This window comes from Hydra vulgaris, chromosome 04 (assembly GCF_038396675.1).
Source record: "Hydra vulgaris chromosome 04, alternate assembly HydraT2T_AEP".
Lineage (NCBI taxonomy): Eukaryota > Metazoa > Cnidaria > Hydrozoa > Anthoathecata > Hydridae > Hydra > Hydra vulgaris.
In genome coordinates this window covers 25873375-25945463 of record NC_088923.1, presented here as the reverse complement: position 1 = coordinate 25945463, position 72089 = coordinate 25873375, and the positions used below count along the sequence as shown (strand labels likewise).

Below are 72089 nucleotides of genomic sequence, written 5' to 3'. Positions count from 1 at the left end.
GGTTTTAAAATTAAATATAAAGTATTAAAAAGTAGGTTCAAAAAAAAAGTCGCAAATTGAAGAAATCTTTTAATACCAAAGGTAAATACTTATGGTTATTATATTTAGAGTAATGTTTTTACCTATTTATACTAAATAATTTTTGTTTTGCAACTTTTCGAAGGAACTAATAGATTTACATAATTTAGTCGGAGGAACTAATGGTTTTACTAAATTCCTGAATGAAAATGATTGGGGCTCATGGCCCCCTCATTTTGAAAACGAGGGGGCCATGGGCGCCTAAATTTTTTCAATAGGGTCTTATTTCTTTATTTTTTAGCCAATTTTTAATAGTAAGTTTTGATATTTTAGGTTTTTTTGGTGCTTTCACCCCCACTAAAAAGTCACGCTTTTACCCATGACTCTAAGTGTTAAACTTTAATACAGTTTACATTTTTAATTAGTCCACGAGAAATGCCAAAAGTAAAGGCAATTACACGGATGAAAAGTGAAAAAAAATATTGTGGTGGCTCATGTGAATAACAGATCCAAGCACTTTTAAACAGGTTATTCAGTACTATTACTACCTTGTTCATATAAATCCAAATGCAGATATCGTATTAGTGACTCAGCAAATAAGCAATAACATAAAATCAATTTGGGCTACAGTAAACCCAAGTTTACCTCTTATAACGGACAAATCTATTAATAGGAAAGTTAAAGATCTTCTCGTACTTGTTAAGGATATTAATCGCAAGCATGGAAAAGCAAGCGCTAAAAGAAATCTTGATGCAAACTTAGACAAACTTTTTGATATTTCTGCATGTTCCTGTTTATTAGATGTGTTTCCCTGTAGTGACAGAAAAGTTTCATGTAATAAAGAAAATTGCATAGAAGAACATATTGTATGCCTTTGCTCTCAAAGTAATAAAGTAACTCTTGAAAACAGAGCTTATCTTCGTCATCAGAGGAAAAAATTGGTCCAAAAGGTGCATATCAACTTTCTTCCGTTGATAGATTTTCTGTCAAAAGCATTCAAAGACTTGATAAAAAACGAAAAAAAATATCTCATAAGCTAGTTGATTAAGATGAATCCCTCATACGTCACGTAAACTTAATAGAAGAAACAAGTGATTTAACCATTACGGAGGTAAATATTTTATAAATACATGAAAAATTTGTAATAGATGAAACAAAAAGTATTTTATTTTATTAACTTTTTTTAGCATAAAGGTGAATGGAAACCAATAAATAATCCTATTGGAAAATACAACTTGGTTAAACTTCCAAGATTTGCAATGGAACTAGTCAGAAACGAGTGTTCGTCAAACGTAGGTGCAGCCCTTGCAAATGCTTTACTATATGACATAAAATATCTCCTGAAAAATGATGTTGATATAAAAGATATTTTGATTGATAAATGCAAATTAGATAGGGCCAAGTCAAAAGTAAAAATTGTTAGTGAAGATGTGGACTCAAAACAAAAAAAACAGTTAATTTGTCTTGGGGTTGATAGCAAGCTCGATCAGATAACTAAAACAAGTAAAGTAAAAAACTCACCTCAAGGAGAAGTACTAAAGAAATGCATTATCCCTGAACATCACCTCACATTTACTTATGAAGATGGAGAATCGAGTGGAAATTATTTGACTCATAGGAAGATTCCTGTCACTGGTGCTACAGGCTTAGTTCTTGCTACCGAAACGTTCAGTGTTTTACAAGAACATAACAGTTTGGAAAGTATACAAGCTGTTCTTCTTGATAATACTGCTACCAATACTGGACCAATAAGTGGCTTAGTTGTAAAACTAGAAGAGTTTTTAAAAAGAAAACTACAATTAATTGGGTGCGCCTTACATCAAAATGAACTTCCGTTACGAGCTCTTTTTGTGAAACTTGATGGTGACACAACTGGGCCAAAAAGCTTCAGTGGTCTACTTGGCAAAAGATGTGCTGAAAATATTCAGGATAGAAATCAAGTTTTGTTTGAATGTATTGAAAACCCAATTGTAGATAAATATATTCCAGAAGAAATACTAACAGACCTTAGTTGCGATCAAAGACTCTTATTTGAATATTGCAAAGGAAAAGGTATTGGTAAAGTTTCTGATAAATGGGCTGCCTATAAAATTAGACCGCTTAACCATGCAAGGTGGTTAACACTAGCTATTCGCCTTCTTTGTTTGTATACTAGAGACAATCAACCAACCGTTTCTTTAAAAAAACTTGTATAATTTATTGTTCAGGTTTACGCTCCAGCGTGGTTCGAAATAAAAAAATTTTCAAAACTTCACGAATCCCTTACGCCTTATTTTTTTTACTGTTACTAGAATAAATAATCTCCCCTTTGATGATGTTAAACATATTGTTAAAAAAAACATTAAAAACAACGCATTGTGTCAAAAACCTGATAATATTCTTTATGCCATGCTAAAAGATAATGACAGCAATATACGAAACTTTGGTTTTCAAATCTTACTGGCTCTAAGGCAAAGGTATTTTTTTTATAATTAACTAAAACAAATTAAAAAAAAAAAGACACATAAAATGTGGTAATTGCCTTTGATTTATATTTATAGAGTAAACAACAAAAGTTTGGAAGTAAATTTGAAGAAAATTCCGGAAACTAATTTTAATGCTAATTATTGGTATGAATTGGTAGACATCATCAATACTAAATTTACGGAGCCCCCAACAACACAAAATTTTTCAATTGAGCAAATCCCATATATGATTGACAATAATGTTGAACCTGAAATCTCCGACTTTCCATCTCGCTCCCAGAGTGTTGAGCGAGCGGTTAAACTTGTGTCAGAAGCATCCCAATACGTCTATGGATTCGAGAATCGACACAGCTGCATTTTAACTAAACTACTTAGCAGGAAGATGCGTAAAGCTTTTGTTTCAAAAGGGCATTATTTCCATTCCTATGATGATATTTTTTAATTGAAAATTTTTTCCTGAATATATATAATCATGTTCAAAATGTTTTAAGTTGTAAAAATAATGTTTTTTTTGATATTCTTATGTAAATATAAGAATAGAAGTTTCACTTTTTAAATCTTCAAATAGTTAACAAGTTGTTATAAAATTAGCTTAATTGTTATAAATTATTATAAACTTAAATCATTCAGAAATGCAGTTAATTTTAAAAAACAATTAAATATGAACATATTTAAAACGTCAATTTTTGCATATAACGCCTTTTAAGGTGTTTTTTCGCATAATCCTACAAATCTTAGAATTTAAATCCGCAAGCGATTCTTCATCCAAAATCTCTCAAATTTTGAGAGTAATCATATTTAACTGTCTCCAAAAGCAAACTTTTTTTTTTTAAATTACTGTGCACGCAAACTGGTTTTTATTATTTCTCTTAAAATGTTAAAATATGGTGTAACATTTTAAGATTTGAATAAGTACATTAAGTAACATTTTAAGTTTTAATTAAGTAATAAGAAAGGTCAAATAAACTAATTGGTTTTTCTTTGTTTTTAATGTTTTGAAATATTTATGGGTTGGAGAAAGGGGAAGGGGGTACGTGCGCATTAGTTTGAAAAAAAATTATGCATGCGTGGAGGGAAGGGGGGTCTTCAAAAGCGTACAGGTTCGTACAAGGGAGGAGGGGGTCTTGTAACAGTGATTTTACTGCGTATGTACTTTATGGATGCCCCTTACTCATTACAATCATACCTTTTAAACATAAACTTTTACAAAAAACTTAAATCTATTTAAAAACGTTTAAGCAAACTCTTTTTTTCGTTTTTGTTTTGCGATTTGGTGTCTAGCAGTCTTGCTTAAGTTAAATATTATTTTTACCGGTGTACCGTTTTTTTTTATTTTAGCAACAACAAAAACTGTCAAAAAACGTGTTTTGTTTTTCCCGTATTTTCTACTGTACTCTTGTGATACGTAATTAATTACTCTTGTAATTTCTTTGGCCGCATTTGTAACGTTGTGAAATTGAAAGCGCCCTTATGCATATAAATAATCGTCGCCATAAAATTTATAAAATTTATAAAATTTCATATCTACACAAAAAGCTACATATTTAAAAAAAAAATAAAAAAACCCAGCAACTGTTTATGATTGGCGCTTCTAGGCAGTTGTCTAGAATTGTCTAATGACAAATGCACCTCTGTTTGTAATACATTGCATTTATTACTCGTTTGTAATACATTGTAATACATTGTTACTCGTTTGTATTTCATTGAAATTGTTACATTAATTACTCTTGCAATCCATAGCAAAACGACTATAAATATTCTACTGATTTATCATTTTAAAAAAATCCTATAACCGTCGATGAATATTCAGCGTCTGATTCAGGATTTTTTTAGTATTTAAATTAAATAACTTATAAATAAGCTCACTTTAGGCAAGCGAGGCCTACATTTTGAACTATTTTTGTTCTCAGGCTTATATCAGTGCAATTTGCGGCAAAACATCTTTACATAAATACATACATACAGAATTATAGAGTTTAGATTTTTGAAGTTATAGAGTTTAGAATGTTGAAGTTACATAAATTATCTACTACGAAATACTGAACCTACCCTTGCGATTGCGAAAGCCAGAATAAATGATTAATTCTTACTTAATAATGTATCCAACTAAAGAGCATTAATATTACATAATATGTAAATACTTTTAATCGTTAATCGTTGCTAACAACCTATTACATAGTAAGAAAATTTGCATTGCGATATTCGAATCTCAAGTATGATGTTTGAATCTCAAATATAATGTTTGACCTAAATTTTAATTCTCAAGTATTAGACACGGCCAACGACTCGGGTTTCGAGGTGAAGGGGCACAATCATCAATTTCTAAAAAAAGTCCTAGATATCCTGAATTTTCTAAAAAAAAAAATTTGGTCTTTAAGAAAAAAAGTGTGTGGAAAGAGGAGGAGGAGGGGGGGGGGGAAACGTGCCTCCCCAGCCACGTCTGCCCTGTTAAATGGTTATTATAAGCTGCGTGTGTTATTTGTATTTTTCAATCAAAATTTAGTATAAGTACATAACTTCTATTAAGTACCTAATTTAATATTTTAGGTATACATAAGCTAATTTAGGTAATCTAATACATAATATTTAATACTGCTAAATTATAAATACTCATTGTAGGCTGAACTTATTAGGTAGTTGAGTAAGACTTGGATATGTTTACACCTTAGACGAATGAGGACGATTTGCAAAAGTTTAAAAAGGTTAAAATCTCGGAACAAAATTATTTTATAGCTGTCTATGCCCGTAATGTGAGGGCAACTCAACAGTTTGTTTAAAATCTTACATCTTACTCAATTTATTATTGATAAAAGATTTTAAATTTTAATTAAAATTAACTCTAGAAGATTAGCGGATGAAAATTTGGGGTTATAAATTTTACATACTCTTAATTGTAAAAACTCAGAAATATTTGTCAATCTCATACAACAAAACAAACTTTCATATAAAAATCTCATACAACAAAACAAAGTGACGCAAACTTTGCGCCACTTTGGTACCCGTACATTACCTTTTTCATATTGTATGTAATTATAAATGTATTTTATTACATTACACATTATATATAAAGAAATCATTAATAACATCTTTTTGAAACAAAAACATGTTTAAGTTTTACTAGGGTTGAAAATTTCGAAAATGGGTTGGAAATTTTGAAAGTTTTCAAAAAAACGATCAGTTATTTTATAATTAATTCGTAAAATTTTATGTCTTCTTTAGGCCGTTGTTATGGACAACTTTATGGTAAAATATTGTTAAGTAGATTGTAAAAATTTTAAAAATTCCTCTTTGAAAAACACTTTTCTCGGTATTTTGTTCAGTTTTTTTATTACAATTTTAAGTAGCAACTATAATAAATTATTTTCAAAATTTTTTAAAACTGCTTTATCCTGTTATTTGCTAAGCATATGTTCATTGTCGTAGCATGCTTTGTTTAAAGCTTAACATAATATGCACCACCTCTAAAAGGGATTGGGCATCTTTCAATATCTATTAAATTGCCGTACAAGTTACTGAAATCTGCAAAATTATGTGTAAAAAAATTTGATTGAGTACTTACAGTTTTTTCTTGATCTAAAGATAAAGAACTAATGATTTTGAGGTCATAAATTCCACCGCTACGTTTAAATAAGTGCTAGTACTATAATACTAGTCTCACTCATTATAACCTTACTATGGCACTTTTGACTTTATAAATCAATAAATTAAAAAATAAGGAAGAAGTTTGAATCCGTAAAAAGTACTGACTGGTTTCTTAAAAGTAAAAAAAAAAAAAGGCGGTCCTTAGAAACTAAAATTTACTCGACTGAATTGTGTCAAATACCCGAATAGCAGACTAAATTCGTCCAAAAACCGACTATAACTTGAAGCTAAGTTCCTTGTGGGGGTAGAACACCCCTTCCTCCACACACCCTCACTCTAAAATCGTCTTTGCATGCAATCTTTACAAATAAAAAATCTTTTTTCCTTCAAAACACTTTACAAAAATAATACGCAATAAAACTTGTTAATCTCAATTTTATTCTTAGTATTTTATGAATATTTTACATCGTAGTTGAGAGAAGTAAAAGCTTGAAATATGTTATACACAAGCTCAAAAGACAAGCTAATCAGAAAACATCTACTTTTTGTTGTTTCGCAAAAGTAATGTAAGTAAAAGTAACATGTAACAAATTGAACATTTGGTATTGTGGTTTATCCTCTTCCGTCTAATTGCCATATAGAAGCCACACACCAAGGCCTGCATAGACAAATTCAGCTCACAAAAGAACATCATAGGACCAAGAGTAAGTGATTTTGAGAAGAACGAAGATTCATTGAGCTAAAGGCAGAAGGAAGTTGAATAAGAAAGATGATATAGAGAAAGCAGATAGAGATTGCAACTAGATGTTAGAATGTGCAATATTATTAATTTTAATATTATCGTATTGTAGTTTATTCTCTTCGGGGGTCTGCCCTGCAGAGGTATTAATAATTTTACAGTAGTAAACAAATAAAATTACAAGGTGGTCTACTGTTCCACTATTAAAATACATAAAGACAGACTCCCAGGGGACTCACATTTAAAAAAAAAAAAAAAAAAACACTATATAAAAAAATCGAAAACAAAAAAAAACGAAAAAATTAAAAATCGAAGAAATTAAAACGAAAAAGCGAAAAAGAAAATTTCCAAAAAGAAAATTTCGTAAAAAATATATCTGGGCATTTTAATTTATAAGAACTTTGTTATTAATTTCTAGGTTAATATTTTTTTCTCCGCTCCAGATATTTTTGCATTCTTGTGGAAAAAAAATCTTTTTATTATTTATTATAAAAATTTGGAATTCTTCTGACAAAATTTTTTAAATTTTGCCTTGGAATTCCAGCATGAGCGTCCTTCTGGGGTAAATTTTTTTATCGTGGAACGACCTCATTCTATTGCAATATATTATGTATAATAGTTCGTTAGTTAGTTTTCCGATATAAAATTTATTTACAAAAATCGATGAAAAGAAAAGAAGTGATTTGAAAGTGTTTTTAGGAGGTATATGGTATGGGTATATTTTGTGAATGAGGGCTAAAGTGTATTTTACTAAAGGTTGAACTTTTTCACATTTAAACATCATGTGTTGTATGTTTTCTGATTTCTTCATACATTGTGGGCAGAGATCGTCTGCTACATAGCCTCTTTTTTTTAAAAGTGTATTTGTTGGTAGTACAAAATGTATTAGCTTCTACTTTATTTCATCGGCTTTGTTGTTGCTTTCGTTTTTGTGTATGGATATAAATAAATGGGCCCATTTTTTGTTGAGGTTATTAGACTGTTGAAAATGTCCATCTGTAAAATTTATTGCGTGTACTTTTATCGTTGTTACTTAGGGAAGTGTTGTAAATTGCTTTAGGAGTTAAGTCAAGGAATCGTAGTTGACGGTTGTTTTTGGTGCTTATGCACAACGACGTTTTGTTGCAGTCGAAGCTTTGACTTTGGGTGTTTATGATGTTTTTCCATTGGGGTGGTGGTGACTTTATTATGGTTGTTAAGAGGCGTTATTTTATACCAATGACTTGGCTTTTGAGAAAACCCAGGACAAATACTTTTGATATGTCCCCTAGCTTAATTATGTTATTATTTATGGATTCTGGACTTGGTTTGATAGTTTGGTTTTTGTTGCGTACGTATGGATTAAAAAATATTGGTTGCATGATGATGAGATTCTTATGGTTATCGTGTTTTAGGTAAAATTTATTCCAATTTTTCATTGTTTGCTGGTAATACGGAGGTAGATTTTTTAAAGATTCGTAAAAGTGTGATGTGAGAAAGATAAGGTTTCCTTGATTAGCGTTTCGGTATTGATTCAGTATGTAGGAAGCTGAGTCTTTCCAGGCGCCGTTTTTGTTTTCGTTGTATAACTTTGAGATCCAGCTTAGCTGTAAAGATTCGAGTTTTTTTCTTTACGTTGACTATATTTAAACCTCCCTGGTCTATCAAAAATTTTGATGTATGGCTAGGGGTTTTTACGGTGCTATTATTCCATAGAAATCTTTCTATTTTACGTTCAATTATTTTGATTTTTTGTCAGAAGGAATGGGTATTGTGAAGACTAAATGCCATAAACTGCTTAAAAGGGTTTGATTTATTATGATAGCTTTACCTTTTATGGATAATTATCCATAAAAGATAATTATCTAGATATTAAAAATTGATAGCTGGAAGCGATTCAAGTTAACTTGAATCGCTTCCAGCTATCAATTTTTTTGCTAATGATGTTGATACTCTTATCCCATTGACGGTTTATGTAGTTACTTGTGTTTAAGAAAGTTATACCTAGACTCTGGAGAGTGCTGCTGTGCCAGGAAAAATTGAGGAAATTTTCTTTTATTAGAGATCTGTTCTCTTCGAGCCACAGGCCTTGACATTTGGTAGTATTTAGTTTTGCTCCTGTAGCTAGTTTGTATACATTTAGGGCCTTGTCTAGAGCTTTTATAGAGTTGTCTGAAAAGAGGTAAAAGTTTGTGTCATCGGCGTATTGTTAGAGCTTTTTTGATAAGGTTTATAAATTGCACGCTAACCCAGTGAAAAAGCGCACATGGGATACGCGTGGATTTTTTCCATATGTAACCCATGTGGGGATTATTATTTTGTCCCATGTGGGTTTCATATGGTAAATCCCACATGGATTCCATATGGTAAATCCCATATGGGATACGCGTGGGTTTTTACCATATGTAACCCATATGGGGATTATTATTTTGTCCCATGTGGGTTTCATATGGTAAATCCCACATGGGTTTTATGTGGTAAATCCTACATGGGATATAGGTGGAAAATACTACATGTTATAGATCTTAAATGCCACATATTTTAATCCAAATGGTATAAAAGTAGTCAATACTAGACAAATGAAAGTCCGAATGCTTCTATGATAATTTTTAAAATTCTTTTAATTTAAAAATTACTTAAATAGTAATTTAAAATTAATCATCGAAGCTTTCAGAGAGGCTTAACTTAATCTGGTAATTGCTACTTTATCCCATTTGGTATTCAAAATGTGTAGCATTTTTGATCTTTTACATGAGATGTTTTTCACCTATAACCTATGTGGGATTTACCATAAACTATTATGACGAAATTTTATAAAATTAAAAAACGTGTTGCAAAATGAATTTATTTTAAAATAAATGCCATTAATCAATACATCCAAGATGAATATTAAAAAAATTATTTTTTCTTTTGCGATTTACACGCCGTTTTTTGTGATTGAATTAATTAAATCGCTTCGGCTTGCATAATACCAAGGTTTTTAGTATCTTCTAACTTTCTTCAAACATTTTCTAAAAAAAAAATATAAATACAAATATATATAAATATATATATATATATATATATATATATATATATATATATATATATATATATATATATATATATATATATAGAGAGAGAGAGAGAGAGAGAGAGAGAGAGAGAGAGAGAGAGAGAGAGAGAGAGAGAGAGAGAGAGACAGAGAGAGACAGAGAGAGAGAGAGAGAGAGAGAGAGAGAGAGAGAGAGAAAGAGAGCAATTTTAATAAGGAACCTTATTAGTCGAGCAATTTTAATTATTAGCCAGGTTGAAGTCATTAATGACTACAATATTTCACAAATAATTATTTCCTAATTTATTACTTACAATGACTAACGTATTATGGGTAATTGAACACATATTATGCGTAATGAGCTTGAACCCATGAGGAGAATCCTGAAAAAAAAGTGATCAATTAGGATAAGTAGTTAAACAAAAAAACAAAAACAAAAATGTAAAAACCTACTTTTTCAATGATGTAGACGTTGGGTGCAATAGCCACTGGATGCAAAAGTATCTTTACTTTTTCGTCACACACACGGCCTTCTATAATAACAGGCCTTGACATCGCGAAATGCCGTAAAAACTGAAGCCCGATTAAACTTTCACTTTTACTTATATTGATATATTTTTATACTAGATAGGGTGTAATGGCAGTCTATGTTTTCTAATAATAATCTCAAGTAAAGACGGAAATATAAAAAGAAAACCAAAAAGTTGTTAAAAGATAATCATATTTTTCGTATTTCAAATTTCATTAAGAATATTTATGTAATATTAAATAGTATCAATAACAAGCAGAACCATAACAAAGTATATATCTATATATTAAAAAGATAACTGTATTTTTAATTTTTTTTTTGCTAAAAATGATAACAATAAAAATCACCAACAATAAAAAACACCAACAAAAGTTGATTCAAGCAAAAAAAAAGTTTTATCAATATATCTTAACAGGGTAAATATTTACAAATCCAAACATATTGAGACATATAGGCTAATGAGAAAATAAAAAACATAACAAGTAAATAGCATAACAAATTACAAAACTAATTTTCACATAAATTATGATAGCTTTAGTATTTTGGGAGTGGTAATTAGTGAGTAATTCTTTAGCAGAATATTAGAATATACTCTGCATTGTTTTTTTGTGATTTTAAATTAATATTTAGCAGCAATGAACTAAAACTGAGTAACACAAAATGTTCTGTATAAAGGGTCAGTACCACCTTGAAAAAAAAAAGCAAAATATTGACCATTAGAAAAGAGCATCAGAAGGAATTTCAAGCCCGCCTCTGTTTAGGCTATACAGATAACTTCCATATTTATAATAATAATTGGTAGAATCATCATAAATTTTTATTTCGCTTTTTTGCACATAGCCAGCTATGTAAACTATAGCCACTAATGTAGATTTATTAACTGAGCTTTCAAGATCATGTATATTATCCAGAAGTTCTTTTTCATCAGTAGAAATATCTCTAAAACATATGTCACAAGTATGACCATCGATACCATCAACAGGAATGTCAAGTTGTAATATCAACTTAGTAAGTTGAATATTAATTTTTTCAATTACAGATTTAGCGTTTATAAAGTAAGTACCTCCAGATCCCTGTCAAAGCTTAGAAAAAGCTTTTTCAAGTGGATCTGTTGAAAACCAACCTAATAAGACATACTTTGCTCCATTACTCAACAAAGTTTCTACAAGATCAATAAAGCCATAACATAAATGCGCTATTGCATTGCTAGTATCTAGCGTAAGCTGTTTTACACGCTTACCTGTAGGTTTCATAAAATTTGACAGTTCAGCAATATCTCGTAGCAGTTGTAACTGTTGATCACCAACTAAGTGGATTTCTTCGCATAATTCATTTCTAAACCGAATGCCAGCACCAGGTGCTTTGACATTAACAACATTCGAAAAAAAATTATTTTTCAATAAATACAGCAGTACCTTCAAATGCTTTATTTTCGATCTCTTGATGCGTTCTTAATGCAGGTACTGTTTCTTTGCAAAAAACAGACAAACAAAACTTTACAGATTGTCTCTCTATTGGTTTTGGATAAACTGATTTAGCTGTAAGTTAAGAGAGTTTAAAAAGACTATTGCACTCGGTTTTATATATAGTTTCTAAATCACTCCACTTAGCCAAAGCCAGTTCTTTATTGTTCAAAAGTTGAAGTTCCCCAGTCTTTTTTGTCAACCAATTGTTTCATATAGATTTTAGTAGATGCACATAATCATACAATAAATATATACCTGATGTTGTTAACCATGGTTTACTATCAACTGTTTTAAACATTCCAAAAAATCTTTGATTTACACGGTTACCATCAGTAATTATTACCAGTGTCTTACTATTTTCAATATTATTTATTGTATAGACAATTTGTTGACATTGAGCAAACTGAAATTCAGAGGAAAGATTTGCAACAGGTTGAGCTCTACATATAAATTCTGGACCTCCAAAAAGACATTTAATCATAAATGATAAAATTGTTTTAGCTAACTTTTCAGGGTAGTTTACTGCTTGACCAAACAAAGCACCTCTTGGGTAAAGTAATAAAGCTTTGACATAGACCTCATCAATTAGTAGTATGGAAATTCTTTTTAATGGATTTAAATTCATAAAAATACTATTTATGAAACTTAGGTCCTCCATTGAGCTTATTTTTGAAGTCAATCATGTTTAAGTCCTTATACTTGGCAACTTGTAGTCAATACACAAACAATCATATAAACTTCGTTGTAGTTGTAATTGATATTGTAGTTGTATAAATTGATATTTTTGTTGTAGTTGAGATAGTTCGACTTGCAAAGAGATACACAGCATTTCAAAGGCATTTTTAAGGCATTTAAAAAAACTAATAGTTAGCTTGACAATATTATTACCTTACAATGTTAACGCCTTGAAACTTACAACGTTATCGTCTTGAAGTTGCGCTATCTAATTTATAAACCAATCAAATTTTAAAGATTTATTAAAAAAGCGCGAACACAAACTTTTGTCTAATGTTAAAAGATGAAAATGTAAACACAGTATTAGGAATTGGCCTTCAGATTAACAAATTTGTTGCGCGATGTCAAGGCCTGTTATTATAGAATAATAACAGGCCTTGACATCCGCGGTCACACATAATATAATATTCTGAAACTAATAAACAAAAATCTAAATTTCTATAAATAAATTTATTCTTTGATCATTGCCTTTATATCCTATCTTATTTTCATATCATAATTTATTATGGTATTATTTATATAACATATCACAACAATATTATTAAATTTGTGATGTTCAAATATCATATGAACATTCTCTAACATGTTCATATGATATTTGAATATAGTTCTTGAGTATATTATCTGCAAACAATTGACTGATGCAAGTTCAAATGTTGTCAAAAACCAAGCATGCATGCATGGGACACTGCAGTGTCCCACAAAGAAATGCTGGTTTGAAAGTCAAATTTTCTTTAATAAAAAAAATATTAAAATAGGGGGGAGATAAGTTTCTGTAACTTTTTTTATGCTCCAAAACTTTTAACTTTAGATATAATAAGGTCCTTATGACTTAAGGGACTTACAAACTAAATCAAGGAACAAAAACAGGATATTAACAGAAACTTTTCAATTTTTAAACTGGAGTACCACAGTGTAATTGGGAATAAAGTCGCTGGGTCCAGTATTCAAAATAATATGATCTAAAGTAATATATAAATTAAATAAAATGCTTTAAAATGCATGCAGTTATACATATAACTCCTGATAGTTAACTATATGTATAACTAGTTATACATAAAATTTATTATATAAACTTATTTTTTAAGGTTATGCTTGAACAAATTAGTACCAATTAATTCAAATTCAAGATTTAGTTCAAGTTCAAGTTCTTATTTGTTCATTGTTTTTTCACTATTTTATATTTATTTGTTCAAATTTGTTAACTAGTACTAATTCTTACTACAGTAAGAATATTTATCATTGTTGAACGTGATTTTATTAGTAACTTAATTTTACTTTCAACATATTTTGACAACACCCTTTACATTTTAAATGATGACAGTTTTACTTTTCTATTGATGTTAAATTTATTACGTTTCAATAACTCAGATTGAATTTTACTGAATTATTGTAAGCTTTGTAAGAATTTGTTGTATATCAAATGGTGTTGTAAATAAAGTAAAAATTATATATATATATATGGGAGGGAATGTTGAGACCAAAATAATGTCAATTAAAAAATTGAATTAAAAAAAAAAGTAAAACAATTTATGCTAGCTATGAGCAGGTTTTAGAGGTATTTACACCAACAATATGGTCTAAAAACTTTTTGCTTTTGTTGCTTTAAACTGTAGAGGATCATAGGAAAAACAATTTAAATTCAGAAATTAGCTTGCTTATCTGTCATCATCTGACATCATTATGCATAGATGATCCTAAGATTTAGGTAAAATAAGTAATCAATTTGCCATATTTCTCTTTAGAAAGTGTAAGAAAAAAGCATTGTTATGCTGAGAACCTACCTATTGAGCAAGCTTTGACCACCTATTTTATAAATTTGAGAGACAGAAGTGGAAGTGCGAATCGCAAAAGAACTAATAACAATGCTCTTAATTGATTTTAACTTTGTAGATTAATATTAATATAGTATTTAGAAATAATAAATGAAGTTTACATGATTTTTATAATTTGTATTTATTTCTTGTATTTTATTTGTATATTTGTATTTAATTATCAGTTGTCAGTCTCTATTTTATAAAATGAATTAAAAAACTATTTATTTATAGTATAATATTAATACATAAATACTAGTTTCCTAATGCTATTATCATCACAATGTTAATGGTATTCGTTTTAAAGTGAAATTTTGTATCAATTTTATTGTTTTAATGTTGTGTGTATATATATATATATATATATATATATATATATATATATATATATATATATATATATATATATATATATATATATATTATTTTTACTTTATTTAAAACACCATTTGATATACAACAAACCCCTACAAAGCTTACAATAATTCAGTTATGATACAATCTGAGTTATTGAAACGTAATAAATTTAACATCAATAGAAAAGTAAAGCTGTCATCATTTAAAATGTAAAGGGTGTTGTCAAAATATGTTGAAAATAAAATTAACAAATAAAATCACATTCAACAATGATAAACATTCTTACTGTAGTAAGAAATAGTACTAATTAACAAATTTGAACAAATAAATATAAAATTAACAAAAACAATGAATAAATAAGAACTTTAACTTGAACTTTAACTAAATCTTAAATTTGAATTAATTGGTATTAATTTGTTTAAGCATAACCTTAAAAAATAAGTTTCTATAACAAATTATATGTATAACTAGTTATACATATAGTTAACTATCAGGAGTTATATGTATAACTATATCAGGAGTTATATGTATAACTATATCAGGAGTTATATGTATAACTATATGCATTTTAAAGTATACTATTTTATTTAAACATTACTTTAGATTATATTACTTTGAAAACTGGACCCAGAGGCTTTATTCCCAATAACACTGTGGTACTCCAGATTAAAGATTAAAAAGTTTCTGTTAATATCCTGTTTTTGTTTCTCAATGTAGTTTGTAAGTTCCTTAAGTCATAAGGACCTTATTATATTTAAAGTTAAAAGTTTTGGAGCATAAAAAAAGTTACAGAAACTTATCTCCCCCACCACCACCACCCTATTTTTTTCTTTTTTAACAAAGAAAATTGGGAATTCTTTGACTTTCAAACATGCATTTCTTTGTGGGACACTGTAGTGTCCCATGCATGCATGCTTGGTTTTTGACAACATTTGAACATTCATCAGTTAATTGTTTGCAGATAATATACTCAAGATCTATATTCAAATAACTATTATATTATCCTAATAATACGTCTATTTGCACAAATCTTAATCTTATTTCTTTAATGAAAGATAAACATTATTCGTGGTTTTTACATACTTGCTTGCCATTCTCTATATTAATATAAAATATTTTTACACAGTATAAACGTAACGCAAAGCAATGTCGATTTAAAAATTTTATTTAGTTTTTTAAAAAGTTTTTTTTTTAGTTTCCAGCCTTCAAATTAATTCCCATGCAAATCCCACATGAAACCCACGTGGGATTTCCCATGTGTGTAAATACCATATGGTTCCCACATGTAACCCATGTGGGATTACCCACATGGGTTTAAGGTGACAAATTTCCATACGGATACCACATGGGAAAATCCGTCCCACGTAAATCCCATCAATCCCACACGGAACCCACGCGGAACCCATGTGGGACGCGGTTTTATTTTTCACTGGGAAAACCAAAACCAAATAGGCAGTCATCTAAGAAGTTTCTGTCGACGCGATCGAAAGCTTTTATTCGATGGATACGATGGAGGCATTTAAATTGATTTTGTTGGCAATATTTATAATGTCTCTAGTGTATGCAAGATTTTCGTAAATGGATCTGTGGGGGATGCATGCGGTTTGATCTTCTTTTAGTATATTTGTTGGTCGGTTTGAGATTATTTTGGTAAATGTTTTGTAGTCGGTGTTGAGTAGTGATATGGGTCGCCAGTTTGAGATGTCGGCTTTATTCCCTTTTTTATAGAGGCAAGTTATTATGGCTTGTTTTTGGGTTTCTGAAATTTCGTTTTTCTTTATTATATCGTTTAAGACTTTAACTAGACTTTCTCCTAAAATATTATTGATAGATTTATAAAATTCCGCGGTTAGCCCATCTTTGCCGAGTAATTTTTAGCTTTTCATTGTTTTTATTGCATTTTTGACTTCGGCTAAATCAATGTTTTTGTTGTTCGGAAATTTATTTTATGCCTGTATTTTCGAGTAAATATTTTTGTAGCGTGACATCGTTTTTGCAGTTTTTTTTTTTCGTTTCCGTTCTTATCTTTGATGTTAATGATTACTTGTTTAGATATTTTAACTTTTTCAAGTTGAAAAAAGAACTTGCTGCATTTTTCGCTATGCTTCCTCCATTTTATTTTAGCCCTTATTTTTTCGCCGTTTAGTTTGTTTATCTCGAAGGTTTGTAGCTTTATTTTAAGGTTTTCGCTAAGATGTTTCATTTTGGGATTAAAAGGCGCTTTTTTGAGAGAGTTTTGTTCACTGTTTTTTGAGTTTATATTCTTCTTGACGGCTCTTTTTTGCCTCCGTTTTGTTGAATTTTTTGGAAAGAATTTTAATTTCTTCTTTAAGAGAATCCCAGTCAGATGTTTTATTTTCAGACTGATTAATTTTTTGGTTGGTTAAAGTTAAAATTTTTGTTAGTTTATCGTTATATATTTGGTTATTTAAAATTTTGTTGTTTAAGATCCATAGTTCTTTTCCGATATCTAAGTTTTTAAGAGTGACGGTGGCGCATATTGAATTATGTGGTCGGAAAATGTCATCGGCTCGTGGTAATATATGTGCGATCTAAGCGGGAGAATGTGGTGTTATTGGTGGATTTATAAGTATATTCTTTTGAGTAAATTTCCTCCACGTTTCTTCTACGTTAAGCTCTTTTAATAATATTTTAAAGGCCTCGATTAAGAGACATTTTATTCGATTTATTTGTGGGTCCCGATCTATTTCTTTCAGAACCATGTTAAAATCACCCCCAAGGATTATAAAATGGGATCTAGAATTTTTTATTTTTAGTTTTTTGATAATTTTTTTTAAATAATTTTTTCCTTTCGAACTGGTCAGCTTGGCTTGATCCCGATTTTGCGTATATACTAATTAAAAGAAAAGTGTGGTTATCTTTTTCCACAACGATATAGTTAAAACGACCGTTTTCGTCATTGGTATGTTCAATTATTTTAAAGTTATAATTAACTTGGTTAGTTAAGATTAAAGTACCATCTGTGTGTGACGTACCCCTCGAGAAAAAACCTGGACTATTCCATTGTCGAATAAAGTTTTCTGCGTCTTGCGTATTTAAAAGGGTTTCTTGCAGAAGAGAAAAATCGTAATTCATTTTTTTTAGTTTTATACTAATAATTTTTTGCTTTTTTGCGTCACCAAGGCCGCATGTAATAACAGAAAAATTTTTATATTTTAAAAATTGTTTGAGTGCGTTTTTTAATGACATGACGAATGAGAGTGAAAGATTGTGCAGAAAGCATAATGACAGGTTTTAGAATACATTTTCTTGGAATATAAAAATAAAGAAAACAAAAATATAAAAAATACTTGTAGATATAAACTTTATAAACTAAATATTTATTCATACCGCCTTTTGTTTGCACGACATCTTTTCGATCCTTCCTTTTGAGGAGTCGGCGATGGGGAATTTCTGCTACAAATATTTTTGTCATTTTTTATTTCGATCAACTCGCCTTCTTCAACGTCGCTTTAACTTTCGCTGTTTCTTTTTAGTTTTATTTTTTCTTCTCGTTTTTGGTAACGACTTTTAACGACTTGAAAAATTTGGTTATGTGGAAACACTGGCAGGTATTTTGCTGTCAGTTTGCTATTTAGCAAGCGTAATATTTTCAATCGATTTCTCTTTTTCTACCGATTTTTCGCTATTTATTTCGAGAGGTTGTTTTCTTTCTTTGGGTTTTTCTGTTGAGTTTTAATAATTTTTGAGGGTTCTTTATGTGAGATACATCGTTGTTGGGAAGGGTGTGAGTTGCAGCATGTCTTAGAGAGAAAATACTTCCCAGCAAAATATAAAGTGATATTAATTCCATCATTAATATCACTTTACTTTATTCGATCGTATGTGGAATTTCTTCTAGTCTTTCTGAAGGCTTTATTCGAATCAGCCTACGACTGTCTTTCTTTTTTTTTAATTTTAATACTATTGAAATCTTTCGGGAGAACGATTTGGTCATTTCATTACCCTTTTAAAAGACTATAAAATGTCACTAAAAGTCGTATAATTTTTTGCTTGTGGGTCTTTATTATTTATATTTTTTGTTGAAATATTTTAAAAATACACAAATCCTACGATGATAAAACGCATATTTTTGAAACAAATTAATGAATTTTATAAATCTAACTTTAAGTTTATTTCAATAAAATTTTCAACTCTAAGTTTTACAATATTTAAATATTTACAATACTCTTACTATATTTAGTATATATATTTGAAGTTCTATATTTTACCGTGAATGAAAATCTTTTAAAAAATTTGAAATTCTATGATTTTAATTTTTAAAAGAATAATAAATGCATTATTTAAACAAGTTAATAAAAGTAACAATTCTTTCTCAGCTTCTATGACTTAGGTTGTAAGAAAAAACGAAAACCTATATTTTTAAAAGTCTATTTAAATTCCGGTTAGACAAATGCTAGTTTCTGCATACAGCGGTTCTTGCAGGTGGGCTTTTACGAGGGTGTCGATCCCCCCCCCCCAAAAAAAAGAGAGTGATTTTCAAGTTAAAGTCGGTTTTTAGAGGAACATAGTCGGGTATTTAAGACATTTCAGTCGGGTGAACTTTAATCTTAAGGAGCTTTTTGTTGTTGTTTGTTATTAGGAGCCAGTCGGTACTTTTAAAAGATTCAACCTCCCCCTCCCCCACATTGTAACCTCTGGGTTCTTGTCCCAAAGTTTATTTCGCCATATCACCTAATTCTTACATAAAAAGCAAAAAAAAAAAGAAGACAAGTTTAACTATATATTCAATATTTCTACTCTCAAACAATTGAAATCTTTTTTTAGAAAAAACTGTTTCACTTTTTTTACAAATATTTTTAACATAAACATCGAAATAAACTTTCACAAAAATAGTAATGTTAGGAGCTTTTAAAAGAAGTTTACAGGCCTGGAGTATTACAATTCTTAGGAATTCTTTGTTTCAATAAACTCCAGGCCTTTTCACATTGACGCTGAGTAAATTCTTCTTCCCAAAGAGTGCTTAAAAGAACATGTGACTTTTCAATACGCTCTTCGTTTGGAATTTGCGATTGAACTCTACTTTTCGCTTGATCCACACTTAAACCGTTTCGAACTTGTATCCGACGAATAGCTTCTTCGTTTGGCAGAAAGCAACACCATACTTCATTGGCATCTTTATCCCATCCTGCTTCAAAGAGTATCGCTCCTTCAAACACCACAACTTTATGTTTTCCACGCTGCTCCGAGATGATATTTTTCAGCATTTTTCGTATTTCTGGCCACACAATATTATTCAAAACATTTAATTCTTCAGCGTCAGAAAAAACTATTTCAGCTAATTTTTTGCGATTGATTGTCTGATCGTCGTTTAAAATTTCATGTCCAAAATGCTCTACAATAACTGTATAAGCATTTTCTCCCGGTAAATAGGCTGCATGCCCCAACTTATCGCAGTTAATAGTAAAAGCACCCAATCCTTCGAGACGCTTTACAACGGCCGATTTTCCTGATGCTATGCCACCGGTTACACCAATGACATATGGGTTTTTGCTTTGGGTTTCATGACTGACACAGTTCGGTGGACGTCTTAAAGTTCCTAGCAAACGCATACGTTCCGATGAAGCACTAAGTTTTTGTTCATCATTTACAATTTTAGCCAGATCAAAAACATTTTCTGAAACAATATCAATACTGATTACATCGAGTTTATTTAAACCGTTGGTTGTTCTTTGACTATTAACAATTGCAGCACCGTTTAAAGTTTCTGCACTAACAACTAATGCTTGTAAATCTGAGTCGGTCCCTGATGGTCCACAGGAATCGTACAAAGGAACAACTTTATGTTGTATCTCTAGAAAAAACAAAGACTTTTTTAAATAGCAAAATAATAAAAATATCAAAATGTCGTAAAAGAGATTTTAAAAACTTTTATAGGTTTAACATCCATTAAAAATTGAAATAAATGAAGCAAACTTTTTTTTCGATGACCCATTATTTTTTTCCAAAATATTATCGTATGTCGTGTTTGCAGGTCGTATGAAACTTTTTATAATAATTATAATGAACTTAATCACTCAAAAAAGTTTTCATAAATATAGTGACTTTTTATAAGTACTCTGTTTTGAAAATAAATAAAAAATTGAAGAATAATATGAAATCATAAATGAGATTAAAAACTGAGAGATATTATCAAACTATATTAAATATAAATTCTGAGCTTTGGAAAAAATCTTTTTACTTTGTGAAATTTGCCAAATATGTGGTTCATATTTAATATCATGTAGAAAAAATCTTAAACTATTGGGATATTTCGGATAATTCTACACATATTTTTTTTTTAAAAAACACCCGATATTCTATTTTACAATAATTATGATCATGGATTTTGAAAATATACATTATCAAATTTTTCAGTTTGGAATCTTTTTTTATAGGCAAGAGCAGAATAAGAATCTTTTAAGAAAAAACTGTGTGCCTAAGAAAACTTTCAGACATTAGATCAAACTTTGTGTGTTCATATCGGCATCAGATCAAACTTTGTGTGTTCATATCGGCATCAGATCAAACTTTGTGTGTTCATATCGGCATCAGATCAAACTTTGTGTGTTCATATTGGCGTCAAACAAAGATTTTTTTAAAACCCTTTAATAGTCTCGTGTATTTTTTAAAACAGAAAATTATAAAAATGTATTCACTGATATTCAATTTATGTATGACAATTGGAAAAGCATGGAGCTGCACAAAGTCTTACATTACATTCTTAACATTCATAACTTGAATCTTTTTGAATTATGTATTTGTAATATACCACACACCTTCTTTGAGCATTAATCTTTTATTATCATTTTCAATAACCATTCATCAAATATATCTTTTCATTATTGATTCATCAAATGTATAATTTTCTATTTTTTAGTGATTAATTTTGTTTACATTTTGGTAATTATTTTTGCACTGAAAGAACTTCCTTATTTGTCATATTTAAAATTAAAGTGAACACGTGTAAAACACGTGTAAAAGTGAATTATTGAAACAAAAGCTCTTTAATTATGTAGTAATAAATTTTGTGACAAGTAGACGTATAATTACTGATGAACAAGAAGGAAATATAATATTACGGCATGGACATTTGAAAACCACTTTTAGTTTGCGTAATATTACGGCATGGACTGTTAACGGGTTATAGACTATAATTACAAGGTTAAAACAAAAATACTCAAAAAGTTTTGCCAACATCTGGACCCCATGACAGCGCATAAATATTAAAAAAAAAAACTTTAATCCTAAGTTAAATAAAAATCTCAAAAATTACTCTACTGAGGAAACTTGCACACTCTACTGTGGACACTTACACACTCTACTGCGGAAACTTACACACTCTACTGTGGAAACTTACACACTCTTCTGAGGAAAATGAAATTTAAAAACATTTCTCACATAAGATTATGAATAATTAGATTTATTAACTATTAGGTTGATTAATTATTGTTTTATATTTTTGTTTTATGATTAATTTATTGATTTCATCAAATCAAACTTAAAATAAAATTAAAAGTTTATTATGACTTTGTCAACGAAAGTCTATACTTTGGAAGACCTCATTCACAACACATTTCCTAATTCACAACTCACTCTCTAATTAAAGCTGAAGCCTAATCAATAAAGACTTAATCAATATTTTTCCATGCCCAATAAATTTCAAGATCACATACAAGTTGAACCGGTTCACATTAGGTTAGCTGCTACCCCCAGCAACCCCTATCCATCCCCTAAAAAAAAGGTTTCAAAATCACATTTTTTGCTTGAGAACATTTAACTAGAATGACCATAACAAAAAAAATACGTTTTGTAAATCTGTTAGTTATTTTTCAGGCTTTACAAGGGACTCTGAAACATCGCAAAAACAAAATGTGCAAATTTATACAAAAATATTTTCATATAATATCAAACTTGCTCTAAAATGAATATTTCTATCATCATCAACATTATCATTTTTAGTAGTTGAACATCATGTACACTAAGAACATAGTAGTTAAACACTATGTAATAAATTTTTGTCCTTGGATTTAAAGTGTTAGGACTATAGAAAAATGACTACATTGAGCACAAACTTTGGATTTATGACCAAAACATGAAGAAAATTCGTTTTTACGGAGACTTCATACTTCTGTTCATTTGGTTTAGTATTTATTTGATCTCTGTTCTGCAAAGGAGATTGGAAAAATCATCACATTCTACAGATTGCCATATTCTATGAACTTCTTGGTCTGTAAAATAGTAAAAATACTAGCAATATCTTGACACTGATGTATTCCTTTTTAAATACACAGAGTGAGAATGGACGAATAGTTGTTTGTGTTTTAATGCAACCTGGCTTTAAGGCTCTGGGTTGAACAGTCTAAAATAAATACCATTCACTTGGGTTAAATGTGATACCACACACTTCTATCCTCCTGAAGAAAAAACAGGATCTAGTTCGAGATGTTCCCAGATCCAGCACTTCTAGGACATTGAGTGTATGTAATGAAAACAAAAAACTTTATTATTTTGAATTAAACCATAGTTTACTTTTGAAAATTCTAAAAATATGCTAGTTGAGTAGTTTTCAGAGAAAGTACAGAAGTCCAGGAACAAAGGCAAGGTAATTTAGTAACCCTTTACATGGAAGATTTCAAGCAAGATTACAAATCATCAGCTAAGGAGAAGTGTCGGTGACACAAAAGAATAGGAGTTCTCAGAAGATCTATAATCTCTGATAGCTGCATAATTTATACATAGTACTAATACTGGAAGATAGCAGTGCACCTGTTAGTGTGTGCGAAATTCAATATTCCTCAAAAAAACTTTTTCCAGCCCAAGAAAAAAACCATTCGTGAAATTTTAAAAATTATATATACAATTTACCTATATAAAAGTTCATTATAGTTTTCCTAACTTTTGGCATAATTTTTCCCACTGTGCGGTGATTTGATTTATTACCATCAAAATTTTTATCTTTACAAATATCTTAGTACTTATGTAATAACTTCCAGCGCTAGTATACAACAGTTTCAATATGTTTTTACAGTCAACATCACAGTCAAATAGATAGTAGTTCTTACAGTAACCTATCTCATACTTTTCCTTGTTTGTCAATTTTACCATTAAAAAAAAAAAAGTCAAATTATACCAGCATTCAATAAATAAAAACGAGAATCCTGAAACATTCTACATTATTATGTTCCACCAATACTGTACTGATGGTTGATTTGAGTTTTTGTATTGCTTTCATGATCCCAATTTTAAACTTAGTTGACTTTTTGAGGCTATCATAGAAATGGTTGGGGCGGTAATAACTCAAAAAAAAAAAAAACTTAAAAAGTTAGAATATCTTCAATTAGACATTTTCTATTTTCATACTAAAATTGATTTTTGCATTTTTCTGAATGAGTATCAAAAAAAGTCATTATGCTGTAACAAAAATTCACTTTTTTTTTATAACCTAATGTTTTTTTTAAAAAAAATCTCTCTTTATATGTAGATACTGTATACACAAAGCTTGACCTACCAACTATTGCAATCACTGCATACAAAAAACTTGACCCATCAGTTAATGTAATCACTGTGTACACGAAGCTTGACCCATCAGTTAATGTAATTACTGAATAGAGGTCTTTGCTACTACCGTAGAGCCAACTAGCCATTTATGATAACTGACATCACATAACTTTCATTTTTGATTTTAATAAGTTTTATTAAGGTTTGCAATTGCAAATCTTAACAAAATTAAATTGTTCATTAATCATTTATAAAGCAATAAAACTTTTTTTTTTTTAAAAAAAAACAATTAATTTAAAAAAAGAAACATTTTGCATCCTGCTTTGGATAGAGAAACAGCTGGTTAAAAAAAAAGATGCTCATAAAATTTAAAATATACAAAAAAAGTCATTTACAATATTTATATTAAACTTATTGGAACTCTGTATATAGACTAAAGTATATGAAAGTATGTAGTATAAGAGAATATATAATAACAGAACATATATAATATATGAAAGTATATGAAGGAATATGTTGTATATGAAAGAATATATCATATGAAAGTATATAGTATATATACATCATAATAGTCTAGTTTGTGTGGGATTTCTTCAGTATGGGAAGTTCATCAATTATACGCTACTATATATATAATATGCAAGTTATATACAGTGATATGCAAATTAGATACAGCAATATACAAACTATATAGAGTAGTATGCAAACTATATCCAATGATAACAAATTATGTTCAGTAATATGCAAACTATATTCAGTTATATCATATATTAAATTATGTTTGTTAACAACACAATATAAAAATAACATCAAAATAAAGTAAACCTAAATTCTTATATATAAAAAAAAAATGTTAGTACAGAAAAATTTTAGAAACACAATAAGTTACTAGTAAAACATTATTTCTGGCATATGAAAAAAACAACTTACCTGGTTTGTAAGTTTCAATTAGTTCAATAACATTTTTAATCCGTGCTTCAATTGGTTCAATCAGTTCTTTTAATACCTTTTTCTGCAATAAAACTCCATCAGATACTCCAACTACAAGTTTCTTTTGTGCATAAAATAATGCAGTGGAAATTAGCAATTTATGACCATCATGTATGCGATCAAACGTCCCTCCAATGACAACGTTATCATAATATAATAGATCAGTACCATCTACATCAAATTCATCAATAGGATGATTTATAAAGCGAACAACAGAGTCTTCAAATAAATATTTTTTCTGTACATTAATTTCAAAATCTTTGTGCAAAAGTTTTAGATTTTCACTTGCCACACATACTTGAAGATTTTTAGAAAACAATGTACCTGCTTGAGACAATAAAACATGCACATTGACTCCTTTACATATGTCAATTGGTCGATTATATACACAATTTAAAATATCCAACTTTTTTTTTGACTTTATTGGAAGGCCACAACTTAAAAACTCAACATACATATTATTTTGCACATATTTGGATGCCTCCTTTAAGCACGTATATATATGTTGTTTCGTGGTTACCCCATTCAATATCAATAAACCGTTAGTCATTTAAGTGCTAAAAAATACAAAAATGTGCTATATAATTATAAAATATTGAGTGCTTAAATATTTCTTTAGAAAAATTATTTTTAGATGTAGCTCAAGAGTACTCCTCGGAATTGTCCATAAATTATGCAACGCTAAATTTATTTAAAAAACAAAAGTAGGAGATCTTAGGCTCTTTTACGCGCCAACTTTTATTAAACAATGCACTTTTTGATTTTCTATTTAAATTAACGCTCTGTGAGGGAAAACTTTGATCTTGTTTTGTTTATTAGTGAAATTTAGCATTGCATAAATTATGGATGATCCCTAAACTGAAACTACCCTAAACATCAGACAAGCCCCTAATATTATCAAAATTTTTTTTTTGTTAACCTGGGTCTGAAAAAAGCAAAATTATATAAAAATTTCAAAAAAAAAGTCTAATGAAAAATAAAAACAACTCCAAAAAAAAAATTGATAGAAAACCCATGAGTAATTTTTATGCAACAAAATCGAATATAATATATAAAATAATTATTATTTTAACAATTTTTCAAAAGAAGTTCTTGAAATTTGCGATAAAATGTTGTGATAAATATTATTGTGTACTTTTATTTAAAAATATTACCATGTGTATTTTTATTTAAAATTATTGCCATTTTTTCTCTCTATTATTAAATACCATTAAAAAATTAAATTAGTCATAACTAGGGCAACCAAAAATAAGCTTTAAAGAAAAAAGGTTTTCATCAGGAAAAATAATTCAAAATCTCAGTAAAAAAAATTAAGATAAAAAAAAACTTGTGCAATTTCTTTCTTATGATGTAATATTCTAATAATAAAATCTACAATATATCTCCCTGAAATTTATATATTGGTATGTCAACATCTACAATATATATCCCTGAATTTTATATATTGGTATGTCAGCAGCAACAATAAATCTTCCTGAATTTCATATATTGGTATGTCAACAGAAACAAAGCACCACTAAGTCATAAGAAAATTGCAATTACCTTACAAAACTGTTTGTCTCCCCTGTTTTTGTGTTGAAGTTGTTGAAAACTTTCAACATTCCTTTTGAAAATTTACATCACCATTTGCATAAAACAAAATTTTTCATGTCTTAAAATTTCCCTCATAACTTGCATCAATATACTTTATACAGTTTGCATTACTTTTAGCATTCCTAAAAAACTATCTATTTATCTAAAAATAAAAAGTTCTCAATAAATGTTTTTTTGCATTTGTGTTTATGATTTTAGATTTTTCTAGCAATTTTCTTAGGCATTACATTGGTAAATATTTAATTTTATAATTAGTAAAATTAATTCACTTTTAGTAAAAAAAACTTTTTTTAATAAAATAAATCAAATCAAAAAATTCACCAAAACATTGCAATTTTTGCAAAACATTGTCGTATCAAATGAATTTATATTAACATTATAACTACAATTATAATAATAAGCCATATTATTAGACTTACTGGAGTAATACAAATTTTTTTGATATGTCTGTATGTTTGTCAAATATTTATCAAACATATGTTTAATAATGGCAATACTTCTTGACCCCACAAACAATTTTTTATGGTATTTAGAAGAAGTTTTACAAATTTTTTCACAATTTTGCTACACAATCTTATATTATAAAGGTATTTTTATATCATTTGTCTTGTTTAAAAGGTTTTTGCATATCATTAATGCAATTATAAACATCTGGGAAATTTGTGGATTATTGAATAACAGTGACATGTCTCTTCCATAAAAATCATTCATAAATTCATCCTTAAAGTTTCTCAAAGCACGATTAGGAGAGAAAATTAAAAATTAGAGTTAGGTATCTTCGCAATCTATGTGAAAGAGTTTGTGGGAGATGCATGCTTAGAAAACAGGAAATATCCAGTAAACCTGCTAACTAAGCAAATAAAAAAAGAAAGCATTGATATATATCAACGAATGGTGCAGAGACACTTAAAGGAATTTGGGATAACTTTTCAAAGACATATTTGCAAAATGGATATAGAGACATACTTGCAATGTGGAGACATATTTGTAAATAATAGTTAAGGAGCAATAACAAAAAGTTGTTTGTTGAGCAAAGTTAATAAATTTTTGTTTTAGAATCACCATTATTTTGTCTTAATTTGTTTAAACATATAAAAAACTTTTAAATGTAATTGTAATTATACTTTACTCAAAGTGTAATAAAAAATAAAAGTGTAAATAAAAGTGATAATTGAATGCATATTATTGTTTTTAGTAGCAGCAATTAGCTGAAATTGATAAACATTATAATAACCTGATAAACTAAAATTTTATCATCTTTTTTGTGATGACTAAAAAATTGAAAAATATTTTAATTGAATCTTTAAGTTTAAGTGTCAAAAGTACTAAAACTAAATAGTACCATATTATGTTGCAAACACTTTTAATCTAGAAATCTTATTTTGTCATGATTTCTGATTCTAGGTGTGTGTGTGTGTGTGTGTGTGTGTGTGTGTGTGTGTGCGTGTGTGTGTTCGTGTGTATGAATAATCAAACTATATTCAAGGTCGCATTTCAAGGAAAGAGAGAGACTTTCAATGATAAATTCTTTTTTCTTAAAGTAAAAACACAGAAAAAACACACATCCTTTAAAATAATTTTAACCGAATCTCAATAAATAATTAAAAATAAAAAAAATGCTATTTTTTATTTTTCCATATAACTTTTAAAATAAATAAAATATTATAATACATTATAATTTTAAAAATTTAAATAGACAGGATATTTTTCAAATTTTCCACACGAAGTTACAAAAGCATATAAATTGATTAAATGCGAAAATAATTATGTATTTTTACTAATAATTACGTGAACAATGATATTAAAAATAACAGTTTGATTAAAAAAACTTAAATAATCATGCATCCTATATTCTTACAAAGTTTCAAAACGTTTTCAAAATTTATCACCATTTATAGGGTGCGGAAAAAGTTCCCATATATAAATATAAATAGCAAAAACAGCAAAAGTTCCTGTACAAGACGAGAAACAAATTACAATTTAATTTAAAACAAAATAATACTAAAAAATACCAAAAGAATACAAAGGAATACAAAAGAACACTAAAAACACAATATATATCGAAAGAAAACACCATACAGATAATTTTTAAAAATTATACTTTTATATGGAAACTTTTTCCGCACCCTGCAATTATATATGATCATGTTATGAACTTAATTAAAAAAAAAATTAAAAATAATAATACATCTTACTTAGTTGATATGAGCTGGTTTACATTTTTTACTTACCTTTAACATATATTGATTTTATAAAATTACTTTTCCATTAGAAAATGTGATAATTATGTAAAAATATTTATTCTTCTTCAAAATTATTTAAAGTTCTTCTTTAGAGTCTTTGGAATTTTTGTTTTTAAAGGATTTTACAAATGCATGTAAGCCAACTTTAGTTCTATCACCAAAATATGGAAAGTAATCGTTCAAATTTTCAAAAAATATGATCTTTGGATATGTTCGCACCTAGATTAAAACCAACTAAATAAAAAAACATAAATATTTCCGCTTCATCACTTGAAGCCTAATAAGACTTTTAAAACAGAAAAAAAAAAAAATTGTAACCTTAATGTAGACTAGTGGTATAACACTATGTTCACAATCAAGAAGTTAAAACCCATTTTATGCCTCTAGAAGCACTCAACCTGTTTCTCTTTGCAGCGGCCTTACATGCCAAGGTTAAAAAAGACCAAGCTTACTTAATAAGGTTCAGAGTTTAGGTTTAAGAGAGAGTTTCAAATAAAGTAATAAAATAAATAAATAAATAAATGTAATAATGTAAAAATAAATAATAATAATAAAAAAGAGTGCGTCCAAAGCAGTAGTAGTCTTGGGGAGTCTCTGGAGCCTAAGAGAGGTGAATTTAACTAATGAAAAAAAACCCAAAACAAAACAAAACAATTAAAGAACTAATAAACAGTAACTACTTTTAAAATAATTACTGAAACAAAAACCATTGAATAATGAAATGTTAACAAAAATTCAAAGTAAAAGCATACAGATAATTTGGTACACAACCCTTTGTTTTCTTCACAGTTTACCTACAGCAAATAAAATCTCAAAATAGATTTATAATAAATAATGTTATAAAACTATATATATATATATATATATATATATATATATATATATATATATATATATATATATATATATATATATATATTATATATATATATATATATATATATATATATATATATATATATATATATATATATATATATATATATATATATATATTAGGGTGTCCCAAAAAACAACATTTTTGAAAAATATATGCAAAGACCCCCTTAATGTGTTCTATCTAATACAAAAACACTAGATTTAAATTTTTTTTGAATAAAATATATTTTAAAGGGTCCCTCAAGATCCACGAATATTAAATGGGTCCCTAATATTTTCAAAAATATGTCAACCTGGTACTCAAATGAAGCGAAATTATATAAAAATTTCAAAAATAATATAGATTTCAAATATAGAATTGTTATTTTTGGTTTTATTACATGAAAAATTACGTTTTTTAACAAAAAACAAAAAAATGCATTTTTTATGTATTTTTATGATAATTTTGATAAATAAGTTAAAATTTTTCCAAATTAAATATTATTTTTGAAATTTTTATATAATTTTGCTTCATTTGAGTACCAGGTTGACATACTTTTAAAAAATTTTTTTTTGAAAATATTAGGGACCCATTAAATATTCAAGGGTCTTGAGGGACCCCTTAAAATATTTTTTATTCAAAAAATTTTAAATCTAGTGTTTTTGTATAAGATAGAACACATTAAGGGGGTCTCTGCATATATTTTTCAAAAATGTTGTTATTTGGGACATCCTAATATATATATATATATATATATATATATATATATATATATATATATATATATATATATATATATATATATATATATATATATATATATATATATATATATATACACACCAATTTGGAAAAAAACCGCAAAAATTTATGTCTTTGCGGTTTTATTCCTTTCTGACAACACGCAAATGTTGGACGAAAGTCAAAAGTAATTAAAAGTGACATATATGTTGGCATAAGAATCATTTTTTTCCTTCCATACTCCCAAATGCAACAATATATATATATATATATATATATATATATATATATATATATATATATATATATATATATATATATATATATATATATATATATATATATATAGCTAAAGGTTTTTTGCTAATCATTAGCAAAAAGACCAATAATTAGATGAGAGCTTTTGGTACAACTTGTAAATGTAGTGAATGATGTCTGAAAATAGTCATGGTTCACAATCAGATCATGGTCATCATGATCAATTTGCTAATTGTAACATGATTTAGTACAACCTGCCACATCCCTTGCTGAATTGTAGAACTTGCGCATGTCAGCAAATGTTAGGAGAAAACAACTCTGAACTACATTACTTCCTGATTTAGAACTTTGGGTAGAGTGAAATCCAGAAATAGTGTTTCAATTGCTCTTAATATATCAAATGCGTTCAATAAAGCCTAGCATGCTAGTCTGCTCCAAAAGCTCTCTTTACACAATATATCTGGAAAGTTTTTTTTAATTATTGAATCACTCTTTTTTAACCACAGTTTTTATTCAATCTATGAAGGACAACACTCTGCTTTTTCAGTAACTTCTGAGGTACCACAAGGTTCCATCCTTGGTCCTGTGTTGTTTCTAACCTATTTTAATGATCTTCTTTACAATCTTACCTGGCTTATCTTAAATTGTTTATCTCTTTTGCTGAAGGCACAACTTAACACTCCAATGATGACAAAAAAATTCTTCAAAATTCAAATGTGATCTTTCCTGTGTGACAACTTGAAGCTGTCACCAAAGTGAGAGTAGAAGTGTCAACTTGAGGCTATCACTTCTTGCTCATTTCTGCTCACTGTGGCTGATGAATTATAACACCCCAAAAACTCAGTTGTTTAATGCTAATAATATTGTTGATAAATGACCATGAAGACATACAGTACATTATTTTACTGTATGTCTTCTCGGATCATTCTTCACTACTTACCCTATAAGAATGAATATAAATTAATTTGCAAAGTTAGCATCTGCTAAGGTTGTTTTTCTCTATTGTGCTCATTTTTAATACAAAAAATACAAAAAGGAGCTAGTTTTTATAATTAAAAACCTTTTAAAATTTCTTTAAAATTTCCTTTTTTTAAACAAAATCTTAAATCAACATTGTAAATGAACCTGCTCTAACCGCTATGCTTGAGCCTCTGTTCCGTTGTTGTGAGGTTGCATCTCATTCTCTTTTTTTACAAATACTTTGATGGTCACCACAATCAAGCTATAAACACTTGTTTTATCAACCAAAACTTGATCTAACATTCAACACTATAAAAAAATGAGTAAAAGTTTTTTTACACCATGTAAAAAAACTTCTCTCTTGTCTTCATGTTTTCCTGACTTCAACAATTTTTTAGTCTTCTGTGATTGTTTTTTAATTATTAAAAAACTTTAAAAAACTTTTTAAACCTAGTTTTATTTTATTATATAGAACATATTTAGGGGGTTCAAGTAGACAATTTTAAAAATTTTGTTTTTGTAACCACCCTAATGCCTGAAAGCTTCATACCTAAAACATTAAAAACCTTGCCAATGAAGGCTACCAATGAAGGCTGCCAACGAAGGCTGCCAATGAAGGCTGCCAATGCAACTGCTTGTGCTTGATGATTTTTTTTTTGATGATTTATTTGAAAATAGAAAAAAAAATCAAAAATCAAAATCAAATCAAACAATCATTGATATTGCAAAGAGGCCCTAATAAAATTAATGTTCACTATTAATAAAATAATAATAAATTATAATTTATAATTATAACTATACGCAATACTACTTAAATTTCATGTAAAAATTTTATTGTGCTTGTGCTACACACATGTCAGTTACAAATGCACGCACACATTTACACACACGTCAGTTACAAATGCACACATTTACACACAGATATAGTTTTGTTCAATTTGTTTGTAATTCATAAAGGAATCAATTTATTGATTATTTTATCTACATAATTTTAAACTAAAAAAAAAAAAAAAAAAAAAAAAAAAAAAAAAAAAAAATTTACAATTCCAGGTACAACGCCAGATAATTCTTTTGAAAACTCAACAAATACTTCAAGACCATCAATCAAGCTAAAATAATCAACAAATACTTCAAGACCATCAATCACTTCGTCAATCAAGCTAATAGTTAAAATATTTATTAAAAAAAGTAATTAATTATTGTAATTATAAATAAGTAATTAATTAATTAAAAAATGAACAAAATATAGAAACTAATTTTTACATACCTTGGAATATAAAAGAATACTATAACAAACCCACTTTTCATATGAAAAATTAAGGTATACTCATCCATAACCAATTCCTAAAAGATATATTATTCTTGAATGAAAAGACATTTCATGTGCTTTGTTCCACTTATTTTTTATGACTTTTATAAATTTTAACTTTAAAAGTTGATTGTCAATTCAAAAAACTCTAACTTTAAAAGTTCACATTCAAAATCATTTTATTTGTTTTGTCATTGATCATTTTTAAACCATCTACTCACCCTCCTTCATAATCTAACTTTTTTGTCTTATTAAATTAAAAAATAATTCTTTAACAGAATTTTCTTTTTGTTTTAAAGATAATAAGTTCTAACAACAATGTACAACAAATTACAATGACTACAATTACCTTATACTTTTCATGGAGACTTAATTCAGAAACACTTTTTTTTAGCAGGTCTGGAGTGTTTTCATCAATTTCAGCATCAAATTTGGTTGTTTCTTCAATGAATGAAACTAAGCTTTTTAAAGTTCTCTCTTTATTGTATTGTTTAATCTATAACAAATTTGTTATATTATTAGCTCACTTAGAACTTTTAAACAAAATTTGAGATCAACATTTTTGTATTATTTTATTATTTTTATTTAGGACATTTTATTCATTTTCATGATTATTAAAGAAAATGCATAAAATAATATTGAGAAGTAAAATTATATAAGCACTTAAAATTTTTTTTGATATATTAAACAAATTTTAAAATGAGTAAAATGCAACAACAATACATAAAATATTTTTATGTTTATAAAAATATTTTATATACATATATAAATTACATATGTATACATCAGCCCTCCGAATCAAGAAAAATAAGGTCAGCAATAATTTGCCAACCTGGTTTTAATCTGCTTAATCTGCGTGAATTCGGCAGAAAAAAAGGAAAACAAAGGTTTGACCATAAAATATAGAAACAAGTTTGGCGATTTTTTGCTGACCTCAAACACTTCTATGTCGGCAGTTAGGTCAGCATTGCTGAATGTTGACCCTAATTCTGAGGGCTGTATCTATATATAGATACATACATATACACATATACACATACATTAATTTATATATATATATATATATATATATATATATATATATATATATATATATATATATATATATTTATATACACTGCCCGGCAAAAGTTTCCGGTCACTTCAATAGTTTTTTACCTATAATAATTGATATTAAATTTTAAAATTCTTTATGAGTCATAAATTAATTCGATTAAGATGTGCTTATGATTTAAATAAACTTGAAATAATTGATATTAAATTTTAAAATTGTAAATAAGCCATAAAATAATTCAATTAAGATGTGCTAATGTGTTTTTAATATTGAAATGCAAAATCTATGTTTTCTTTGTTTTTGGATCATAAATATGCTTTAACATACTTAGTAAAAAATTCAACTGTTCTTTTGTCATCAAAGCATAACTTCGTTGAAGTTAATATAATATATTGGGTTAATAAATTAATTTAGTAAATATTTTATATAGCTGAATATTATTTTTAATTTCTAGTTTATAAAAGTGCGTTTTGATTGTTTTTAGACTAAAATTTTAGAAATTAATATAAAATGTCAAAGAAATGTAACTTATCACTAGAAACACGTTCTTCAATTGTTGCTCTGGCAAAAGATGTCCGTTCTACTAGATGTATTCAAAAATTGTTGAAAATACTGCAATCAACAGTGAGTGATACTATTCATCGGTTTAAATGTACTGGTATAAATAAAGATAGGAAAAGAACTGGACGTCGCTGCAAAACATCAAAGGCTGAAGACAAGTCAATTATACTCTCATGTAAACAAAATAGACAATTAACAGCCCAAGAAATAACACCTTACCTCAATTTCAGAAAGAACTGTAAGATGTCCCTTGAAAACTGTTGGCTTAAATGGTAGAGTAGCTGTTTGAAAACCTCTTCTAAAACCAATAAATCTGAAAAAGAGGCTTCAATGGGCTCTAGCACATTCCAAATTTCTTGTTTTTGGAACAAAGCCACGGATCTATGTGCAACAAGCAGTTACAGAAAAATTTCATCCACAATGTATACAGCCTACTGTCAAACATGGTGGAGGTTCAGTAATGGTGTCGGGCTGTTTTGCTTTTAATCAGGTTGGTAATCTCGTGAAAATAAATGGAATTCTTGATAAGAACAGATATCATAAGATATTATAGACATGCTGCGTCTTGTGGAAAGCGTCTAATTGGCCACAGGTTCACCATGCAACAGGATAATGACTCAAAATACGCAGCTAAATACTGTACAAACTATTTGCAGAAAAAGAAGCTCACAGAGAACTCAAAATTATGACATGGCCCCCACAATCCCCTGATCTCAACCCAGTGGAGTTACTATGGGAACAACTGGATCGTAAGCTAAGAAAAGAGGGTCCTACATCAACAACTCATTTGTGGCCGATTTTGCAATGAGTGTGGAAAAATATTTCTCCAATTTATTTGGATAACTTAATCAAACGTATGTCAAAACTTGTTTGTGAGTAAGGAAAGCCAAGGGTGGATTTTTTGATGAAAAAAAAATTTTTTGTTTGTCTTATATTGCAAAAACTTGTTTATTTTTATCATAGGTTTAAACACATTGATTAGTTTGTAATTATTTGTAATGATATTTGGTTAATTGTAATTAGTTAACTTGTTTTTTTATGCATTTTTTTTTACAAAAAACAGAGTGAGGGGAAACTTTTGCTGGGCAGTGTATATATACATGTATACATAGGCCTTGGAATTAGGGTTGGCATGCAGCAATTCTGACCTAAATGTGTCTAAGGTCGACGATTTTTTGCCCATCTTATTTCTATGTTGTTATGGTGAAACCTATATATATATATATATATATATATATATATATATATATATATATATATATATATATATATATATATATATATATATATATATATATATATATATATATATATATATATATATATATATATATATATATATATAGGCCTTAGCAAAAGTAAATAAGTCCAAGAGTAGAGAAAAGCTCTTCTAAAACGAACACACAAGCCATGCAAACTGCTCCTCTAAACAGCTTCTTACGAGAGCCTTTGGTTTTTGTACAAGCTATCTGTTTGTTCATTGAAAACATTACATAAATTTGGTTTTGTACTTGTTACAAGCATATATTTGTAACTTTAATGTTAAAAGAATATATACATAAAAATTGTCATTTATTGGACCATAAAAATTTTTTTTAGATGAGCTTTGTATTTGGGTTTTCACACTAGCTATCCATTTATTTATTAACAACATCACTAATTAGATACAAAATTTGACAAAGAGCTTTTATATTTTATTAATATAATTTAGAGTGTAATAATTTTATATTTATCAAACAGTCCAATCTAATCAAAAAGATTTGCACTTAAATCTGCACTTTATTTTAATTTTTGTGTGTGTGCAACAACCGTGCCTTTAAAAAAGCATTGCAGTTCATTGTGCAATTAATTAATTTATAAAAATGACTACGTTTTTCATTTTAATTACAACGATAATTATACTTTTAAGAGAAAAAATTATACTTTTGCGAGAGCCGTAAATTGCTCTCGTATACCACTTTAGGGAAGTGTGGCCGATACAGTCCACCACGGCCTTGCGATTGCTTTTCACACCTTCGTGATTAGTTTTTCTCAATTTTTTTTTTCTTTTCTAATTTAGCATTTTTTTGGCCATTCTTAAAAGTAATTTTTTTGCATAAGTTTTTTATTAAGGGTCATAAAGTATGTCACGCTAAACTTATCTTTTGAATAGAAGTTTTTTAGAACTTTGAATAAAATTATCATTTGCTCTCTTGCACGGAGATTTTCATTCAACATAAAGCACTTTTGAATTTTTGAATACTTTAAACCTTATTAATCTTTTGAATACTTTAAACACTTTTGAATACTTTAAATCTTTACGTAGAAGCCAATAACATTTTAAAGTTATATTTAGTTTGATTTACTGAATGAATTAAGTACATCACAGTAAACTTACCTATAAACTAAATCAAAACAACTAGTTAAGTTACTACAGTAACTTACTCAAAGACTTGCTAAAGTCAGCCATACAAATGTTTCTATTTATATCTTATGTTGTTAACACATAATATTATTATACATAATATACACAATTATACATAATTATTATACATAATACTATTAAAGCTTTTACATAAAAATTAGTTTAACAAGTAATTTTGAATAGAATATGAAAAATGAAAAAAACCTTATTTTATTTAAAGCGATACAAAAATTAAGTATTTTCTATAAATATACAAGTTGTTTTTATGATTTCTTTTAAAAAAAAATTTATTTGTTAAGTAAAAACAATTGCTAAAAGTAATATCATAACAGTATTAAATATGCTAATTAAACTTGCTCATCACATTATAACTTGCTCATTACATTTTAAATTTAATAAACTTTAAATTATAACTTATGCTATAAATTGTAACAGTAACTTAGGCTATTTTAAATCCCGCCAAACAAGAATAATATAAGATAACATTTAAATATGAGAGACATTATGTTAAAAAAAATAACAATTACAAACTAATGTACAAATGATACCATATTATATGCAACCCCCTTACCGCAAAGCAATGCCAGGGATGAGTGGGATTTTTACTATATTGGTATATATAAATATGCATTTGACAACTACTTTGCCCACCTGAATTAACTTTTTTCAAAAGAAAAAATAAAGAATAATAAAAATATTTGTTTTTGCTCCAACCCAAACCCTCAATTGATGTAGCAGCAAGTCCCTTGCATATTTTCCCTACTCAATGGACTAAAGCCACTCAAACTGGTCCTCAACAAAATCAAGATCAATAAAAATGTTAACGAAAACTGTTTCCAGATCCTTTAAAAACTTTGTTTGTACATCACAAGTCTGTTGAAACTAAAATCCTAGCTGCTCATCTAAGATTTCAAAACTGCTTTAAATCAACCATTTTTTCTAAAAAATGCCAATGTCCAGTTTAAATACTTGATGGCATAATTGGATCATTTGTTTATATTTCTAATATTTAATTAAGATAATTTTGTATTAATTATTAACTAAATAATAAAGTACTCTATTTAACTAAATTATTAAAATCATGAACATGTATCAAGTAATTATTTTTGGAAATGACAACAAATGGGAGAAGTATTAACTATGATATTATTTATGCATTAAAAATAATTTCTTTATCTTTGACATTTTTATTTTTGGGCAAATTAAGAACAATGTTTTTAATATGTAAGTATTGAGAATTATACTTTGAAAGATATGTGACAAAAAAATAATTTCAAAAAAAAAGTCTTAACAGTTTGCTCAACCGTTTGCAATCACAAAAAAGATACCTAAACAAATGAAAATGTAGATTTTGACATTAAACAGCAAATATCCTCTTTGTATATGTGACACCTGCAGAATAACACTAAATGAGCAAAACAAAGATATTATAATTAATTGAAATTAATAAAATATTAATATTATAAATTATAATATTAATAGAATATTCCCTAGAATACCAAATTATGAAGATATATTATTGATAAAAGAAACTAGAACTGGTAGAATAGGTATATATGAATCACTGCAAGGTATATTGGCCATCAACCTCATGTTGGAAAAGAAAGGTTATATAAGAAGCTTGATTTCACATATTACTGAAGACAGTGGTTTACTTGCTGCTGCAGGAATTAAGAAAATTTCTTCAAAATCTCTATATATATGTGTACATATATATATATATATATATATATATATATATATATATATATATATATATATATATATATATATATATATATATATATATATATATATATATATATATATATATATATATATATATAATATATATATATATATATATATACATACACACACATATATATATATATGTACAGCTTTAGGAATTAGGGTGGGCAATGCTGACCTAACCGCCAACCTAAAAATGTTTAAGGTCAGCAAAAAATTGCCGACCTTGTTTCTATGTTTTATATTTAGACCTTTGCATCACTTTTTTTTTTGCCAACCTGATATTGACCTCTAAAAAATTAAGGTCGGCAATTATTACTGACCTCATTTTTCCTGATTCCGAGGGTTGTATATATATCTATATAAATTGTTTATATATATATATATATATATATATATATATATATATATATATATATATATATATATATATATATATATATATATATATATATATATATATATATATATATATGTATATATATATATATATACAGTGCATGTGATAAATAAAATTGCCCAGCCTGATATTTCGCGCTTGTAATACTGAAACACGTTATCAACAAGTGTGATTATGCACACTCTGCATCAAATCTTCGAGAGCGATATTCAGAGCTGGAAATTGGTTGCTATGGGGCTATCCATAAATTATGTATGCAAGTATGGGGAGGGGATCACTCAAAAGCGTACCAGTGTGCACAAGGAAAAGGATGGACGATTTTTCTTTTGAATTTTTTTCACGTGAAGTCCAGGAAATCAGACAAAAAAGCTTTGGTTTTTTAGTTAATGTATTTGTCTATCTACCAGAAAAAATATGTTACTGCAGCTTTGATATTAAATAAAAACAAAAAAACAATGCCATTAACTAAACAATGACTACATAACTTTGTTTCTTTTTTGGAGTTGAATTAATATGCTTGATTGCAAACATTTTAAACAACAGAAACGTTTTTAATTTAATTTAAAATAAATAATATTAAAAAAATAAATAAATAAAAGATTAAGAATATTTTTTTATTTACAAAAGATGTGTGAAAAATTAAAAACAATAAAGCAAAAGAGTCATACGTTTTTACAAAATCTTGTGGATTAAAACTTTGATTTTTCAAAATTCAATCAAGTTTTAACTATTTAATTAGAATTTTCTATTCTAATTGGGACAAAAGGTTTTGAAAATAGTAAACATTCCATTCTATCTGTTAGCAGTAATGACTTCATTGTTTGAACAAAATAGAAAACTGCTTTCTAATTTAAACTGAATGCGCCATTTAAATATTATCAAGTGAATAATATTTTATATACTTGATTATATACTAAATAAATCTACAAAAGACTTATACTAATATTATATATATTAGTGTAAGTATATATATACTTATACAAATATAATATATAAATAGCTTACATACTAACATATATTTTGAGAAATGCGTTTGTGAAACTTTTTTTAACATTTTTTTCTTTTGTTATTTGTGAGTTTCAATTAAAAGTTATATAACATTTAATTTGCTATACGTATTGTTTATTGAAACTTTATTTTTTAAATTTTTAAGTTGCGTTTAGTTTAACTATTTTAAAAAATAGACTTTAATATGAGCTTAACAGCTTTAAAGTTACCAGTGAAAGTATTTAATTTTATATTAACTTATATTTGAAAAAAAAAATTTGATATTCCAACGTTTTAATGTTTTTGAATTTTAAATATAATAGTCATTAATAAATAGAATGTGATTGAACCCGTACAAAATTGAAGCTTTAAGTTAAGTTTTAGTCTGATAAACTTTTTACGCTAGATATTTAATTTTTTAACGTTCAAGATTTAAAATTCATTTCAGACGAGTGCGATTTTTTACTCTTGCAACGAAACTAGCGAGCGCTATTTGTGGTGCCAGGAAGGTCTTTTACGGGCGTGGAGCTATCGCACTTGCTTCATCACAAGGCCTGTATATACATATATACATATATATACATATATGAATATATATATATATATATATATATATATATATATATATATATATATATATATATATATACATATATATATATAAATTATATAAATATATAAATGTATATAAAAAGAATGATAGTCCTCTTTATAATTAATAATTAAAGAAGGTGGAACTAGTACACATTTAATAATCATTGGTTCATATTGAAAATCAGAGATTGGAAAATGACTGTCCTAATATGGCATGCAAACAAAATCACCAGAAAAAGAAAATGACTAGTTAATAAATTAATTACTGAAAACTAAGGAAGAAAATCAAAAAGATTCATATATCTGTTTAAAATTTATTCAAAAGGCAGATACAAATCAAAAGTTGTTTTAAAACCTGATACAGCTGAAAAACTTGAATAACTTTCAGGTAGGCACTGGAGTATCTTCAAATGCCAAAAAGATTAGATCCAATATAGGTAAAAAAGAAGTTCCTGCCTATCACAGAGAACAGGCATCAGAAATCTAAATCTTTGAATATTATTAGATTATATATCAGATTACATAAGATATCAGATAACACAAGATATGTTTGATGTAGAGGGTGAATCTAAAGAGAAGGCAAAGAGAACTATTTGTCGGGCAGATTCACAAAATATAGATAATGTTTTGTATAGTACCTCAAATTATAAAATCTTATTAAACATGAAACTGCTGTTTAACCTAATAAGGTTAGGTAGCATTCCTTTTTTGTAGCTGATTTTACATTAATTTTAGTAAGAGATAGTAAATTGTCTGCAGACAGCCATTGTAACAAGTTCCTGTCCACATTGCTATTTTAAAATATGGTTACTCCAAGAAATAAATACACAGGAGAAAGAGAATATGCATGACTTCCAAACTTTTGAACAATAGATGTGCAGCTTTTCAAATGTATGGTGATCTGAGAAAATGCTACAACAGGTAAAATTAAAAAACATCATGTCTTAAATAATTTTATGTTATCAATGTATTATCACTTGTTTAATAATAAACATTTAGGTGAGGTTTTGAAATGCATGTTACAAACTATGAAAGGAAATGCATGTTACAAACTACGAAAGGAGATGCATGTTACAAACTACTTTAACATGCATATAAACTTCTTGAAACTGGTGTCATTGGTAAAGTTAGCCCATTATTATTGTTGCCTTTAGTTTCATTACTAAAAGCAATTGATAATGTTGTCAAAAGTTGTTTTGGAACTGAAATATCATAGAAGGGAAATAAATTTTGGTTTCTCAAAATTTATCTTATTGCTGCAAGTTTTAAAGACAATGTTTTAGGGAAAAGATCTAAATGAGACTCTCAAAAGGCTCATAATTTTTGAACACATTGAACAATACTGTAACTGAAATTAGATTATGGACTAGGACTTGTATCTGAACAAGCGAGTCAATCCATAAAGAATTTTTTAATGCTCCAATCGGATTTAAAATAAGAAGAAGTGTAGTTCTTTTACCTATTGTAGGTTTATAATAACTTTAAAAGTATTGCAGATAGCTGAAGTAACTTATCTATAATATAATTGTTACAGAAACGTTTAATGTCATTTCATTAGTTATTAGGCTTTGAAAGAGCACGTTCTCAAAATGCACGTGGTCATTGGAGAAAGATCTTCTGTTCTGTTATTTTGAGATTTGAATTTCCAGACATTTAGAAAAGCACGCTTCTATAATATCAGCTTTATTACATATTATCATATCTTTCAAGTAGGTGATATTCTATTTAAACATTTTAATTGTTTACATTTTTTATATCTTAACATGTCTATTACCTTTATTAAATTTGTTTTTAAACATATTTTTAAACATATTTTTTTTAATTTTTTATATCGAATTATTAGAATGTCCCAAATTGTTGATGATGAAGGTTTGTATTTATTGTGTATTATGTTACTGATTCGTATCATGTTACGCAGTTAGTTCTAAAATATATGTTTATTTTTAGTCGCTGAATTACTAAGAAGTTTTTTTCCATTTTGTTATAATTAAATGTTATAAATTGCAGTTCGTATATGTTTGTTGATTTAAATTAACTTTACAATAATAAAATGGTTTAGATGAAAATTTTAGTAAATTAATTCAATCCAGAAAGATTAAATATTTTATTATTGAAGTAATTTAAGTAGATTTAAGAAAGAATTGACTTAAATATTTGTTTGCTTTTCTGTTTAGATGACAACAGTATTAATGGAGAAAGTAAGTTAAAAAGGATTTTTACTTTTTAAAAAGGAATATAAATACTTTTTAATATATCTGTTTTCTTTGAAGTAGGTTAAAAATTTCAGGTTTTTAAAATCTTATATATTATGATCTTAAATATTTATTTATTTTCTTAAAAAATATATCTATGTTAAATTACACCAGGTTGTAAAAATTAGTTATAGTTTATTGAAGACTATTAGAGCAGATTAAATAGATCAAAGATCTATTTAATCTACTTAATAACCTACTACCAAAGCGAAAATTCACTACCAATTATTTATTTGTTTTTCTGTTTAGTTGACAACAATGAAGAGAAAGGTAGTAAGTTTAAAAGATTTTATTTTATTTTTTAACCAGTAACTAAAATGTTTTTTAAAATTTTGTTGCTGACTCTAAAGTAAAACAGTAGGTTTTTATAATTTTATACAATAAGATCAAGAACTTAGGTCCTATTTAAAATTATATTGCCAATAATAAAGAGAAGAAATTTAAAATTCTTAGTAAGACAGATTTTTATCATTTTATATCAAGTAAGTTTAATTAGGATTTATTTTCTTTAGTTAATCAAGAGAGAGCTAATAAAGGTATTAGTTACATTAGTTAAGTGAACTTATTTTAAAAAAGTTATGTAGATATTTTAACGTCTATACATTGAAGTGCTTTTATTGTTTAGACACAGATTTGAAGGGTAAAATAAGTCAGTGTTTTTGCTATAAGTATTTGTTAATAGAAATTTGTACTGTAACTGGAATTTTAAAACTTCAAGTACTTTAGCTTAACTTTATTTTTTCTTCTAGGAGAGTTGGAACAAAAACTAAGTATAAATTATATGATTAGTATAGTTGAATAAATGAAGCATTTATATCTGTGCCTAAAAAATCAAAGGTCAGTTGTTGCGTTTTAGAGAGTCCATGAGAGAGGAAATAGTAAAATAATTAATCTTTTTTTGGCTTATTCTTAATGGTTATATTTATGTTAACTTTTTTCGTGTTTTTTTTAATTTGTCTTAAGGCACATGTAATATAATTTTGACAAAAAATAAATAAAAAGTTAAATAAATGAAGTGAAAAGTCATTTCTGATTAACAGGCATTTTTCCTTTGAGCATTGTGGGGACACTAGACCTTTTATATTGACCCAACTTTGTTTCATATCGTCATAGGACTACAGTCTTTATTTCTCTGTAGATACTGAAAAAACTAAAAAGGTCTCATACATAACTCATTTTTTGCAAAAAACTGGACAACCAACCTTTGTCTTCTGAGGTACAGATATTAAGATTTAAAGTTTATTTTAGTTTATAGTTTTGGTTTAGTTTATAGTTTTGGTTTAGTTTATAGTTTTGGTTTAGTTTATAGTTTTGGTTTAGTTTATAGTTTTGGTTTAGTTTATAGTTTTGGTTTAGTTTATAGTTTTGGTTTAGTTTATAGTTTTGGTTTAGTTTATAGTTTTGGTTTAGTTTATAGTTTTGGTTTAGTTTATAGTTTTGGTTTAGTTTATAGTTTTATTTTTAATTTACTCTCATTTTTTTTTTTTTATTTTTTTGTTTTGTAATTTTATTTTTTTTAATTAGTAATTTTTTTTTAATAATATATTATGCTGTATATTTGATTTGTTTTGGTTTTTTTCAGTTAAAATTTTATTTGTTTTTCATCAATTAAACTTAAATATAGTTAAATTGATTCATTACCCAATTATCATATTATAATGATGCTACATTCTATTGTTAAAAATAATAAATTGGTAGTTTAATTTATTGAACTCACTGCTTTTAAAATTTATTTAAAGCCAAGACAATATATTTAGTTATATTAATGCAATTTATTTATATCTCAATTTGATTTTTTATCTTTAATGTTTGTAGTTTGGCTCTTTGAAGCATTTGTTATTTTGCTTTTTAATTAAAATATTTTAAATCTATTGTGATGTCTTTTAAATTAAACTTAAGTTTACTAAAAGCCAACCGAAATAACATCATAAAACAACACCGACAAGCTGCATCATGACAGCAACTTAAGTATGACAACAGGCTACCGAAAAGCAGGTAAATTGTTTTCCAGTTGTTTTTTTTTTATTTTCTTTTATGTCTACTTATTTGTTACAATTTTTATTTTAGGTTTGTCATATGACACATTAATGCAATATAAAAGATCTAAGATCAATATAAAAGATCATATTTTTTTCGATTTGTTATACACATGTTTGATTGTAAATGGAATTTTTTTTTGTTTCAAACGTATTTGTACTCAATTGCTTAGTTATTTTTAATAAATTTATTTAGTTGTGTGCATTTAATTTTTTAAAGACAATTTTCTTTTTAAAGAAAAATGTATCATGGGGATACCAAAAAATTAATAACTCCTGTATAATTTTGTTCGCTTCTTATTATTTAATTATTATTTAATCTTATTAATTAATTAAAGTTCATGTTATAAATAATATAACAAGAATTAAGCTTTATTTTTTCGTCACTTTAAAGCAATATGAGGTGTTATTATTTTGTGTCAGTAACTAAAAACGTATTGTGTTGAACTTAGTAATGTTGAAGAAAATGGTGAACACACTGATATGACCTATGTCAGTTTTAAATTGCTCAAATAATGTTAAATAATTGGTAAATTATTTTACCTCATACTTTTTATGCTAATTTGACAGATGGTTTAATTTTTTTCAATTTGAAGGCGTTTTTCTAAAAGGGTAGGGGAAAGCGTGCACCCTTGATAAAATCCAGGGCGCATTATGTTAATAACATTCTCCTAAGTTAATAATAATTGTAAAACTAATATTGACTATAAAAAAATATATACTTTCTTAAAGTTTATTAGAACCATAAATATAGAAAACTCTAAAATAGTTTTATAATTTTGTCTTTTGTAAATTTTGTTTAGTTTTTTTCCCCCTGGATTTTAGAATCAAGGGTGCATACTTTCCCCTATTAGTTAATGTTTTGCAACTTTAAATAGTGGAAAACAGCCACTATAAATTATTTATGTAACAGACCGACCATAACCCATATTACGGGTTGCTTTCTGCTAGTAATTAATAACAGCTTTATAACTTATACACAACTGTACAGTTTTGTCTTTTACGATAGACCAGATAAAAGTATATATTTTAAATTAATGGCTAAAATTAAAGTTATAAATCTTGGACGAGCAGCAGGGCATTTCAAAAAAATCATGCACAGAAACTTGTACATGTTTTGTCTATAATTTTCATAAAAATAAAACTTGCAATCTCCAATTTATTCTCATTTTAATTTTAATCTATATAACTTTTTTGTAAACAAAAAATGATGTACATTAATGTTATCAAAAAATTAAGTTTGAGGCGGAACTGATTAAAGATTTTACTTACTAGATAAACTTTAAGTCCCAGCTTCTAATTGCTAAAACAAATAAATATAAAAAATCACGCACATGAAACGGAAATGGCCAGCTAGAATTTTAATTTCAACTAATTTGTGATGTACAAACAAAATTCTAAAAGGATCTGCAAGCAGTTTTCATTGATAATTTTACTGATCTTGAATTTTTTGAGGGGTAGTGTGTGTGTGTGTGTGTGTGTGTAGGGTGGTTCAAACAACAGTATTTTGGAAAAATATCTGTCACTCTCACCTTAATGTGTTCTATATGATGAAATAACACTAAATTTAAAATTTTTTTGAATAAAAAATATTTTTAGGGGTGCCTTAATACCCTTAAACATTTAATGGGTCCCTAATATTAGTAAAAAATTTTAGTTTTAAAAGTATGTCTTGTTGGGTCTCAAATGAAGCAAAATTATATTAAAATTTCCAAAATAATCATGATTTTATATAAAATATTTTATTCTAGATTTTGTTGCCTAGAAAATGATATTTTTCAACTAAAAATAAAAAATATGCATTTTTACAAATTTTTTGTGTTTATTTTTAATTATTTTTTATTAATGTTTTTTTTTTAAATTGTTATTATTTTTGAAGTTTTTATATAATTTCGCTTCTATTGAGCCCAGCACCTTGAGACATCCCTAAAAATTTTTTTTATTCAAAAAAACTTTTAAATCAAGTGTTACTTAAATATATAAAACACATTAAGGTGAGATATTTTTCAAAAATGTTGTTTTTTGAACCACCCTAGTGTATATATTCATATATTTAGGTTATTATACTTTAAAATTTGTTCAACTTTTATCAAATTTGATAAAACTCACCAATACTCCATCTTTGTACAAGTGCAATGATGGATATGCTTGTATATTTTGTTTTTTACAAATTTCTTTTTCTGTTGTACAATCAACCTGCAAAAGCAATTTGTAATGCAATTGACCAGAACAAATAATACAAACAACATGCAAATATGATGGAAAAAGTGAGAACTAATAAAATTAAATGTATAAAAAATAAAGATTAGGAAAAAAATGTATTGAGGATCTGAAAGGTAGAAATATTATTAAAACATGTTATAGAAACAACTGCAATTTTCGAGATCAAAGAAACTAAAAGTTCAAAGTGGACAAGTAGATAATAGAAAGAACAAGAAGAAAATAAAAATAAACAGTCTTCAAAACGATTGTAACAAACTTTATTAAAAAAATAAATTTCACCTTTGCTATTTTGACTTTTTTATTATGTTTGAATCTGGTAGCTAATTGATTCCATACAGGCTGTAAAGCTATACAATGTGAACACCTGAGAAAACAATTTTTTAAAAAATATCAGTAAAGTACCACTTTGTTAAAAAAATCTGATGCAACAATAATTTTTTTTTATGTAAAGTTATAATTCTTTTCCTACTTTCTATTATATATTTAACTTTGTAAATCACTTATAATTTTTCATAAAACGGCTTACTACCTTATATTTAAGTTTGCTATAGATTTTGTGATCCTCTTAAAACCGTTTTAAACTATTTAAATATTTTCAAATAATTTTGTGTAACTATTCTCACCCTAATCCTACTGTTTTAAAACTTATTATCATAAAAGAAGTATAAAAGTTAAGAATGTTGTTAATATTAAAAATATTTTGTACAAGTAGTGGGATTTGCATTACAATAAACCTTTTACCTTGTTGTAATATTTAAACTTTTTTGTTGTTTATGTTACAATTATTTAGAAAAAATAATATTTTAGTTGACTCTTGTAGTTAACATTCTAACTGTTTGTCAAAACCTTTATCAAAATCAGTGAATTTTCTTTGCTAAAAACAGATTTTTAAATTAATATTTTTTTATTTACAAATTTCCCATACTAGACCATAAGTCTAAGAAAAAACTTATTTGCAAGATAATTTCAAAACAAAAAAAAAAAGAAATTTTTCCACACTGAGACCAAGAAAAAAATATGAATGCTTAAAGTTATTTTTTCATAAATTTATATTTTATTTTAATTAAAATTACTTTTTATATCCATTTTTGCAATTTTTGTTTGCTAATGTATAGTTTTATTTCTTTCATCCCATTACAAAATACTTATGATATTGTGCTGATGACAAAATGCTTACAATAGTGTGCTGATGACAAAATATATGGACTATATGCAATAATATTTTAGAGATTTTTCTTAGTATGGTAATATTAAATCTATATCTTTTATTTATATTATTAAATTCACCCACCTTGCTCTTTTTTTTTTTTTTTTTTGAAACTTTCTCTACAATCAAACCTCCAAAACACAAAACTATGGTGGATTTAAACCTCTTGATTGTTAACCAAAAGTTCTTCTACCTATCACATCTTCCTCCTACCACATTTGGGCCCTTATTTAAAATGATTTGTGGCACCTTGGCAGTGCCTACTCTGTCAATGAGATTAACACCTCTTTCCCTACCTTGTATGAGTAATAGTGAAAGCGATGTGTGCTAATATATCTATTCAATTACTGAACATCTAAAAAATCTATAAATCATTTACAAGTTTTAAAAAATAATATGTTAATTCAGCTAATTAAAAAGTCAGTAATTTGCAGTTATAAAACTCACACCTAGGCAGTTACGTACACAAGAAAAAGTAAGTAGTCAAAATTTATAATGCCAGAATATTTTAAAAATAAATTTATTAACTCTTATTTAAACGTCATTTAATATTATATGATAAAAATCATAACCTAGCCAGTTGTTTAACAAAATAAAAAAAGGGGTATTTAATACCTCTAAAAGATGTATCTAAGCGTATTAATATAATTTGTACACGTTTTGAACATGTCTCGTGCTTACTGAGTTTGCTTTTATAAAAAGTATATCTTTTTTATATTTCTTAACATGCTTTTAAATTTCAAAATCATTATTTAATATAATAACATATGTTATACATTAATTTTTTATTAATAAAGAGCGTTTTATGAAGCTGTCCCTGTTTACTTTTTGTAACATACTAATTAAAAAAAAAAGAATTGTTTAAATTAGCAATAATATAAACAAAAAATATAAAAATAAATGAATATAAAATTTTAATTACCATGGAGCATAAAAGTCAACAAATGTGTAATGTTCATTTATTTTAGTTTTGAAATTTCTAAAAAAAAGTTGCTCAGCTTCCACATCACTGTTATCTTCTTCTAGCTCATTTTCAAAAGTTTTACTTGGTGCTTCGACTGTTTTTACCTAAAAAAAATATATACTTATAAAAAAATCTTGCTATGTATTGTTAATTATATATATGCTTTGTATATTATAAACTTAAACAGATCCTAACATTAAGTTTATTTCCAATATTCCAATTAATATTACTAATAATTAGTAGTAGTGAACTTTTTAATTAGAAAAAGCTGATGAATCAGGATATTAAAAAAACATAAGATAAATGTTATCTTATGTTTTTATAAATACAATTTATTATAAATGTTATAATAAATTGTATTTGTTTCTACGAAGCTGGTACAGTCAAGGCTGGTAGAGTTAAGAAGACTGGTAGAGTAGTCAAGGTATTTGCCTCTCTAAGGCTGGGTAAAAGCAAGGCCTTTCTAAGGCTGTGAAGTACAATTAAGGAGGCTACTCAGTTTTTAAAATCTTTTTTGTTGTTGCTGTCATGATGCGTTCTCAAAGTCTTGACAAACAGGGTTGCTATGTGGTAAAGCAAATTGAGTGCTATACTATCAGGGATATGGTGGGGATCAAACTTAAAAATTCTTATTTACAAAGCAAGCGCTCTACCCAGCATGGAAAATAAGAAATTGAAGGCAAGCGATCAATTCAACCAACTAACGCAAGGAATTAACAGTCAATTGTTTTTTTAGAGGGTCAAAAATTTTTTTATTCTTTGTTTAAATCTTAGTAATATATCTTCTTGACTAAACTTTATAAATGCAAAAATAAGTTAATGCTTAAAGGGTAAAGAATAAAATTATTTTATTAATAACAATTTTAAATAAAACCAATGCTTTTTTTAAAAGCGCAAACAGGCAATTGATAAATTTTAACTTATTTAAAAATAATTCATTTCGTTGCAATGACTTTTTTAAAAATAATTCATTTTAAAATAAGTCATTGCAACGAAATGAATTATTCATTAGTTTCATTAAACAAATTGTTTAATGTTTTATTTTTTAAATAAAACATTAAATAATTTGTTTAATGAAACACTTTAAAAATTATTAAGTTTACATAAAACAAGATTTTTAATAATTATATATACTTTAAATAATCCTGTTATAAAAAAAAAGCGCAAGTGCTCAATTAGTAATTTTTAATTTACCTATAAGCCATTCATTCACTTATTTGCAATTTATTTGCAGAACTTATGAGAAAATAAATAAAACGATATAGAGAAAAATTAATCATAGTTAAATACATAATTTATTATATTTTATTATGTTATTAATAAAACAATATATAAAATTTTTATGTTAAAATAGTAATAAGATAAGAACTTCAATCATTTAAGAAAAAAGAATTTTTACCATCAGTAAAATAAAATTAATTTAAATAAGTGAAAAAAAAACTTAATGAGGTATGTTACATCTACGTATATGTCTATGTATGTACATTGTATACGTTACGTACGTTACATGCAATACATTTGTCAATAAAGCAAACTAATTAGTTTGTGGTTGTTAAAACAGAAAAATTACTGGTTTCTGTTAACATCCAATAATTGTTAGATAAAAGTTTTAATAACAATAAATTTAATATATTCTTGAATATATTATAAGTAGCAGAATTAATCATATAAAATTATTATTAAAGTATTTATTTTAATTATTGAATTATATTGATATAAATTATTAAAATATTTATAATTTTTAGTTATTGAATTTATTGATAAAAAATAAATTTATTGGAACATTTTTAAAACAAAGATAAAAACCAGTATTGAAAAATAAAAGGAATAAAGAAAAAATTCGCTTTAACTTCTTTTCGCTTTAACAACCTGCTACCAATTAAAGTAGCATATCATAAGCTAGAAAACTAGTTTAAACGCTTTTGAAAATTTAAATAATTTTATAAAATTTTAGTATATGCATTTTCCAAATAACATCCTGATTATTTATTAAACCTTGCTTTTAAATCTCTGATTTTTTTTTCAACCGGTCAACCATGACTGACAAGAACTCATTTTGGGAGATCAAAATAGCATTTTTAGTAATTTCAGGCGGTCATTGACTGTTCACCGACCATCATTTTCCATGCTGGCTCTACCACATTTATAAGTAGTAGTAGTATTAAAATGCTACAACAGGTTTCTCTGTATAACCTATAGGTTATAGCAGCCTTATCTACATATTCAAATTTATTTTTAAATCAATATATAAAGATTACATGGAAATATAGTATAAAGAAGAAGATTTATCAACATTTTAAGTTATTAAATGTGCGCGACCCTAAATTCTTGAGCCAATTTTCAAAACTAATTTTCTGAAATAAAGCATAGAAACACCCTGGTGTTCAAACAGAAACACCCTGGGAGTCATCACAAAAGATGTTAAGCTTAAAAATAAGTGGTTTTTTATTTAAATGCAACAATATGTAATTATTACATATTTTTCATTTTTTGTATAGCCTAAGACCTTAAGATTATTTTGTATGTGTGTAGTAAAATTTTTTTTGTTGGTTTCTTTATGTTTCTGTCATTTCTTTTACAAATTGATTTTGGTTATGAAATTTATTATTTTTTGGGAACATTATAATCACTATCAATTTTTGTATGAACAAGATTGAACAACTAATTGTGTTAAATAATGTGCAGTCTGATGTGTTGGCAGAAATAAGAGAACAGAAACACTTGGATGAAGTAAACAAAAAATTTTGTTTCTAACACAACAAAAAAAGTTAAGATGATCTTTAAGTTATTTAAAATCATCTTAACTTTAGGAAACTAAGTTTTATATAAAACTAAGGCTTGGAAGCTCGTAAAAATAAATTTAACAACCAATTCAAACTCTTCCACAAAAAAATCTTGATCAAAAAAAAAAAAAAGAAAAAAAAATGTTATCTTTAACGGCTGGTGAAAAAAATACCTGAATGAACCCTATCTGGATCTTCTCAATGTCATTTAGGAGTTAGTTTGTTGCTATGAAGCAGGACAGTTGATCCAAAAAGAATAATCTGATTTTAATGCTTTAACATTTGACAAACTGTTGTATACAGACAATTGATACCACATTGTTGGAATACAAATGAATGTAAAAGATATGCTTACACAGTTCCAGTAAAACTTGTAAAAGTGCATTTTAATGCCAAGACAAAAAAAAAAAAATTCCATTTAGCAATTAAGATTGTTATAGAACTTTATTGGGCCACATGACACGATCATCTCCTGGTTGTTTTATACCACTTTTTTTCTACTACCAATAAAGTGATAGTTGCTCTTAGAATCACTACAGCAAAGAAAAAGCAGTTAATGAGAGAGCAATACCAAGTAAAATTATCAGATCACAATTGGATGGCGGCAAAAAACTCTACCAGTTTATGTTTTTTTAACAACAATGACAACATTGTTGAAAGAGCAGTTAAGATAACAAAAACTTTCCTCATGAAAGCACAATTCATCAAATTCTTACAGTCATGTACTGAGATAAATAGAAAACTGATGAAAAAATAAGAAGTTTTATAAATACACAAGTTGTAATATTACATTTTTAGTTATAGAAATATATATAATATGCAATATAATAACTTAAAGTGATTCGCAGAGCACAAAACTTTTAAATGGAAAAAGAATCAAGAGAAACTCTTCAACCATATCTTCAAGCCTGTCTTTAATTTAAACATTGAAGAGTTGAATTTTTTTGTGAATAAAAAGAAATAATTAATGTAAAAGTGCTAGTGCAATCATATGAACTGAAAGCAACCAATTTTAATTAAGAGCTGGACGTTGTTATTTTTGCACATGCTCAAAAGATGTATATAATGTTAATACTGAAAAAGGTGTTTAGATGTTAAAAAAATTTAAACTGGTTTTCAATCTCATCAATTCATCATTCAATCAACCATCTCATGGTTGATTATTATGGATAATATTAACCAACTTAAACAAAAAGACATTACCATGCTTAAGAAATAAATTGTTATACACCACAAAAAAAAAGTTTATGAATTTGTTGTTGTTGTTATTCTAAAATATGATCTAACTATCTTGAAGCAAGACTTTCAAAATTGATTTTTCAAAATTTTAACATTAAATACTTATTTCTACAAATTGAAAAATATTTTCAAACACAATTAAAATTAAATAATTTACAAAAAGGTAATGTTGAATACAAAAGAATACAAAGATCTATATGATTTTAAAGACACAAGTAATTTAAATTGTAGTTACAATATTATTGCAACAGTTATAATATTCTTGCCATATTTTTACCATATTGTTGCAATTATCTACTTCTTAAATAACAGCTTTCTGAACATATAGTTTCTACCAGAACTAGATAGCGTTCAAAGAAGAGATAATTGCTTTAGAAATGTGTGTGTGTTAAATACACAGATAGACTGCTTGAAAAACTGAACTTCAGTGTCACCGTCATTCATATGTAGTGAGAAGCTCATTTTGGTTTTAATGAAGAAAATATTGAGCAGCTAATACATATGTCCTTTGACAAAACAATTGACCTAAAAACTGTTGTTATAATAGTTATCTGTTGTGAAATTGCTGAACTTGACACTTAAGTTCACATAAACTAGGCTAAACTTTTATTTTTTGTTGTTGTTTATAGGTGTTTTTTTAGTTTTTTGTAGGCAAAATCATATTTGTAATAAAACAAAATCATATTTGTAATAAAAGTTCTGTTAGAACACTTTTTTTTTACAAAGCTTATAATTTAGTATTGTTTTTTTTTCAACATCTTCACTTCCAACAAGATTGCAAGCAACCACTACTAGAGTTGGAAGTTACTGGAAAAAAAATAAATGAAGTTTATAGAGCAAGATAACGATTGACAGATGACTTAAAAGATTGCAAATTATATGAACCAGGAAAACAAGATGAAGGAAGCATATTCCAAAGAACTGATGTTCAAGAAAAAAAACTGGATAAATGAGAATTTTTAGAGCACTTAGGAACAGTCATAGTAATAGGATTAGACTTAACAGAATGACGAGTAACAAGAGAATGAATTTTAGTAGATGGCACATGAGATGCTAGCTCTTTAGAGAAGTGTACATTATAGAAATTATAGAAAAGAGAAAGAGAAGCACCATTACGACGATGTGATAATGGTTGGAGGTTGGCTGCAAGATCAGGTCCAATTATGTTTACAATGTGTTTTTGCACCTTGTCTAAAAGAGAAAGGGCATGATTGGAAGATCCACCCCAAATATGGCAACAGTATTCCATACAAGGATGGATTTGAGATTTATAGAGATAAAGAATAGAATCCAGAATAAGAAAGTGGCAAGCACAATAAAGAGATGAAACATTAGCAGATGCTAATTTTGCAATTAATTTGATATCTCTTTTCAAGAGAGATCAGAAGAGTTAATCCTAGAAGATGCAGTGTAGATGACTCATTGAGTAGATTACCGTTCCTAAATATAGGAAGATTTAGATTATTGCAATAACAATTAGCTGAAAAAAATTGAGTTTTATCTATATTGAAGTTCACCAGCCACGTGAGCCCCATGCTTTAGCAGAAGTGAGATCCTTTTCAAGCTCAAATGCCCCCTACACACAATCAGAGAGTGTTGGCTTCTTATCAAGACAGAAATAAATAATAGTATCATCAGCGAACAATGCCACCTTAGATGTGAGAATATCTGGAAAATTATTAATGTAAAAAAAAAAGGGTATAAGGCCAAGGATAAAACCTTGAGGAACCCCTGAAGTGACAGGATATGAAGAAGAGTGCTGTTCATTGAGGACAACTTTAATACTACGATTGTTAAGGAAGGATTCAATAATCTTAAAGATGTTACCTGATAAACCATAAGAAGAAAGCTTATGGAGAAGACCAGCATACCGAACTTTATCATAAGCTTTAGAAATGTTAAGGGTGATACCTTAACCTCTCCACATCTATCTAATGCACGATAAAACCCATTAGTTAAGATTGAAATCAATATTGATGATCAAGTTAACAGATTCAAGATGAGAGATCAAGTGTTTGATAGTTAAAGACTCAAAAACCTTGCTTATGATAGGAAGAAGACTAATGGGACGGTAGTTAGATGGCACTTGGATCACTCTTTAGAGTTTTTGAAAATAGGGATAACAGATGCCGCTTTCTAGCAGGCTGGAAAGCAAGATTCTGATAGGCACTTGTTAAATAGTTTTGAAAGTATAAATGACAGCTCCGGAGAAAACTTCTGCAAGACTATAACAGGTATGTTGTCCGGACCACAAGCTGTAGAAGAGTCTAAGCAGAAAATCACTTTAGTTACAGAAGCTGAATATACAAATGTAAGCGATGGATCAACCTGTGGAACAACAGATTTACCCTTATTTTTATTTATCTATTTTTTTAAATTATTCACCTCCCCAAGGCCAAAAAAAGCCACTACAGTTGAGGAGGCTACTTTTGTGGTTACCACTCTATAACTTTAAACCACGAACCTCGATGGACAAGGCCATTGCATGGAGAAACAAGTTGAGTGCGGTACTACCAGGAACGTGGTGGGGATCAAACTTGGAACTTCCCTATGAGGCTAGCGCTCTCCAACTACACCATTACTGTATTATTATAGATTCTCTAGAAGTCACGAGAGCCTAATTGTTTTGCTGATAGATATGGAAGTTATGGTTTTGATTGGAAATTGCAGCAGCACAATAAAAGGAGAACCATGGAGAAGAGTGAGACTTGACTTGGAATCGCCAAGAGGGAATAAAAGATTCCATACCAGCCTGAATCCGTAAAGTTATGTAAGAAGCATTTGTCAGCCATAATACTCAAACATTTTTTGAAGTTTCGAGCCTTAATACTCAAACATTTTCTGAATGAATGTTACTTTTATTTTTACTAGTTACGCTTTTTACTATTTAATTTGATGCATGCAAAATTTCAATTTCCTTTAGAGAATAGGTATTTTGAAAAATTTAAATGAGACTTGAAAGAAGATAGAACCTTGATGATATTTGATTAGCTTGTTGCTTTGAATTATGACATTAAAAAATCCTCATCTTTTCCCTCTTCTGTAACATCTTGTCTTAATGCAATTTATTATGAATAAATTCTAATCCCGAATATTATAATATTCAAAATATTTTATTCATAGCTTGTGACTTTTCTATTGTAAACACATGAAGAATGTCTAGAAATAATAAACTGAATAAAAAGTCAAGTTTTAAAAACACTTTGTGTACTTGTATGAAGATATAATTTTGCATTTTGCAACAATTACTTAGTGATTATGCGTGCTTGTAATACAGATACATACAGTGCATGTATTTCAAATAAGGCAGAGCAAGTTTTCGAGCATAAAGCAAACATTTTTGTTATTATTATTTTGGTATTTTGTTAAACATTTTTACATATTTTAAAATTGCCCTTTTTTTTTGTAAATGTTATTCAAAACTTCATTAACATCTGATTGGTTTAATGACATTAATGATGTCATTAAACCAATAGAACACATCTAACTACTTGGAACAGTATGAAGCAATATCTTCGAGAAATTTTCATAAAGATGAATAAAAAAACAATTTTTATTTTTTAGAATCATTTCTTAGCTAAATTTCTGCTTACTTATACTTAAACTTATAGATAAACCACAAATAAAAATAATTATATTAAAAAATACTTTTTCAGTAGTTTAACTACTGAAATAACTAATTATTTAAACTAAGTTAAAATAACTAGTTGTGACACCTATTTATATAGTAAAAACTGAACAAGCTCAGATGACTTCAAAACATAAACCATAACTTACATTTTTTTCTACAAACTGTTTAAATTCACCAATATTACGATTCCCTCTAAATGTATATCGCTCTTGATTGACAAACAAAAGTAACCTATAAACAAAAATAATATACAAAACATTTATAATATACAATTATATTTAATTACTGGGCAAATGATCCAGAAAATTTTAAAAATGTCATTCTGTCTCAGATTTTGCTGATTTTTACACAGTTGAGAGTACTTGGTAAAATAAGAATTCCATAAAAACTTTAGCATCTAACTCCAAGAAGATCCTGAAATACTACCATGTTACTTTTAACAGAAGTTAACCAGGCCCCTCTTGTCCCTTTAGAATTGCAACACTTATTTAGAGGTTTCAAGTCACATAACTTTAACAATATTTAATCTTTTTACTTAAAAATTTGTAACTGGCTATTTTCAGGGGTGGCAAATCCAATGAAATGATTATAAAGCTAAACAAATATTTTTAAGTACCTGTATTTATCAATTTAAATAAATTTAGGCAATTTTTTATATGCATGATTTTGATGTTCAAGAAACTTATGCTGCCTTGATTATATCAACAAAAAAAATTATTACACCTCATTCTATATTTGTTAATCTTTTAAAAAATATAAAGATTTTGATCTGCAAGTATATGGATTTCCATATATGGATAAGGGGGCACAATCCCCACTTTTTTGTAGCAGAGTATTGCAATTGATTTTTCACTACCTTTCTGACTAGCTGAAGCTCTGAAAATTTTGGCATTTGTGTAGTGCCAATGAATGTTCATGTTAAAATTGTTTTCAGGGCTCCATGACATTAAGGGAGACTGAGGCAAGTGCCTCTTTTTTTGTAGTCGAATCTTGTGATTTTTCACTACTTTCCAGACAAAAATTTGCTCTAAAAATTTCAGCATTTGTCTAGTCTTGATGAACGTGGGTTAAAATTGTTTCCAGGGCAGATGACCAGAGGGCTGGGGCAATGGGGGACCCACTTTTCTCAAAAAAAAATTTTTTCCCATTTTTAATAAAGTAAAGATAACTTTGAAAATATTGTTTTTTTAATTTATATTTGGTTTTTCATCATTCGATGATCTTTCCTATAGTCTATAGGATTTTTGATTTGCAAGTGTATGGATTAAAAACCATCTAAAATAATGATTTTAACAGAATTTTACACTGTATAATTTAAAACTTTTTGAATATAAAAGAAAACAGACAGAACAACATTGATCTGTCAAAGAACAACAATTGAAGAATGCAAATTGATGTTATCAGAGACAATAAATAAATTAACAGCTCATTCCTACATTGCAAAATGTCAAGCAAGATACCTAAGGCAGCAAAAAAAATTTGGCAAAAGACCGCTGTATTGTCTTAGGCGATTTTGCAGAAAACTACACATTTGTGATTCAAGATAAAATCCAAAGTTAGCATTGGTGATAAAGTCAATGCAAGTTACATCCTGTTGCCCTCTATTTATTAAACAAAAATTAGTAGCTTAAAGAAATATCACTTTGCTTCATGGCAGAAGATAATGAGCATGACATTGGTTTTGTGTATGAAGTTCAGACACAAATAGTTAATTATTTAAAAGAACATCATCCTAATATATCAAAGACTATTTTTTAAATAGTTGTACTTCACAGTATAAAAACCACAAAAACCTTTACAATATCTGTTTCGATAAAGATGATTTTGATATTGATTTTTTGATTTGAGTCAACATTTTTTGCTACAAGTCATGATAAGTCACTAAGTGATGGTATTGGTGGCACTGTAAAACTATTAACTGCAAATGCAAGTCTACAAAGGCCCATAAGTGACCAGATATTGAATTGAAATAAAATGTTTGACTTGAAGGGATTATTTTATTCAAAATTGAAAAAAAAAGACTGACAAAATTGTGCACCACTTTGAAAAAACATTTTCAGTTGAATAGAACGAAACTAAGAGCTATCATCAATTTAACCCTATATCTATAGATACTGTTAGCTTTAATAGTATCTATAGATTAATCTATAGATACTGTTAGCTTTAAACGAACAAGTAAAGATTTTAATACACAGGTATGTTTTCTTTTTCTGGTATTCAAAGTATTCAACCTAATCAGCAAATTAACATCAATACATTTAAATTTCTATCAATACAATTTGTTATTCTGTGTAAATATGATATGTTTCATTGGATTGGTAAAATTGACAATATTAAGTAAAAATAAAATTGACAATATTAAGCAAGATGTTATGGTAACATTTATGCACCCGCATGGTCCTTTTAACAAACTTTTCTGGTCATCTAGAGAAGATGAGTATTGATTCCCAATTACCAATATAATTTGTATAATTGATGCACCTGTAACAGCAACTGGGTGTATGTATACTTTGACCATTGACACATCTTAGCAAATCTTAACACAATCATGAAACTTTATATTTTTGTGTTTTACTTTGCAAATAATTAAATAAAACAGAACAATTACAAACCAAAAAATTTTTTCAAGACAATATTTTTAAAGTTATCTTTACATTATTGATAATTCAAAAAAAAAGTTTTTGAGAAAATAAGTGGGGTATGGCCCCAGTACCCCAAGTTATGGAGCCCATGGTTGTCTGTCCGCAAAACACATGTTCATTAGGGCTAGACAAATGTTTAAATTTTCAGAGCTCTAGTTTGTCTGGAAAGTAGTGAAAAATCTATTGCAAGATTCCACTGCAAAAAAGTGGGGCACTTTGTCTCAGTCCCACCTAATGTCTTAGGACCCTAAAGACAATTTTAACATACAGATTCATTGGCACTACACAAATGCCAAAATATTCAGAGCTCCAGCTAGTCTGGAAGGTAGTGAAAAATCAATTACAATATTCTGCTACAAAAAAGTGGGGACTGTGTCCCCTTATCCATATATGGAAATCCATATACTTGCAGATCAAAATCTTTATATTTTTTAAAAAGGTCAATGAATATAGAAAAATATGTAATATATATTTTTTTGATATCACCAAGTCCACGTGGGTTTCTTGAGCATTAAAAACAGGTATATAAAAAATTGTCTAAATTTTTTTAAATTGATAAATACAGGTACTTAATAATAATTTTTTACACTTGTGATCATTTCGTTGGATTCATCACCCCCAAAAGTAGCCAGTTTCAAATTTTTAAGTAAAAAAAATCAAATATTTTTAAAGTTATGTGACTTGAAACCTCCAAATAAATGTTGCATTTCTGAGGGGACAAGATGGCCAGGGCAATATCTGCTAAAAGTAAAACAATCATATTTCAGGATCTTCTTGGAGCCAGAGGCTAAAATTTTTAAGGAATACTTATTTTACTAAGCACTCTTAACTGTATAAAAATTAGCAAAATTTAAGATGTATGGTGACATGATCTGGGTCATTTGACATGGAATTACTACTTTATTTATTTCTATTATTAAATATTGTAACAGAAATCAGTGAAGTTATTTTTTATTATTTTCTAAAATTTTGTCCACATGTCTTTATCATTTATAACTATTAATATAACAAAGTTTTATTAATAGTTATAAATAATAAAGTTTTTGTTTATTTGTATTAGGGCTGTCCATTAATTTAGTTAACAATTATTATGCAATTTTTATCTCCCCTTTCCTATTTTATCTCCACTTAACATTATCATGTCAAATTTTCAAAGACCTCCCAAAAAAATTATGTCAATAATTATTTATTTAAGACCCCGCCCCCCTCCCCTAAATAATAAATCAAGAAAAAAAAAAAAAATATAACAGAAAAAAAAAAATTAACTAAATTTATTAGATTAAAATTAATTAAAAGTAATTAAATTTATTACAATAAATAATTAAGTAATTAAATTTATTAGATATTGAAAACAATTTTTCTTGACTTCTCCCTCTTCCTTGTTATTAATTATCAAAATTATTTAGACAACAATTATCAAAAACATTTAGACCCCTCCCCTATTTTTTGCCCTATTACACTTCTGTAAGCCCTATTATTTATTTCTGTAACGCAGCATATACATTAGAAGCCAACAGGCTTCCACTATTCATGGCCATGACAGATTTTTTTTCACAATGTGTTATGCATATTTACATTTGACTACAGAAACCCTTAGGTTTGACTATATTACAACTTACATTGCCACCATGACTACAAACAATTCTTATGAATACCAAGAACATTTTTTGATGTTAGAGCTAATTTAAAAACAAACAATAATTTTTATGATTTGTAAGAATCTTATAGTCAGAAAACTTACGTTGGATATGCTTTTATACCTTCTGATGCACAAAGAGGTGTGTTAAGTGTGCAATCAACCTGTAAGCATAATATCAAAATATAATAGAACAAGAAATCAATAATTACTCTTCTTAATTTAAGTAAAAATTAGCTTATCTTAATATTCATTTCTCTTTAGCACTGCAAGAAAATTTTTTTTTTACACGCTTTAATACTTTTATTTGGTTTATAATAGACTGCAATAGAAAGGTTGCAGTCTATTATAAACAAATGAGTAATACTATCAGACTAATGTCTTTAAACCAAGACCAATACAATAAATAGTAGCTTATTATAATATATAATTATAATTGAGATGGTGTAGTTAGTGAAATAATTTAATCCAAAGAAAAATTGTAAGAAAATAGTTCCGTTGAACATTTACCTAAAGAAAAAATCCTTAAAATACTTGCTTGTATTTTAAATGCTTTCAAGTTGAAAAGCAGAAGTCAAAAAATCCCAAAATAGACTCCTGAATTTGAGTGGAGCTGTTAAAATCTCACTTCAAGTAAAAACATTTTTAGAAGCAAATTTCAAAAATTTGAATTTGCTATGAAAAAGCTGCTTAATCATAAAAAGTTCACTTGAGATACATTTACTGCCATAAAATACTTTGAACTTTTTTATGAAAAAGTTGTTTTAAATGCATTATTGAATATCATCTGGTTTATATGCCTTGTTTATATGTTTCAGTCATTTAGTTTCAACAGTTTCATATAAGCACAAATTAACCTTGAAAGTTAAACTTAGATCCAGCAGTTCAATTGAATCAAAGTGTTATAAAAACTTTTTTTTAAGAAAAAAAAAATCAGGTTATTAGGAGCACAAGAACTGATAATCCTACAGTTAAGTTACTCTCTCTTGTTGCTCTCTTGTCAATGGAGACTTTTTAAACATAAGAAATATTTATTGGAATAATAAAAGATAAAAGATTGCAGCCCTATGTCAACCTTCGTGTAGCAGCAGACTCCCTTGTAGCAGCAGGCTACAAAATAGTTGATGTATGTACTGAAGCCAATAAATATTCCTTATGTTTAAAAAGCATCCACTGGCAAGAATGCAACAAGCTAAAAATAAAATTATTCCGCCTAACTGTAGCTTTACCTAAGAACTTAACAGAAAAGATTTCTAAAACCAGAATAATTAAAAGCACACTCATATGTGGTTATCACTGGCTGCCTTTATAGACATACATTGAACTATAGTGAGATTATATTTTCAAAAAATGAAACAAACCTTAGCAACTTTTATGCCTTTTGAATAGACTTTGTCATCAGCATATTTATCCCATAGTGGCTGCATACGTTTGCAATGACCACACCTTAATCATACAAATAAATTTAAACAGAATGAAGTGAAAGAACAACAGTTTTTTCTAATTTACAACATAAAAAAAATATCTTTAATTATATCTACGTATAAAAACGAGGAGAAATAAGATAAAATAAAAAATCAAGACAAATGTTTACATTTACCAAGGTGCGTAAAACATGACAAAATGTGGGTAAGAGCTATGGTGAACAAGTTCAAAACTTTGAGTTGAGTATGACTCAGCCCCAATAGTTTCAGCTTTAACAAAATATTGAGAAACCCATAAGTAAAACAGAAAAATTTCATGTCTCCTCATTTTTTTATTTTTTTTTTATTTTACTGTATATTTTTTTGAATCTGATATTTATTTAAATGTTATATCTTACGGTTCTTTTAATCGTGTGCCGTTTTAAACATTGTGTACGAAAATATTTGACGGTTTTTTCTTGATGCTTTCTTCGAACGGCGTTAATAGCCTGCCAAAAGTCGGTAGCTAAAAAAAATAATTTATTTTACCAATGATATATTTATATATACGACCTCATATTATATATGTCTAACTTGCAGGATTTTATTGGACGAATAATGAAGCTGCTTTTTTTTATTTAAAAATATAGCCCGCCATTTGTAATAAGGGCAATAGCTGAAGCCGATGTGTGGAATATAAGTTAAAAATGCAAGTTTAGAGAATAAAAAGGTCCAAATAAGTTATAGATAATTCAAAAATACGTTTAACAATTATAAAATACTTATCAAAGTTTTTTTATGAGTCTAGGTAGTACCCCAAAGAATAAAAGTCATAAAAAAAAATTAAGATTTGGTTCATTAATCTATGTTCACAGAATACAAAAACTTTTAATGCAAAATTTTAATTTTGAGTAAAAATAATTTGGGTTTAAATCAACCAAGTAGTGTGTAATGTCCATAACAACACCATAGCAACCTTTTTATAAACAAAAAAAATTCCAATATATATATATATATAACTGCAAATTTCCAATATATGTAGAGCTGCAAAAATTATATATTGTAAATATTTAAAAATATTTTGAGTATTATAGTTTACCTTGCTTATTTTTTGGTCATATGTTGAATGATCATTTGCATTTCTTATATATAGTCTAATTGTTACAAAGGTTGTTTAAAACAGTATTTCTAGTATTTTGGAATTTTTCCACTTATACTGTTTACTGTTTGTATTACTTAAAAAATATTATGTCTAAAGGTATCAAGAAAAATTTTGTTTTTAAAAAGAAAAGAACTAATGTTCACCTTCATATTTGTTATAAAAATGATCAGCAAAAAAACTCACATCATCAACCACAAAAACAGAATACCCTTCAACAACAGAGTACCCTCCAACAACAATCTTCTTTCGAAAAAATTAATTTAAAGATACTGAGAGCCATCCACGAGAGCTACTTCATTTTGATTGATATGACTATTTTGAAGAAAATGTTTAAAATTGTTGTATGTAAATTATGCATCACTGAAAATAACTGATAGATCCGCGAATGGATTTTTCATTTTGCATTGACTTATATTGTATAAACTGTGAAAAACTAAGCAATTTTTTAGCACAAAAACTATTTCTACTGTAAATAATGTAGGAAGAGAGCCACATAAAGTTAATATACGTTGCATTCCGCAAAATTGGATTTCAGGCTATTAAAACTTTTGCAATAAGTATGAACACATATAATATTTTTGAAAATACTATTGATAATTTATAGGTATAAGGTATAGGATATACTGCTTATATGAATGCTGCAACTAAAAGTATGAGTAAGGCAGCCCAAAAATGATCTGAAAAGTCCCTACTACCATCGTATCACAATTAATGGCACGTGGCAAAAGCGCAGGTATTTGTCTCTTGATGGAGTCATGATAGCATTGATTTGAATAGACTGTGAAGTTCTTTCAAAACATTGCAGTGCTTGTCAATATTTTTTTTTTTAATTCGAATTCACTCCCAACAAGGCTGAAAGCAATTACTATTAGGTTGGGAGTTGCTGGAAAAATAGAATAGAGACTTGAAAAGTACGAGTCAGGAAAACATGAAGATGAGAGAGAGTTCCAAAGGGTTGAGGTGCAGGGAAAAAAAATAGACGAATAAAAGTTTTTAGAGTATACAGTAAAAGAATGAGACTTTGCTGAGTGACGAGTCAAGCAAGAATGAGTTATAGTTGATGGAACTAGAGATGATAGCTCCTTTTGAGTAGCGACCATGATTATATATTCAGAAAAAAAAAAGAGATCCGACTTTACGACGATGGGAAAGAGGCTCAAGCTTAGCAAATAGAGTGGATCCAACTACGTTTATTATGTATTTTTGAACCTTGTCTAGAAGAGAATGAGCATCATTAAAAGGACTAGTTCAAATATGACAACAGTATTCCATACAGGGATGAATAAGAGATTTGTAGAGGTAGAGAATGGAATCAGGAGAGAGAAAATGGCAAGAACGATAAAGAGAAGCAACCTTAGCAGATGCTAGTTTAGTAACCAATTGTATATATGGTTTACAAGAAAGGTCAGCAGTAAACGATAATCCAAGAAGAAGTAAAGAAGATGACTCAGTGAGAGGGTTGCCATTTATTAATATAGGAATCTCGACAGTATTGCAATAGTTGTTTGCAGTAAATAACTGAGTTTTTTTGGATTGAAATATGTTAGCCACTGCGATCCCAAACCTGTTGCAGAAATGATATCAGATTCAAGATCAGCTGCCGTTCTAAGCGATCAAAAAAATAATGACTTTTTGTCAAGGCAGGAGTATAAAATTAGGTCATCAGCAAAAAGAGCTACTTTAGATGTAAGGTTGTTGGGAAGATCATTAATGTAAGTAAATAATTTTAATAGCCTATTGACTTTTGGTAGAGGTAAGGGGATCTCAGAATGTGTTTTTTAAGATCCTTCAAAGCTCAAAATATTTAGGCAGACACTTTGTTTTTACTTTTAGGAGTTGCTGCAATTGCTGCTGTTAGATTGCCAAAAAAGCTGAATTATTGAAGTAGTCGTTTGTAAAAAGGTATGTCGTTAAAGTTTAGATAAATACATACGGTTTGTGAGTGAATGTTAGGTTAAAGAATAGGCAGTATTGTTGAAAGTTTTGCTTTGAAAATTGTGAACTTTTGCTTGAATTTTTTATTTTCCCTGTTGAGTTGGTTTGGTTCACTTAAATTCTACATACTTCAATTTTTATGTTTTACCACCCAATGGTTAAGAATCCATTGAATGCCTTGTGAATGAAAATTAACTTTTTGAATATGAAGGGCTTTCTTTATCTATAAATAGTGGGAAAGTGAGAAGTTTTCAAAAGATGATAATAAAAAACTGTAAAAGTAAATCCATGCAACAACAGCAATTCAATGCATTCTATTATTAATGTAAAGAAAAATGTACATATGACAAGAATGTTGATGCTGCTACTATAGTTGCAATCAAATCTTATTCTGCATTCATGAGGCTTATAAACTTCAAGAACGCAATCAAACGATTACACAAAATTCTGCAGAGCTTTAACCCAATTCAAACTGGGTCGTGCTGTGATGGTGCGACATAAGTTTAAACCACTATAATTTTTTTTTAGTTTAACCGCTTTTGCTTTAACTTTTTGACTTTTCATATTATACTATACTACACTATTTCAAACATTTACGCGTAAAGGGATCTCACAGGGTTTTTATCGCTATCTTGTTGAGGACACCCTGCAACACGAATTTTTTTGGAAACTTCACTTTTTAGCAATTTTATTGATTATGACAAAATTTGATAACTTCTTAAACACATTTTTTATTGCAATGTTTATTTCCATTGTTATGTTCAGAAATAGTAAAGAAACTGGACAGAATAAAATATATATTGAGAAAATATGAGCAAAATATTTCCACAGAATATGCTCTGACAAATGTTCTCATCTATTTTTTTTAATATATATATTTCGCCGTTTGACACTAATTACAATAACAAAATAAGTAAACAAACGTTTACATGACAGGAGCAAAAAGAAGACTATAATTGTCTTATCAATAAACCCCCTTTATATATATATATATATATATATATATATATATATATATATATATATATATATATAATATATATATATATATATATATAGAATTAATAATTATATTTATAATTATATAAATCAAATCATTAGAGTACTCTTATTTAACGCCTTAGAAGAAATTTAATTCATTGTCGTTTAGTAGACGAATTTGCCTAAGTTTTGTTTCAAATTGGTTAAGCAAAGAGAGTGTTTTAAGATCATCATTTAAAAGTGTATTCGATAACTTAGGTCCTCGATTTGTGATTGAGCATTTAGTGGCTGAATAATACATTTTGGATTGACTAAAGTTATTTTTTGAGAATCTTGTGCTGTATATATCATTTATTTTTTTAAATATTGAGTAAAATAAAGACGAATACATTTAGTATATTGAGTTTACTAAAAAGTATTTTTGTATGGGAGAGTCGACCTTTATTTGTAATAATCTTAATAGCATGTTTTTGTTTGCAGAAAAGTTTATTTATTTTTGTTACGTTGGTGCTGCACAAGGCAATATTTGTGTAGTTTAGGTAACAATGTATAAATGAAAAATAAATGTATTTCACACAAGATTGGTTTAAAAACTGTTTAGCTTTATACAGTATACCCATTTTTTTTGAAATTTTGTTCTATAAATATATAATTATATAAATTACATTTATATGTTCTCTCCAATTAATATTTTTATCTAGAATTACGCCCAAGAATTTTAATAATATCTCCCTTTTTATTAAACTATTATCAATAAAAAGATTCGATAGTTTCAATGGAATATATATTTTTTAAAAGCATCATGGAATAATGTGTATTTAGTTGTAATAATGTTTACGGATAATTTATTGGGTTTAAACCATTGCACAGTGGTTTGAAATAATCAAAATATGGCATTAATTCGAAATTTGCAAAAATCTGATAAAAATCTGATACAAAAGTTCTGATTATGTAACATTGTTGCAAATTAGTCATATCTTCATGTTCTGAAAGATTTTTTTATTTAAGACAACTTGGTGCTTTCGCGCAGATGCTCAAGAATGTCATTTTTTAAAGAACAATTATTTAGTAAAAAAGCAATAATTTCGAATTTTTATTTTATTTCTTAAACCGCACCTGTGAACTTCCATATATTATATATCAATCGGAAGAATATTAAACAGGCTTTCAGAGTTTATTGTTAAATAGTTTATAAAATTACATTTCATGCCGTAAAAATGCAGAGAAAAATAACTATTTAGACTAGGAAATAATAGCATGTTTGAGTGTGACTTATATTAAATTCTGCATGTTTCTGTAAAAATCTGAATACGTATGGATAAACTTCGACCCTTCTTCTTTTAATTCAATATAGCTTTTAATGACAATATTATGCCATTTTCAATCAAATGGCATAATATTGTCATCAAAGATATACTTGTGGTAACGGTAAGACCAGCAATTAATATAACGTCAAAATACTTCCTTTAAATTAATATAACCTCAAAATCTTCCGCAAATTAAAAGAATTTACAAAAAATCTTTTTGTTCATTTAAAAGAGTGTAAATAAATAAAAAAGTAAAAATCGTCATAAATGAAGTTAAAGAATAAAGATTTTATTTCTTTTGTGACTGGTGATGTTATTAAAATGTCGGAATGTTTAAAATTTTTGTTGAAGAAGAATGTTAAGAAAATTGAAGGTGCTTAAGAAAAAAAAATTAGAAAAAAAATTATTAACTTTACAGACCACATACAAACAAAAAATGAATAATGTTTAGTACTTTAAGTATAAATTTCATAGAAAGTCAATTTCCTGGTTAGAAGAAGTTTAAGTTTGAATTTAACTTTGAATTTAAAGAACTTATCTGAAAACCCTCAAACGTATTAGAAACGCCAGAATTAAATAGAGGGGCGGCATAAATTGCCTTTTAAAGACAAAGGAAAACGAGCTAAAAGAATAGCAATTTTTAATTTGTCTGTAGGGTTTTTCATTACTGTTTAACAGTAACAGTAAAACAGTTGTTTTTTGGTCAAAAATGAAAAACAGTAAACAGGTGTTTTTTCAGAACTGTTTTTACTGTTTTTAACGACTTTTTCATGTTTAAAAAATATTATGTATTGGTGATAAGTTAGTGTTTTTCCTTGTGTTTTTCAAAGAGAAGAAAGTAAAATCTTGGGTGTTTTTAAAAGTAACACATTATTGAATAATTATTGAAGATTTTAACGAGAAGAAAGCAAAAGTTGTTGAAATAATTAAAGAAAAACTTGCTAATGGAGCAAAATTCAGTATGTGCGTAGACGAATATACAACAATAAGAGGAAGACGATTCTTTGGAATTAATATACACAGCAGCGATGATAAAGTCACTATTAAAACTGGTCTTGTTCGCATTGATGGATCTTGTTCTGCTGAAGACATGGTTGTCGCTATGAAACAACATTTAACTGAACTTGGAATTGACATGAACAAAGATATTGTTGGCTCAACTCAGGATGGAGCAGCAGTGAAATAAAAATTCGTTAGACTTGTGGATATAATTGGCCAGTTTTGCCTAAACCATGCTCTATATTTGGGTGTCTGCGATACTTTATATAAGAAAGAGAATGAAATTGAGGAACACTATTTTGATAGCGATGAATCTTATGAAAGTGATTACTTTGATGATTGCCTTGATTTGCTAAATGATGACGACATTGAACAATCTGAAATTAGTTATCACGATTTGCTTAAAAATTCTCGAAAGCTTGTCAAATTAATAAAAATTCAACAGTTCGCAACAATATTTTTTTGAGTAAAGTGAAAGCTTTAACAGGACGTGAAATTGAACTACATCTTGATGTAAAAACTCGCTGGAATTCAATTTCAACCATGTTGGACTCAATTATTAAGACTGAAATGGCAATTCGAGAGACTTTATTTGAGTTGAATGCGACACACATTTTGGATTCAATTGATTTTATTGCTCTTCGTAATCTTTATGATGCTATGGAACCGATAAAACTTGCAGTTCAACGTTTAAGTCAGGAAGATGCAACATTAGCAAGTGCTGAAATAATTATGGAGTTTATGTTTAAAAAATTGTGAATGATCAACAGCAAAATCAGTGAAGAATTGTACAATAACTTGAAAATCCGTACTGATGAAAGATTGAACAAGGATGTTATGAATCTTTTAAAGAGTTTAAAAGATCCTTCAAACACTCCAACAAAAGCAACATTGATATTTGCCGGTCGTCTTGCTTCTCGATTGTTTGGATTTGATGAAGAAACTGAAATAGATGAGTCGATACAATCCGAATCTGAAAATGTTAGTCTATTACTAAACGACGAATTAAACTTGCTTCTTCGTAAAGAACATACAACAACAACAACTGGATCAGATTTCAAATGGTTAAAATCGGAATTCACTCTTTATAAGAACACTGGACAACGTACAGAAAACCTTCAAAAATTATTCAATGCACTTTTAAGTATTAAACCAACATCAACTGACGTTGAGCGTGTTTTTTCAGTTTGCACAAATTTTTGCACAAAAATTAGATCGCGTTTGTCCGACGAGTCACTTAAAGCTCTTGTCTTTTTAAAATTTTATTATAAAAAATGAAGAAAAAATTGTAGTTTGTATTCGAATAGCTGAATAAATAGTTAAAGTTTTTCATCCTTTAATAAAATTCAAAAATTGCGTTTTTTAATAGCTTTATTTATTTAGTCTTCTTCAAGTAAAGCTTCTAAATTTATTTTTGTAAACGACATTGACAAATATAAGGACATTGATGTTTTTTGCTCCTTAACTTGTGTCATTATTTTAATTTCTTATAAAATTTAAAAAAACAGTAAAAACAGTTGTTAACGGCTGTTTTTTTTGAAATTGAAAAACAGTAACAGCTGTTTTTTCAAAACCACTGTTTTTGAAAAACCCTATTTGTCTGCATATACTCGAAACAGCAAGATACACAGCCAAACAAACAAGCAATAAGAACTTAGAAAAAATTATCATGTGCATTCTACAAGATCAACAATTGGTATATGATATCGATAATAACATTGACAAACAAATTTAAAAAGTGTCTCCAGAAGAGGGACTTACTTTTCTATTAAATTATGGTTTTACTTAATCTCAGCACATAGCGATAAAACTGGAAAGTAAAGAGAGAGGTGCAGATCATCCGCTTTAGAGTGATGTTCTGAAATCTAAAAAAAAAGTAGACCAAATAATATTCATATCTCTGACAATAAGGCGAATGTGCCATTACAAAATCTTTTAATACATACAGTTCAAAGAATAATAGAATCACAAGAGGCGCAACTTATATCTAAAATTACTAATCGAGAAAGACTCAATTGAGTTGATTTTTGTTGTAAATTGGGGATTTGATGGAGCCAGTAATTTTTCACAATTCAATCAAAAGTTCGATGATTTATTTTAAAGTTCATTAGACAATTCACTTTTTTCTGTTACAATTGTACCCTTAAGACTTCAAACATATGACTGGAATGTGTTATAGGCAAAACCAACCATGACAAATAAATAAATTTTCTAATATTATAATATGGATACCAAATGCAAAAGTTTTTAATATCAAAAGCTCCTTATTTTAACAGCCATCGATGGAAAAGTTTTAGCGGAAACCACTGAAACACCATCAATTGTGTCCGCTTTGTAAAGCAACACCTACTGAAATGAGTCACATTAAAACTTACACTAACAAATTATTTAAGACTGAGAAAATGTTTTTACTCTATGGGATAAGTCCACTTTATTGCTGGATCCGTTTCATGGAATATCTCCTTCGTTTGACGTAAAAATTGGATATTAAGCAATAGCAGGCAAAAATAAAAATAAATAAAGGTTTGTAAAAGCTCGAAAAAGTCATATGCAAAAAAGATTTTGGGATAAATTAAATTTACACGTAGACAAACTCCATCCAAGTGGCACGGGTTCATCTAATAATGGCAATACTGCACTGCGAGCTTTTGTTGATCCAACATTGTTATCAAAAATTTTTAGTATAGATATAAATCTTATTGTCAATTTAAGAACAATATTAATGTTTGTCTTGTCAAATTCCAATTAATCCAATCAAATTTGAAAATTATTGTCTAGAAACAGTT

General features: G+C 27.6%; 2 protein-coding genes and 1 long non-coding RNA gene across 4 annotated transcripts; all 3 read right to left on the bottom strand.

The window, feature by feature from the left end:
• Window positions 1-9612: 9612 nt before the first annotated feature.
• LOC136079699 (uncharacterized) lies at window positions 9613-14702 on the bottom strand. The gene is made up of 2 exons (XR_010638143.1): window positions 10132-14702; window positions 9613-9794 (listed from the first exon to the last, which is right to left on the bottom strand). It is a non-coding gene; the product is annotated as an uncharacterized LOC136079699 (long non-coding RNA).
• Window positions 14703-19453: 4751 nt separating this feature from the next.
• Window positions 19454-26973, bottom strand: LOC100209839 (bifunctional coenzyme A synthase). The gene is made up of 3 exons (XM_065795897.1): window positions 26752-26973; window positions 25150-25766; window positions 19454-20533 (listed from the first exon to the last, which is right to left on the bottom strand). Exons 2-3 carry the CDS (start codon window positions 25757-25759, stop codon window positions 19602-19604), a joined length of 1542 nt encoding a protein of 513 aa, XP_065651969.1. The 5' UTR covers window positions 25760-25766; window positions 26752-26973; the 3' UTR covers window positions 19454-19601.
• Window positions 26974-29086: 2113 nt separating this feature from the next.
• Window positions 29087-63374, bottom strand: LOC136079698 (thioredoxin domain-containing protein 5-like). 2 transcript variants are annotated; one of them, XM_065795898.1, is made up of 12 exons: window positions 63117-63374; window positions 62878-62962; window positions 61622-61680; window positions 57385-57469; window positions 49544-49689; window positions 47694-47778; window positions 47301-47387; window positions 33522-33668; window positions 33131-33207; window positions 32906-32972; window positions 29798-29839; window positions 29087-29264 (listed from the first exon to the last, which is right to left on the bottom strand). In XM_065795898.1, the coding sequence occupies exons 1-12, from the start codon at window positions 63266-63268 to the stop codon at window positions 29121-29123; spliced, it is 1176 nt and encodes a 391-aa protein (XP_065651970.1). In that variant the 5' UTR covers window positions 63269-63374; the 3' UTR covers window positions 29087-29120. The 2 variants fall into 2 exon arrangements, with proteins under 2 accessions (XP_065651970.1, XP_065651971.1); XM_065795899.1 differs by lacking the exon at window positions 29087-29264 and adding an exon at window positions 29339-29646.
• Window positions 63375-72089: the final 8715 nt, after the last annotated feature.

What these genes read in the sequence shown, in the direction of transcription:
- LOC136079698 (XM_065795898.1), bottom strand. Translation starts at nt 63,268, where the DNA reads ATGAGGAGACATGAAATTTTTCTGTTTTACTTATGGGTTTCTCAATAT. An exon ending in GTCTCCATGAAAAGTATAAG is followed by an intron (nt 33,208 to 33,521) that starts GTAATTGTAGTC and finishes TATATCTTTTAG; the next exon opens with GAATTGGTTATGGATGAGTA. An exon ending in GTATTCTTTTATATTCCAAG is followed by an intron (nt 32,973 to 33,130) that starts GTATGTAAAAAT and finishes TGATTATTTTAG; the next exon opens with CTTGATTGATGGTCTTGAAG.
- LOC100209839 (XM_065795897.1), bottom strand. Translation starts at nt 25,759, where the DNA reads ATGACTAACGGTTTATTGATATTGAATGGGGTAACCACGAAACAACAT. An exon ending in AATTGAAACTTACAAACCAG is followed by an intron (nt 20,534 to 25,149) that starts GTAAGTTGTTTT and finishes TGTTTTTTCTAG; the next exon opens with AGATACAACATAAAGTTGTT.